This window comes from Brassica napus, chromosome C3 (assembly GCF_020379485.1).
Source record: "Brassica napus cultivar Da-Ae chromosome C3, Da-Ae, whole genome shotgun sequence".
NCBI classification, from domain to species: Eukaryota; Viridiplantae; Streptophyta; class Magnoliopsida; order Brassicales; family Brassicaceae; genus Brassica; species Brassica napus.
This window is the reverse complement of record NC_063446.1, coordinates 61,683,414-61,752,989: the sequence shown is the minus strand read 5'-3', so window position 1 is coordinate 61,752,989 and position 69,576 is coordinate 61,683,414. Positions and strand designations below refer to the sequence as shown.

Sequence of the window (69,576 nt, the reverse complement as noted above, 5' to 3'; positions counted from 1 at the left end):
CTAAATTATTAAAAAATTAATATACAAATAAAACTAAAGCAATATTTTGTAACATCAAAATAATAAATGAATAAAAAAATATATTATGTTAATAAAATAGATTTTAAATTTTAAAAACTTCTAATTCATGTAATACTACAAAATTCAAAATTTGTTTATTACAATTAATATTTTACCATTAGATATATTAAAGTAATATTCTAGATCGATATTCAATTGTCAGTTTTCAACTATTACATGTAAACAAAATATTATTAAATACGCTTTTTTTTTAAAAAAAAGAGGGTTTTATATTTTAATTAGGTTATTGGAGTACTTTTTATTTTCGTAAATTTATTCGAGATGAGATTCCGATCTTTTAAACTAAGATAATTTATGTTCTATACATAATTATATTTTTTTACATAACTTTCATATCTCGGACTTAATTCTTCATATTTTATTAGGTAATTGTGTTACATAAAATAGAAATACTTACTTCAAACTAAAAATATAAAAAAAAATCAAATTTAAAAATTAGTATATATAATTTAATATACAAAAATTCACATACAAATAAAAATGATAAATGTAACAAATTTAAATATATTATCCGCGCGTAGCGCGGAGAAAGGATCTAGTAATTATAAAGATTCATGTACTATTTACATTATAGTTCTACTTGTATTAAGTTATTTGAATCATTTACCGAAAATTCACAATTATCGGTTGTACTTGCAATCTTTTGTTCAATTTTTGTTTTTTTTTTTGACAACAATCTTTTGTTCTATTAATTTCTACGTATCACTGTTAATAAATCATGTTTTGGGATCTAAGTTTCAGATATTTTAGTGGACAACAAATATTAGTGAAACCACTGGGTTAATTAAAGAGGCTCCCACCAAATAATTTGTGAGAATATTCTCTTTTAATTCGAGATTCATGATACTGTTGTGTGATTCTTTTCCGGTTCTCTTTAACCGAACTAAACCAGAAAATTCATATGCAGATATCTGGTTCATTCGACGACAATTTCCGGTATACAAACGAAAATGCAGAGAAAACTAAATCGAACCGGGCGAAAAGAATGAGCTAGACCAAACCGGATTGACTACCAATTTTGTTGCGGAATGCACCATAATAAACGTGAGTCTTGCCACAGGCAATTACTAAATCGTGTGATTGAAAGATTCAAAATGTTGAATTTACAGTAAAACCCTAATCATCTCTCTCTCGTCTCGATCGCAACCTGAGACAGAGTTTCTCTCTACTCGTTTCTCTCGCAATGGTGAGCTTTGTAATTGTAGTTACTCTCAAATCAATCGTCATCTTCGTTCTTGATCTTCGTTTTGCTTGAAATTGAGGTGATTACATTGTTTGTTTTTGCAGGCGGATTCTCCCAACGAAGAAAGGTTAGAGATTCAATTCAAGTTTCTTTTCATGGCTCTTCACTATAAAGTCGTTCTCTTTCTTCATACAGTGTTGAATTGCATTACTTTCGTTAGGATCTGAAGCTGACGGAACATGTTTTGGAGATTTTGACTTTTTAAAGATCTAATTTTTGTGTTAATGATGCCTTGTAGCTTAGCTAGATGATTATTTGAAGTAAGAAGTCTTTTAGTGACAAGTGTTACAGCTAAGCACATTTGTGTGTAACCCTTTACATTTGATTTCTGCATTAGGGACTCACGATCTCCTCCTCCACCCCGAAAAGAACAACCAAGATCTAGGTCCAGGTCCAGGCCGAGGTCAAGATCTTTGCCAAGGCATGTATCTCCATCAAGAAACCGTGGAAGGTTAGTTCTTGCGTTGAGTTTATGGGTTTCTCATTTCACTGCAGTTTGGTAGTTTATTGGTAATCAATCATCTTTTGTTTACGCTACTCTTTCTAGGTCGAGGTCAAGAAGCCGTGGAAGGTTATCTCTAGTAGCTTTCTTTCCCCATCTGAGTCTCCAAATTTTGGTTTCTTTTTTTCTTTGTCTAAAATGATATTTGATTGATAGGTCTGAAATTGAAAACCCTGGTACCACTCTCTATGTGACCGGCTTATCAACAAGAGTCACAGAAAAGGATCTTGAAGCATATTTCTCCAAGGAAGGAAAGGTGATAAAACTCTGATTCTCCTTCCTTATTAATCCTTTTTAGCATACAATCATCATTACTCATGCTGTTAAGTGGTTTCATTCCCACAGGTTGCGTCCTGCGTTCTAGTGCTGGAGCCGCGCACCCGCGAGTCTCGTGGTTTTGCCTTTGTCACGATGGATAGTGTTAAAGACGCTGAGCGGTGCATTAAGTATCTCAACCATTCTGTACTAGAAGGCCGATACATAACTGTCGAAAGGGTAACTAAAGTTCTTGCTCTACTGGTTACGATAAGTTGGATTTCTTTGTTTGTTTAACTTAATAACAACTTAATAACAGAAAAAAATATTGCATCAAGCTAAGTGTTGGCAACAATCAGAGATGATACTCAACCTTACCCAACATCACATTTAAGTGAACACAACTTGGTCATTCCAAATCAACTAATCAAAAGCAATTAAATTGCCCTCAACTCTCAAGTAATCAAAGGACATTATCAAGTATCAACAACTATTAGTCAAAGGATTCATCTTGTTTCCTTGAGTGTACAGTGGCTTTTTGTAACTTGAAGTATGCGTCCCATTTACATGAGCTTTATGTACTTTGTGTTATCTTCAGTCCCGAAGAAAGCGCCCGAGAACTCCCACCCCAGGCCACTATCTTGGCTTAAAAAGCTCCAGAGACAATGGTAAGTGAACACTTAAAGCCTATATTATAAGTTTTTGAAGGTTTCTAACTATTCTGCATTTTTTTTTTGTTGTTGTGGAAAAGACCGAGATAGCCGTAGCAGTCGAGGGAGGCACTACGATCGTGATGATTCTGGACACCGTAGGTCACCACCAAGACGCGACTTATCACCTCGTGATCATGGAAGGAGGTCACCTCGTGATCATGGAAGAAGCTCTAGAAGAGATCGGTCTTACTCTCCTCGTGGAAGAAGCCCAGAGAGAAGGTCCGAGAGAAGGTATCAACCTCGTGGCTCGAGATGACCTGTTTAAGTCTCTTGACGAAGGCATTTAAGAACTTCTGTGTTGATTTAGATTGTATGATTGATCATTATTATATTTAAATAGTACAGAGATTCTGTTTGGGGACAGTAATGGCTTTGTGTCTTTTTTCTCTTATGTATGCTGCAGAACACAGTGAATGTGAAACTTACAATGTAATAGCTTCTCTATGCTACTTTGTTTTTTTATGAGTGAATTATAATTTCTATTTGATTATAATCTTGAGATTGTTTGGAAGCAGAGTATTGTACTGTATTTTGCTTGATTTCTGCAACAGGGGCACACGATCTCCTGCACCCCGAAAGAAACAACTCAGGTCCCTGATCATATCCACGTTTAGATCCAAATCCAGGTCCATACCGAGGAATAGGTCTAGGTCCAGAAGACCTTTGCCAAGGCCTATATCCCCATCAACGAGGCATGGAAGGTTAGCTCTAGCTTTCTTTCCCCATCTGAGACTGCATTGTTTTGTAGTCTGCACTCTGCAGTGTTTGGTTTCTGTGTTCATCTAATGATCCTTGGATTGATAGGTCTGAAATTGAAAACCCTGGTAACACTCTCTACGTGACCGGCCTATCCACAAAAGTCACTGACAAGGATCTTGAAGCACATTTCTCCAAGCAAGGAAATGTGATAAGCATCTAAACCCTGATCCTCCTTCCTGATTAGTATGTTTCGCTCTGCGTTTTTTTTTAACATAGAATCATTACTCATGTTGTTAAGTGATTTTCATTACCACAGGTTGCGTCCTGCGTTCTAATGCTGGACCCGCACACCCGTGAGTCTCGTGGTTATGCCTTTGTTACAATGGATAGTCTTAGAGATGCTGCATTAAGTATCTCAACAAAACTTTACTAGATGGCAGATACATAAAAGTCGAAAAGGTAACAAAAAATTCATGCTCTACTGCTTCTGGTGCTGATGCAATAAGTATTGAATATATTGGCAACAGTCACTAAGTGAAACATAGTTTGATCATGTTCCAAATGATCTGATCCAACTAATCATAAAGCAACTATTGCCTCAACTCTTAACTAGTCAAAAGAGGCACTAACAACTATTAGTTGACTGTTCTTCGGTTCAGCCTAGGATTCATTCAGTGGCTTTTCGTAACTTGTAGTTTGTGTCCATTACATGAGTTTGATGTACTTTGTGTTATCTTCAAGTCCCATAGAAAGCGCCCTAGAACTCCCACCCCAGGACAATATATTGGCTTGAAACGCTCCAAAGACGATGGTAAGTGAGCACTTTTGAAGCCTCTATCAAAAGTTATCGAGTCCCTTTGACAACTGAAAAGGTTTCTAACTGTTCTGCACTCTTTTCGGTTGTAGAAAAAGACGGAGATGGCCATAGCAGTCGAGGGAAGCACGACGATCCTGATGATTCTGGACACCGTTGGTTACCAAGACGCCACAATTCACCTCGTGATGAAAGGAAGTCACCAAGACGCGACCATTCACCTGGTGGTGGAAGAAGCCCAGAGAAAGGTATCATCAATCCAGTGGCTTGAAATGACCTGTGTTTAGGTGTCTTGACAAAGGAATTCAAGAACTTATTTGTTGATTTGAGGTTGTGATTGATCATCATCATCATCATTAAAATAGTAGAGAGATTCTGTTGGAGACAGTCATGGTTTTGCACAACACAATGAAGTGGAAATTACACTCTTGAGATGGTTTGATATCTGCATCAGGGGCTCACGATCTCCTGCTCCCAGAAAAGAACAACAGAGGTAAGGCCAGCTGCCGATTTGTCAAGCCGATAAAGAGGGGTATCGATCTCCGTACACATTCTTCACACGTTCGGACCCGCTTAGCCATTGGGGATGTTGGTAAATTCCCCAGTAGACATTCTTCACACATTCGGGCCCGCTTAGCCATTGGGGATGTTGGTAAATTTCCCAGCTCACTTGATTCTTTGTTAGCCATACCTTTCCAAACCTACACAAGCCCTTTGAAATCTCTCAGAAGATCTCGGATCTAATCGTGTGCAGTACGAGACAACCGATAACGTTGGTGGTGGCTGACTTGCGGTATCTTATCTCTTATATATCAGTTGGGCTAAGCTGGGTCGAATTTTACTTAAAATTGGGCATTGGTCACCATTATCTTGTCATGTCTATTGGGCCTTCTCATCAAATTAAATACCTAATGATTCTTACGGGTTTGATGCGATGTGAGGCGTTCAAATATCCGTTCAGGTTCGGATCAGATATTTTGAATTTTTGGGTATTACGGTATAGGAGTAAAACTCATTCAGGTATTTCTATACTTTGGGTCGGGTTCAGATATTTTTAATCCAGGTTTGGTTATTCCCGGTCGGATTTATCATTTGTGATTGTTATCGTTACGATTCAAATCAGATATACTATTGCAAGAAAACCTATAACAACAACAAAGCATTGTTATTAGAAAAAAAGAAGAAGAAGCATTGTTTTATCTTTAGTTCTCGTTTTTTGACCAACCTACCCAAAGAAAAGGCGGCTCCAGGTGGTTTTAGAGCCATAGGTTCGAACCGTGTTTGTAATAAAACATTAAACAATCGAAGTCAAAGCTGACCGATCTAATATAATGTTATGTTATATTCATGGTAGTGATGGTTGGTCACAGTCTTCCTTCTAGTGCCTTTTGCGCTAAAGAGGGCTTGCCCTTACCACATCAACTACCTTAGTACTGGAAGTTTCTAGCAATGTGTAAATAGACAAAGAAAAACTAGCTATAAATCATTCCCTCCGTTTTGGATTGATTGTAGTTCTAGAGTTCAAAATTTTGCTTCATCTAAGTATTGTTTTATGTTTTCAATACATTTATTTGTTATTTTTTCAAATTTACCTTTATTATTGTAGTTTACTAATTAAAATAATCAAAGAAATTAATATATTAATTAGGAGTGAAATAATAAATTTAATAATTTTTTTTTTTTTTTTGTGAAAAAATCTAAAACTATATAAAGTGAAACGGATAGGGTATTAATTATAGATAATAGATTGTGGATCTGTTCTTAGCTCGTGTAGTCAATAAATGCGTCGTGGTGTTGCAAAGAGTCCAAGTGTATCAATCTCCTTGAGCAAACGGTCGCTAATAATACTAGGTAAAATTTTTGACAGAAAACAAAAAATATCAATGAAATGACTAATGACATGAGTAAGCATCCTCCTCCTTGTCATCAGTGAACGGCTTATAGGCTATCGTCCACCCAAAAACATCCGCACCAACTAGACTTCCATGAACATGACATGATGGCCTTTCCATTCCACCAATAACTTGCATGGAATTAGCAAGCGAGTCTACATAACTTAGCGCGGTGTTATCAGGCGAGTCTATAAAGGCGGCAACGTTATTTCTCGATCGAGAACCCTGCGCAGCTGGCTCTTGGGTGTAAGTTTGGCAATCACCACAAAGTTGGACGCTTCACGGTACCACAGCGTTGCGATGTTAATAATCATCTCTATAGGTATTTTGATAGCATCAGACGAACTGTCACCCTAGGCCCTGTAATAGTCATGGATTTGGTCGTCCTGACCATAGGCCCTGGTCTCAATCAACCACCAAGGAAAGCCTATTCGATGAAGAGCTGATTTGATGTTACGGACAACGTCAAGAGGAGCGACGCCATCAGGGATTGGGTAGTCGTCCATGTTCCAGAAGACGTATGTCTTATCCTCTGACATTATTAGCCATTATTTTTAAATAGATCGGTTAAGAGAGAAATGTATCGGGAGAGAGAGATCTTACTGGAGAAATATCTGACTTCATATAAGAACCCTTCCTCTTCGACCACGGTAACAGGCTCTGTGAAAACGATACAAATGTCATTACTTGACAAATTTAATAAGAAATGAAGACTTTCTCTCTAAATTTGGGTTCGATGGGCGATGAAAGAGCCTTTGTGTGTTTATATAAAAGAGAGAAGAGAACTATCATTTGTGCCTGGCATGCATGTTTTTAGCCCTTGGATCTCAAAAGAAACATTTTTCAACTGTTGGATCTTTTGCTTTTTGGGATCTTTGCATCCTTCTTGTTTCTCCTTTCAAAAAAATTCTTTTTTTGAAGCAATTTTTTTTTATAAAAAATCTTAATAATTTATACAAGTAATTTTGAAGAACTCCGACCGAAAAATCTTTTGGAAAACCATTAGAAATTATTAGTAAAGACCGAATGATTTTTTTCTCAAATAAACATAAAAAAAATAAGATAATAAAATGATACAAAGCACCAAACTATCAAGGGCTCTAGATAACAAGAATATCAAAAATTAACAAACTTGAATGAGTCGATTGTTGATACAAAAGATTGCAAAAGTATTTTTTGATTACACCACAAGTCTAAACTAAGTGAATCCAAACAAAGACAGAGACCTAGACGTTCCCTAAGAAATAGATTCCACAAAAATACTTAGAAAAACAAAATGAACAAAGCTTAAGAGCTTCAAATAGATTAACTCGATTTTGATTCAATAACTGTATTCATTCGCTATTGATTTAATAACTGTATTCATTTCGTTAACTGTATACTCTTTGTAGCTTTCTTTCCTCATCTGTGTCTGCATTTTTTGGTAGTCCGCAGTGTTTGGTTTCTTTCTTTCTAAATGATATTTGATTGGCAGGGATGAAACTTAAGCAAGTGTATGGAGGGACTTATCTCCAATAGTAGGTCTCGGACAAGGATCTTGAAGTACCTTTGTGGACACCGTAGGGTCACCAAGGCACCATCACGGTCCGAGTGAAGATTCCAATTGTTTATATACCCAATATAGAGAAGATACCAATTGTGTCGAACTAATAGTAACTCTTCTTGCATATTCATCTGTGATTGTTATCGTTACGATTCATATTGTTATTGTGATAAATATGCAAGTGTAAACATATAACAACAGTTGCACCCAAAAAAACATATAACAACAAAGCATGACGTGAAAAGAAGGTCAGCATGAACTGGTGGAAGAAAATCAGTGACCAATCATTGACCAGTTGATTGGTTTTTGCCATGTCAGCATGCTTCTTTTCACAGCTGTGTAATATTCCCTTCTTATTGTTTTTTCTTGATATTTTTAGTATCGGATAATGTTTTCAATTATTCATAATAAACATTTTTTTATGATTATCAATAGGCCTGAAACTTATTGTCCGAGATCCGCTCCGAAAATAAAATTTCCGGAGTGCCGGGATCTGAATCCGGATAGTAAAATCTTGGATCCATCGAAACTGAATCCGGATCCAGATATCTTAATTTTTAGGTTCGGATCCGTATTTTTAAAACATATTGAATTTTTAAATTTCATTAATATTTATATTTTATATAATAATATTTATACATAAATTAATTTTATAATATTATATTTTAATTATTACATATTATAGACACATATATACATATATTTATTTATAAATCTTGTATAAATATTTAATTTATATATTATTATTTTTTAAATAGTATCTTTTAAAAAAATAATTATTTTTACGGATATCCGCAGATAATAGAATATAAAGACGGATATCCGAAATCTGGATATCTGAAAACTACAAATCCGGATCCGATATCAAATCCATGGATCCGACGGATCCGGATTCGGGTATTTTATATTTTTTGGATATCCGGATCCGTCCCCGACCTAATTACCGATACCTAGTGGATATAGTCAAAAGGATTCACTTTGTCAAACGACTATTTCGATCATTTGTGAAAAAAAAGTTACCTGTGTGTTAAGACATTTAGACTGTAAAGAAGTTTTATGTAATTTGGAGATACACCAACCGAATATGGGCCACACGGTCTTAACAAACATTCCTTTGTTGCGTTAGGATTGAAAATTAATAGGCTTATTTTAATCATTAGGCCTCTCTCCGTATTATTTTTATCTTATCTTTTTTCTTTTGGCTTTAGAGAGATACTATATTTTAATCTACGATTGCAAAATGAAGATTTTTTTTTTTTTTGGTCAAATTTGTTAACTATAAAATTAGATATTTTTATATAAGATAATGTATTTACAATTTTGATATTTTCTGGAACTCTTCCTCCCCTTGAAGTAGTCTATTTAATTTTTACAATTATAACCGATATATCTATAACAAAAAAAATTGTAAACTAAATTTTACAGCATATATCTTAAAGCTACAACCCAACCTCCATAGTTGTGTTGTTTGTAGTTTAATTAGATGGAGTGAATTTTATAGTTTTTGTATTATTTATATTTATTGATTTAATCAGTAAAGGTAAATATTAGAATATATTAATTTCTTTTTACAGGAAACAATGATGATCCATTTGTTTTTTTTTTCTCCGATAAATGTTTTAGGTGGGTTCCGTGTGTTTTTTCATTTTTTATTTTCCTTATTTTAATGATTTTTATTGGATGCTATCATTAATATCTGGATATTCTTTTAATGACATAGAATTGTAATTATAGTGTTAAATTATTAGCAAAATGGTCCCTCATAGCTTCGTTCTCTTCTGAACAAAGAAGCTGCTACGTAACCTTACCCAGCCTTTCTTATTTTGGTTTCCTCTGTTTTTCCCTAACACCTAATTGTTTCAAAACTATGTTTGAATTCTTGGGTTTTACCCTAGTAATGAATTGATTCAGTGTTTAAAAAAAAAAAAACCTTTGGAAGAGTTGCCATGTAAAGAATACATAATCTCATCATTGAGGATGCTACTTTTGATAGACATTTCTGATTAGTAGTCTCTCTAATCCCTTTGTGAAAAAATTGTGACACCCTGCTTTTATAAAAAATAGGTCATTCTAGGTAATTTTCTTAATATGATATCACAAAATAAAATGTTAACACAAAAAAATGTCGCAGAATAAAGTAGCGAAAAACAATACATTGCATTTATCATTTTGATGTGAAATTCATTTGTGGAGAAACGGACAAAACAGGATTGCAAAAATAATAGTATAGTATGAAAACGTAATGTTAAGGAGTTGTTTACAATCTAAAAACTTGTGTCGTAAACAAAAATAGTTTATTCTAGTCTTTTTCATATACTATAAATTTAATTTAATTTAATATACATATCAACAACACTTATATATATAAATTTAAATATAAGATATGATGTTTGAACAGTATCCACCTAATTTATCATCAACCGGAATTAACATCGTCTCCTTTTTATACTGTACATCATTATCACCATACATTTTATATTTGAAAAAAAAAAACTGCCCATTATCCATTAAGAAATTAAAAAAAAAAAAAAAAAGAAGAAGGACACCACATGATGACGTGGACAGTCCCTACGTGTAACACAACCAAGCGTTCATGTACTCCCTGGCTTTTCAACCAAGCTTCCTCGGAAGGAACTCACCCTCTCCCTCTCTCTCTCATCTCTTCACCAGCTTTACTTGAATCTAGGGGTGTTCAATCTGGATATCAGTTCGGTTTAGGTTTATTTTTTCGGTTTTCGGTATTTCAGTTAGTAAAATATAACTACCATTCTAAATCTATATTTACTTCGGTTCGGTTCGGTTTATATACCATCGGTTTTTGGTTTATTCGGTTTTATACCAAAAAAAATATAATTATTTAGTTTGAGATCGTATTATATGAATTTTAGAGTCATATTGTCAACACAGTCATTTATTAAAAATATATTACATGTTCAAATAAATGAACAAAAAAGTAAAAATGCTTCTACCATCAAATAAAATTATCAAATCTATAACTAAAATCAAAGCTTGAAATTTTGAAAATAAAAATATGAAACAAAACAGAAATATGAAACATGAAAGAAAAGTTTTTCCACTCTTCCATATTTAATGTTCATTAAAGTCATATATTTTCAATTGAACATGAAACTTTGTTAGTTTACAGATAAGAAAAAAATTGTGAAAATTTTTCATTGATTATTGTCCATCAAATTTATAATCTTCGTATTAGTTTAGTGAAGACTAAAAAAAAACAAAAATATCAAAAGAAGACTTAGAAAATAAGATTTCTGAATTGCGATGTATTGTTATTTAATTATAGTTCAAGTGTTTTACAAATTAAGGTTCTTTATTACTATAAAATTATGATAATATTTTTTTTTTTTTTTTTTTGTCATCGATAATATTTATTAACACAAATTTAACTTATGTAACAAATAGATTTTCATGTATTATTATAAAATAGATACATATTTACATGTTTCTACTTTTAATCGGGTTTGTTCGGTTTATTCGGTTATATACCAAACCATATCCAAATCCTACTGTTTTTATAAAATTATATCCATTCGGTTTATATGGTATATACCAAAATTAAACCATAATGTCTATTTCGGTTCGGTTTGGTTCGGTTTTAGCATATTGAACAGGCCTACTTGAATCTTTGGATCATTCCCACCTTTTCGTTCGTGCTTTCTGGATCCGGATGGCGATCAAAGACGAGACGGAGGAGAGCTGCGGAAGCAGAGCCGTCGTGTCGGTAACTAAGGAGAACCCTAGGCAGCAGCGTATGAAACTGGAGGTGTACGGTGACGTCCTGCAGAGAATCCAGGAGTCTAATTACGAAGAAGCTAACCTCCCTGATTTCGATGATCACCTCTGGCTCCATTTCAATCGTCTCCCTGCTCGGTAACTCTGTTCTTAGATCACTCATGCTAAGTTCTGTCTCTCATCTCAACTTGATTTGTAATCTTGTTGTCCGAAGTAAAGTGTTATACTTTGAATGCTTAAACTGTTCTTGGGTCAATCATGATAAGTTCTGCTGTCTCTTCTGAGTTGGATTTTTTGTAATCTTATTGTCTGAAGTAAAGTGATATACTTTGAATGCTTCTTGTCCTGTTTCAATGTTTTACTTTTTGTGTTTGGTGTGAAGATATGCTATGGATGTAAATGTTGAGAGAGCTGAAGATGTACTCACTCATCAGAGATTGCTCAATTGGCTGAAGATCCTGCTACTAGACCTGTTTTTGAAGTTCGTTGTGTCCAGGTAATCGAAAAGCATGATACTGAACTCTTTGGCGTACTTAATTGGTTTGTGTTGGTCTTTATTACAGGTTTCTCCATCACTCAATGGACATTCTACTGACACTGATGCTTCAGATCCTGCTGTGAGGGAAGATGCTCAAAGCTCATACCACTCTAGCAGGCAAGGATCAAGTTCTGTCTGATCTTTTGACGTTTTTCTCTCTTTTATGACTGTTTACTTGCTTCTTGTTTAAAAGGGTTCTTGCGCCTCCAACTTTTGGTTCTTCTCCGAATTTTGAGGCGTTTACACAAGCTTATAAACATCATGCCGAAGATGATGATAGTGCTGTCAATGCACATTTTCCTAATTCTCGGTGAGAGTTTGAATATCTGAAGTCATATTGCATTTGCTCCAGCCTTGTCTGCATATAATGAAAGAGAGCTACTTTGTAGCATGAAATAGTGGTCTCATGTTTTGTCGTATTAGCCTTAGATTCTTACAGAACCATGTGTGGTGATATGTCCTTTGCTGCCTATTTTATAGACCGATGCACGAGATCACTTTTTCAACCATTGACAAGCCGAAACTCCTCAGTCAGGTATGTGAATTTTTTTTGTTTCTTTGCATAAAATTTTAGTCACACTTCCACTAGACTTTCATGATTCTTTTTCTCATTATGCCATTGTCTGAGCGAGAAACGTCTTTGTTTCTTCTAGTTAACTGCCCTGCTTGGTGAACTTGGATTGAACATTCAAGAAGCTCACGCTTTCTCTACTGCGGATGGTTTCTCTCTGGATGTTTTCGTTGTTGATGGTTGGTCCCAGGAGGTATGATTTTCGTTTTATGAATTGACAATATTTTTCAAAAACATCATACTACTTGCCAGTGATGTCTTAAGAGAATGGCTTAGCAAAGATAATGACAATTGCTAACCTTCCTGTCCCTGTCATCACTAAACTGTTTGAGATTTGCTTATACAGGAAACAAAAGGTTTAAAAGATGCATTGAAGAAGGAGATACTGAAGCTTAAGGTATATTTTATATATATACTGTCATTAGCTAGTCTTATCTTCATCCTCAATTTGAATTCTGAAAATGCAAATGATGCTTTTGTGTGACGTTGTGCTGATGTTTTGTTGCTACATTTTACATCAATTTTTTGATACTTATCATCTCTCCATCTTCCACACTGACTGCTCTGCAGGATCAACCTAGTTCAAGGCAAAAGTCTATTACTTTCTTTGAGCATGACAAGTCCACTAACGAGCTTCTACCCGCCTGTGTTGAGATACCTACGGATGGAACTGATGAGTGGGAGATTGACATGAAGCAGCTCAAAATTGAAAAGAAAGTGGCATGTGGATCATACGGGGAACTGTGAGTTTATCCTTCAAAATACTGGGAAGATGAGATACATATATATTCTTTTATGTCTATGCAGGTATAAAGGAACCTATTGCAGTCAAGAAGTAGCTATCAAAATCCTAAAACCTGAGCGTGTAAATACTGAAATGCTCCGAGAGTTTTCTCAGGAAGTGTATATAATGAGGTATGCTGCACTTGATTCTCATTCTCGCTCATGCTACAATGCATATTATAGATGCTGATTGTTCTCCGGGGATGGTTGTTACAGAAAAGTAAGGCACAAAAACGTTGTCCAGTTTATCGGTGCATGTACACGTTCTCCGAACCTATGCATTGTGACAGGTGAGAATGTTGTCATAGCAGGACAATGAGGCTAGCTTATTGCGTTGTAGTTCCCCATTACACTTATCTTGCTAGTTTTGACTTTCATAGTCGATTGATTTTGATCTATTCTGTATCAGAGTTCATGGCTCGGGGGCATATATGATTTTCTTCACAAACAGAAAGGAGTGTTTAAACTTCAGTCTTTGCTCAAAGTGGCACTTGATGTTTCGAAAGGAATGAACTATTTGCATCAAAACAATATTATTCACCGAGACCTCAAGACCGCTAATCTTCTTATGGACGAACATGATGTAAGTTTCATTATTTGGACACTAATCATATAGTGTATCAGCATTCTTTATTCGCTGGTTATGTAGTCTTTCATCTTCTTAATTCTTGAAATCCGACAAATGTTTATTTTCATTTTACTAGAAGAGAGTTACAGTTCTTTAGGTTGTGTAAAACTTTGAACAGGTCGTCAAGGTTGCTGATTTTGGGGTTGCGAGAGTACAGACTCAGTCAGGGGTCATGACAGCTGAAACTGGGACTTACAGATGGATGGCTCCTGAGGTATGAAGCACTTCTTTGGTTGCATCTAATGACATATCTGTGGAGAGTTTTGGCTGTTTCTCAATTTTGACCATACACTTTCTGAACTCAGGTCATTGAGCACAAACCTTATGATCACAGAGCAGATGTCTTCAGTTACGCGATCGTGCTGTGGGAACTTTTGACTGGAGAGGTAAGCCCTCTTTTTGTTTGTCTCTCTCAGAGTTTGAATGGTAGAAGTTACTAAACACGTTTAATGAAAAACAGTTCCCATATTCTTGCTTGACTCCACTGCAAGCAGCTGTTGGTGTTGTCCAAAAGGTATGTTTGTCAAGACTTGCACATTTATTCTCCTTGTACTTCATGAGGTATTTGTACAATGATTATGAGTTCTTGTACAGGGACTTCGACCGAAGATCCCGAAGCAAACGCACCCAAAACTGACTGAACTTCTTGAGAAATGCTGGCAACAAGACCCAGCTCAAAGACCAGATTTTGCAGAAATTAAAGAAATGGTTACGCAACTACTCCATGAGGTAACTGCTTTTATAATTCTCACCGCTCAAGTAAAACCATTACTAAAGCTGAGTCTGACAATTGCAACAATATGACATGAAACCACCAGGTTGGAGATGAGGAGCACCAAAAGGGTAAACGTAGTGGATACTTCTCAGGTCTAAGAAAAGGCCACCATTGATATATTCTCAAGTAGATGCTGAAAACTTGAAAGTTTGATCGGTCTGAATAGAGCTCAGCTCTCAGCTCTCATCTTGCTTTGTATAGTTTTTTGTTTTTTATGTGAGGGATCTCTGTATAACTGTAGAGTATTTTCCTAGAGCCTCACTTCTTACTTCAGAGTTCTTTTTTGAGAAGAATCATTGAGCGGCTATGAAATTATGTTGTGACTACATTACTTTCTCTGAGGTCGAGTGAAACTAGTGATCTTATTTTTCTGGTAGAGTGCCATTTAGACAGAAAAAAAACTTATGTTGAGAACATGTACATTATTTATCTGTCCGATTCTAAACTCCTCTGCTGTCTTAACATCAAGATATCGATATCCTGCTTGAGCTAGCTCATACGCCAAAATGGTATGGACTGGTTAGCAACGTACGACTCTTAATAGGCCCAACTCTGAGCTAATAATGGATCCAAATGAGATCATATAATGGGCCTTAGGCCCAGTAATGAAACAAGTGGCTGAGATGGTGGAAGCGAAGATGAAGTTAAGCGTTTAACAATAACAATGGTGGAGTATCGATAGTTCGACGACGACGATGGCGAGGTTTGTCTGTGTATCGTCTCCTCAGTTTCGTTTCAGCTTCCGTGAGCTTCCTCCTTCATCGTCAACTCTTTATCCGAGACGCTTCGAGGTAAATTCCTTCTCACTGTCATTTGTCTCTTCTGTGATTGGTCAATTGAAGTAATATGCTCTTAATTAGGTCTCTGAACGGAGATTTTCGATCAAATGTTCGTCATCAGATCCGGAGGATGCTGTAGATTCGGCTCAGTCGTTGTCTTCCTCCTCATCGTCGTCCACAAGTGAAGTATTTATTAACAGTCCGAGATACAACTGGTTCACCGTACTCGGCGGTATTGGGATGTTAGACACCGCGTACTTGACTTACCTCAAGCTCACTGGCTCCGATGCCTTTTGCCCTGTTGGTGGTGGTACTTGCGGCGATGTCGTAAACAGCGATTATGCAGTTGTTTTTGGTTAGTATCATCCATCGCTTTATTTTGATTCACGTTGCTCCATTGTTGAATTGTGGAGATTGAATGCATATGGGTAGTCCTGAGTCTAGAATATGAGATTTATATTCGTGTAGATCTCTTGAACTAGCAATTCAATCACTAAGGCATGATTAGATCCTGTTTAAATAATTCGCATGTGATTGTGAGAATCTCGAATTTGTGCTACAACCTGTAGTATTGCCTTATTGGGGAGCTTCAGTATTTAGTATGCATAGAAAGAACTGTTAAAGTTTAATAGCATTCTTCACTTCACTCTATGTAGTGCTTTGTCTTTTCATTTGTCCCTGCTTCAGCTATTGCAGAGTTGTCTTATTGACTGGAATCGTTCCAAATGCATTGCACGTATATTGTGTTTGAAAGCTGAACTCAGTGACGATATTTTTACATTTTGCTAGGTGTTCCTCTGCCACTGATTGATTTGTTATGTATGGCTTAGTAACGGCTCTAAGTGCACAGCTTGGGGATGAGGAAGGCAATCTACCCTTTGGAGTCAGTAAGACTAATGGGCGTTTTGCGTTGTTTGCAGCCACGACTACAATGGCATCTGCTAGTGCATATTTCCTGTATATCCTTAGCACAAAACTTTCGGGATCATCGTGCATGTACTGTCTCGTGTCTGCTTTCCTATCGTTCAGTCTATTTTTCCTCTCTTTAAAGGTAACACCTTTGTCTCGGCTTCTCTTGGATTTTTTATTTATTTCTTTCTTACTCAAGATGGCATCTAAACTTCAGATTACGTTTATGTGTGCCCCATGCATATGGTAGGATGTGAAGTTGCAAGAGATACAGCAAGTTGTGGGATTACAGATATGCTTGGGAATCATAGTAGTCGCCTCCTTAACTGCTTCCTATAGTACTGCTCAAGCAATCCCTTCACGGTAATCTAGTTTCAAAAGTTTTCTTGCTGGAGTATGATGGCAACTTTTAGTCTTTTGTAACAAGTAGTTAACAAATATCCGCCCGTGGATGAACGAGTCAAATCAAGTGGTGGTTTCGTTTAACCCCAATATGTCTTGCAGCTCAGGTGACATTGAATTGCCATACTATTCAACAGAGATCACTACATCATCGAGCCCTTATGCTGTTGCTCTAGCAAAACATCTAAACTCCATCGGAGCCAAAATGTATTTGAAGCATTCTGGTGTTCTCACTGCCTAGAGCAAAAAGAGGTAGGCACTTCATTCATCATCGGTTTGCCTGAAAGCAGTACTTTTATTGATTTACGATGTTCATGTATGTTTCCTCCCATCTATAGATGTTTGGAAGAGAAGCAGCAAAGTTACTGAGCTACGTGGAGCTACGTGGAGTGTTTTCCCGAAGGCTATAAGAAAGGAGTTAAGATATTTAAGGCATGTTCAGATGCTAGGATCGAAGGATTCCCGACATGGATCATAGATAAATGCTCAGGTGAGTAAAACCTCTGGATCCTTACTTACATTGTTTCCATCACATGCCAGTTCCTGTTTCACCTCTTTATTGTTTAGGTCTTAAGCGGAGAAATAGAATTGGCTGAGCTAGCGGAGATGTCTGGATTCACCCTTGATCAGGCAAATGAGGCGAATCTACTTAAGTAAATTTTGTAGGTGAATCTGTGAATGCTCTTTAGTTGATCCTGATAGTTGTTATATGGCGTTCTATGTAAATGCAAGTGATTAAAGTTCTTATTATTGCAATAGGAAGTTAGAACTCCATAATAATTACTCTCTTTAGCCATCACCATAGAATCACTATTCGTATGATATAAAGATTCTTAGGTTCTAAAAATGGATAGGTTCTACTAATAGCAATTCGAGAATCTGCAGTCATCTAATAGTGGATCGTGGTATGTCAGTATAATGCCTAGGAGTGAGATTTATGTTAAGAGTCACACATGTTTGTATGTTGTATACATAATGATACATACGTGTAGGTGTATCATGCATGTATATCGGTGTACTGGAAACGTAGAAAATAATGTTTTTTATACATTGTTATATGCCTTTGGATAAAATGGTTATGGCCCTCGTACATTGTGAGAAAATAATGTATCCTTGCATGTGCTTATGGATAAACTGCAGATACAGATCTCTATTACACTAGATCGTACATTGTTAGAAAATTAATAATTCGGATATTTAGATGTGGTAACTAGGTCGGATGGAAACAGAAACGGATATGCGGAAACGAAATGTTTCGAAACCGTGGAAACGTGATTTTTGATTTTTTTTGCTTTGGAAACGTTTTAGAAACGTCTATATATATATATATGTAACTTATTAATTTTTATTCATTTTTATTACGTTTAGTATATTTTATAATACAAATAAACAAATAGCCATTCTATTTAATCATACGAAAATAAATCATTATTAAACATCAAAATCATATAAAAATTCAAAATAACAAAAAATTCAGCACTTAAATATTAAATAGTTTAACTAAATAAAAATTATAACATCAAATCATAACCAATGGAAAGTTCTAGCGTTTACAGAATAGAAACGCGAGTTTCCAAAATAGAAATCCGAGTTTCCAAAATAGAAACGCAAGTTTCCACTAAGTTTCCAAACCGAGATTTAAAAAAACGAGTTTCCAATGCGTTTCCGTGAGTTTCCGAGAGATTCCGGTTCCGAAACGTGAAACGTACTTTTGACTGAGTTTCCATGCAACATAGTGTGGTAATAACCTGGACTAAAAATAAATGAGTAAAAATTTTCGGATGTTTAGATAACCGAATCTGGACTAAAAATAAATGACTAAAAATAAATCTAAATATCCGAAAATCCGACTTGAAATAACCAAACCTGGACTAAAAATACTCGAATCTGATCCAAAATATAGAAATACCCAAACGGATTTTATACTCGTATGCTGTGATACTCGAAAATCCTAAAAATCCTATCCAAACCCAACCCAAACGAATATATAAACGCCTCACATCGCATCGAACCCGTATGAATCATTAGGTATTTTATTTGATGAGAAGGCCCAATAGACATGACAAGATAATGGTGACAATGCCCAATTTTAAGTAAAATTCGACCCAGCTTAGCCCAACTGATATATATACCGCAAGTCAGCTTAGCCCAACTGATATATATATAACGGTATCGGTTGTCTCGTACTGCACACGATTTTTTTGAGAGATTTCAAAGGGCTTGTGTAGGTTTGAAAAGGTATGGCTAACAAAGAATCAAGTGAGCTGGGGAATTTACCAACATCCCCAATGGCTAAGCGGGCCCGAATGTGTGAAGAATGTCTACTGGGGAATTTACCAACATCCCCAATGGCTAAGCGGGTCCGAACGTGTGAAGAATGTGTACGGAGATCGATACCCCTCTTTATCGGCTTGACAAATCGGCAGCTGGCCTTTGTAAGTACTATTCCTTATGATATGGTTTTGAATTCAAGGTCGTTTTACTTTTGGAGTCTCACAGAATAAATTAATTTTTTTTTGTTAGGGTTTTGATGTGAATTACAATAAACAACTTCCGCCTAGATTAGTTCTTGTTCCGTGTACTTGGAGTAAAAACTATGTTATCGGTCTTTATGGTAGAATTGGACTCCAATGCTACAATCTTCAGAAGGTAAAACTAACTGACTAACTGATATCATATTAATCATCACTTAGGGTATGAATGGTGACCAGCTAACAGCTAAGAATAATGCATTCCCTAATGTTCCTAAAAAGAATCACCATTCACAAGGAATAATAATTCTCTTTCATTTCTTTTTGTTAAAATTGATAAGGAACAGCCATTCCTTTTCATTCCTGCTATTTTATTCCTGTATATTCCGTTTTTTAATTCTCTAATGTCTGGATTTTTCGGTTTTGTTTGTTTTCCCGATTTGACAGGGAACGAACTTAAAGTTTAAACACTTGGAGAAACATAGTACCGAGCTGACTGGGTACTTCAGCTACTACATAACTTTGGAGGCAACCGATCCGGCCACTGGCTCTGTCTGCTCTTTTCAGACTCAGTTTAGCGATGCAGGAAGCCGCATTTCGTTGGGGACTAGGATTACCTGGTTTACCATAGCCTCCAGAATCAAACAAATACGTAAGATTTCTTCTTATTCAATCAGGACTGGCCCTGCGCTTTTTAAACACACAAGTTTATGGATAACTCTTTTTTAAAAAGTGGACTAACTGTTTTCTGACATCAGCTAACGAGCCTGTAGATGATGAATGGGAGGAGGAGGACACACCTGGAATACATGAGTTGTACAAAGGTCCAATACCCAAATGGTTTTCTGATGAAGCCAGGGAACGTGACAGTAAAAAGTATTACGTGGTAATAACATCAGATGATCTATTCATGGAGTTTTTTTGACTTGTATATGTTTCAGTTAGTAACCTAGGTTGGTTTCCTTCGCAGGTGCCAGAATCAGAGCTGCATGACAATGACTGGCTTCAACTTCTCATGGAAGTCGCCTTCTTCTCCAAAGCAGATCGTGTATGTACTTTTCTTCTTCTTTTTTTTTTGTCCTCTCTCTCTCCCAAAGCAACAAAACTTGAAACTTGTTGTCTCTTACACAATGTAACTGCAGCGTTTGGATGCTTACCTACCCTTGGAGCTCAACAGTGTTGTTGTGGAAACTTTGGAAGATTACACAACAGAGCCGAGTGAGAAGCTCAAAGCTGATAACGCAATCTTCTACATTAGCTACAAGTGTTGCTCTGATCCTTCAACGCCTTTGGCCGGTGATCACCGTGCCGTAGTAAGGAAAACCATGGATGGCAAACCAGGCCACATGTGTCTTGAGGTTGCTCTAACCAAAGAACAAGAATGAAGAAGAGTAATCTGCCTTGCTATGATCTATCATCAGTTATAATTTATGATGTCATGTTTTCCAGACTTTTCTTTTGTTTCATGTTTTGTGTTTTGTTTCATGCTGGTGTTTTTATGTATTCAACACTCTTTTGAACTATTTACTTTTGGTATATCTATATTTATTTAACCTCCAACTGAGTTATTCATGTTTGCCTAGATCAAAACATCCAGAAGCTTTTGTTTGAAGAAAAAAATTATATCGGTGCATCTAGGTGTATCATGCATGTAGTATATCGGTGTATTAGATACAATGCTCTTGTCCCTTGTGGATATTTTTCTTGCATGTGCTTAGGCCATCCGCATTGGGACAAAAGTTCACACATATTTCGAGAAGAAAAAATATTAAAATAATCGAATTTTAATGAATCCGGCTCGTGCAGGTTCACTGGAGTGAACCCGGGTCGTTACTGTTCAGCGGGCTCCACGCCACGTGGCGGCCCACTATTGGTCAACTTTTTTTTTTTTTAAAAACAAAATCAAACGAAAAATAAAAAAAATAATAAAAAATTCACATGATGAACCCCAACCGGGAGTTCATTAATGCGGCTGCTCTTAGGGATAATCAGCAGGTACAGATCTCTATGACACTAGACTGTACAGTATTAAACCTAATAATTCGATTGTGCGACAGGGATAACGTTTATCTTATCCAAAACTCTAATCATGTGATGAGGCAAAACGTAACGCGTAAGGTGTGCGCGGGAAAAGAGTAAAAAAGACAGTAGCCGTTGGATGTAGAGTAAATGGAGGGTTCAGATTAATTACTCAACATGCAATGATTGTAGGACCCACGGAGAGGTGAGAAAGAATATTCCGAAAGATGCTATAAAATAATCAGCTCATCACACACTCACTCGCCGCATATTTCAACTGATTATCACCGTCGAAACGATGAGCACTCAGATATCGGAGATCGAGCAAGAGCAGCTGCTCGAGAAGCTCGAGATCTTCAAGATCCATGGCAGAGACAAACGACGACGTAAGATCCTTCGGATCATCGGCAAGTTCTTTCCAGGTAATTACTTGATACAATAAGCTTTTCTGTGATTTATTTCAAATTCTTTATTATGATCTGATTTGAATTCTTCTTGAATCAGCTCGGTTTCTCTCACTGGATGTGTTGAAGAAGTATCTTGAGGAGAAGATCTTTCCTCGCTTAGGGAGAAAACCTTTCTCCATTCTCTACGTCCACACCGGCGTACAGAGGAGCGAGAATTTCCCCGGAATCTCAGCTCTACGAGCGATCTACGACGCGATTCCGGTGAACGTAAGAGACAATCTCCAGGAGGTTTACTTCCTCCATCCAGGCCTTCAGTCGCGTCTCTTCCTCGCAACTTGCGGACGATTCCTATTCTCCGGCGGGTGAGTAGAGTAACCGTCGCGTTTATTTCAGTTATAAGAAACTGAAATTATTTCGGTTACTGAACTGGTTTGTTTGGTGCGGTGATTGGCTACGGTAGGTTGTACGGGAAGCTAAGGTACATAAGCAGAGTTGACTACTTGTGGGAACACGTGAGGAGGAACGAGATAGAGATGCCGGAGTTTGTGTACGACCACGACGACGATCTGGAGTACCGTCCGATGATGGATTACGGTCAAGAGAGCGATCACGCTGGAGCCGCAGTAGATTCGCCGGTCTCGAGTTTCTCCATGAGGTGTATCTCTTAGCGCAGATCACGGATCGTGTATTATTATAAACAATATAATATACGATTTTGAAATATAAAAATATTACAAATAGATGTGCTTTTCGATGTCAGTGAGCCCTTTTCACGGTAAAGAATAGACAGCTGTTGTCGTTTGGATAAGGAGAGTTTGAGAATCTGTAGATTTTTTTTTCTTAAATATGTTCTCTTCGGTTTTTAATTACATATCGGTTTAGCTGGTTTATTTCCAATTAAGTCTATTGAACCGGGTTGAACTATGTATCCTCTACGCTACGACTTGAAGAGACAATAGGCCAATTACCAAAACTGGCAAAAAAAAAAAAGAACATTACTGTAATAAACAAATATTTCAAGGACTTGGCTGCAATTTTTACTGTAGCTTCATTACCTTTGACGGTTTCTTGCCATCAGAACCTTCAGTAGAATGCTTCATCTTTCTACGGTTCACAAACTCTGAGAATGACGGAATCTCTGGGAGCCTTATAGGCGAACGGCTAGGGCTAGTCACAAGCAGCTGTGTTGGTTCATCGACCTGTAGCTCGGCTGTATATGTGTTTCTGTCTTCTTATGTTCTCGACTGGTTCAGTCACCAGGATTGGTTCTCCTGATGGCTCTTCTTCTCTGGCCATTGAGCTAAGTCGGGTCATTAGCTCGTCTCTGGTTGCGGTTCCCAACCATCTCACAGTACTCGCTATCTGTGAGTAGTAAAACGATTTCCCTGCTTTGCTGTATTTTCTATAGCACTCGTTTTCAAGAAACTCAGATGCGTTTTGGGACTCAATCCTGCAATATTAAACATTCCAGCTAAATGAGATAAGAGAGAATAATACTGAAAAGAGGGTTCAAGAGATTTTTACTCTTTTACACCGAGCAGTTGAAGTACTTTTGTAAGCTCATTCAAGAGTCTCTGCTTGCTTGATTCCCTTAGTGTTTCAGATATTGCATTCTTCTCTGACTTTTTGACCTGCAAACAGTATGCTAAGTTATACTTCTGTTTCTGAAGAAGGTAAAGCGAGTACTAAACCTGTTTATTGCTTTCGTTGTACTTTTCCTCAGCCCGCTCCAGTAAAACCAGTTTCTCATCTACTCCCAGCTTCCTCGATAGTTTAGGTCCTGCTAGGCTTTTGACAACATCAGCTCCATCTGCATGTAGATGGATCAACGCGTGAGTAACAAGATTGAATATCTATATATATGCTAAATCTCTACTGAAGGAAGTGCTACCATCTGAATCTGATATTTCCTCGTCGGAATTGCTTCCATCTTCATTACGATTCCAGAACTCAGAGTACTGCCCGTCATTGGTCTTATTATCACTCGAGCTTGCAAAATAATTGAGTACGGAGTTAAGTTCTTTTGTATATACCTTGTTGCACAGTTAGATGAGGTTTTATTAGCAAAACCTGGTGATGAAAACTCGAGAAGAGTTGTGTCTTCGGGAGGCGGTAGTCGTGAGCTCCTCCAAGCTACGAGCAACTTGATTTGGATGCTTACATGCATCACACGTTTTGTTGCATTGCTGTACGGGAAACTGTTTGCAACAAAGAAAATCAGCGGCTTAGTTTAATGAAACGTTCTGGTGAATAAAGTAAAACACAAGTCACACACCTCTTCACCAAAGCTCTCAAGAATCTTTTTCCTTCGGCATCCAGAACCTTCGCAGTATCTCACAATCTAAATTCATGCAGCATGAATGAGAATGACTTTCAACTGAAATACACAGAGCCTGAAAAAAAAAACAAGAAAGCATTTACCTGCTCGAAGTCGGATGTAGGCTTCTTTGAGGATGAGGATTGGGATTTCTTATTCTCCGAGTTTCGTAGTAGAAACTCCTAGCAAAGAGTTTGTAAAGTAAGTTAGATAACTTACGTATAGAATGAAAGTTGTAAAGAGTTTAACATTACCATTTTCTTTCTATCGTCTACGCCATAGTATAATACACTTCTTGAAGGTAGTTGATCCCGACCTGCTCTGCCGGACTCTTGGTAGAAAGATTCCATCGATTTTGGAACGTTGAAGTGGCAAACCATCCTGACATCCTTCTTATCTATACCCTATAAAGTCAGTTGTCTGATCATGCTTCAGTACATAAGAAGTATCTTTTAAAGAATATGTAACATGAGGAAGAAACTTTGTTTACCATTCTGTAGAAAAACCATTAGAGCGTTTATCACGTGCCCCCCAAGAGCTCCCAAACATAGTAAGACGCAAAGAAGATGATCATAATAAACCCAAGAACCCAAATGCAAGGTTATATCATAGAGTTGTTAATACCCGAAAGCCACGGTGGCGACAATAACTTGCTTCTTCGAGGACAGCCAGTCATCTAATACGGTACTTCTCAGATTACTATTCAGTCCTGCATGATAGGCTGCAATCATAAAGATAAGCATAAATCAACGGCCGTGGCTCAGTTTTAAGCAGGTAGAGGTACAAGGGACCTTTTTTTACCAGCAGAAGAGATCCCAGTACTGGAAAGATGAAGAGACAAGTCATCACAGGTTGTACGCTCAAGGCAATAGATGATTGCACATATTTCCACATGACTTGAGCAAGTTGCACAAATCAGTATAAGCATTATCTATAAGATCTTTGTACCGAACTGCATCAACAAAAAACTTATTCAGATTATTTTATAGTATAAAAGATTCTGAAACAATACAACGTTGAGAACTCGTAGAAAATATTAATAGCTCAAAAGGGAAAATATAAACCTTCATAGAAGATATTTGGGCGATTGAAAGAAGACTTGAGGACCAAAGGATTCCGCAGACTCAAGGACTCAATAACATCTGTTTGTACCTGCAAAGTATTGCTGTTTGAGAAAAAGGCTCTACAAGCTACACACATGTTCTTATAATGCACTAAAACCGAAGATTACTTAGGAGCAGCTGTAGCGGTTAAGCCAAGACTGGAACATCAGCCAAAGAATCTCTTAATGTTGAAAGTTGACGATAGCTAGGTCTGTTTTATCACAAAACAAGTTAGAGAATAGCTAGCACCACAAACAAGAATGCTGACACAATCACCACTTATAAACCTGAAGTCGTGGCCCATGATGAGATGCAATGTGCCTGAAATATAAATAAACAGTTGAGAGAAATTAAACCCACATTCAAGTTCAACATCTGAAGCTTTACTGCTTACTCTTGTATAAAGCATTAGACGGCCTTACCTCGTCTATGGCTATAAGATTCAGTAAACCCCTGTCATGGAGCTTTCTCAGCTTCAGCATAAATCCTTTTGTCGCGATCAATTCTGGAGTTACATACAGCAATCTCACAGAGGTTTTCCAGAATCAAGGTCCTCGTGGATCTACAAAAAAAATAACAAATACAGAAGTTGTCTCCCTCATCCAAGATATTTTCGAGGAATGATCGACACAACACTTGAAGTGAAACAAAATAAAGAGCTTTCCCAAGTGATTCACTCAACACTATAACAAAGCACATGCCATGAATCTTGAATTCTAGTTTGCTACCAACAACGAGAATTTATCTACATTGCATATACACATACACACACAGAGTATAGCCAACTCACCTTGTTCCTAACATGTGTAGCTTGAGTGGACGAGAGATACTCAGCAGCAATACCTTTCTCCTTCAACGCCATCACTTGATTCTCCTTTATCAAACAAAGAAGATCTTTTCAAAACCCCATTAAACAATAGAGCTCAAAGAAAGAAGCATGAGAAAAGAACAATGACACTCACCATCAAAGCTGAGAAACCAAAAAAACACAGAAACAAACAGTTAGAAAAAAATCAAAACGCAATTCTAACATTCATCGAAAACAAAGGAAAGGAAACAGATTTTTACCAATCAAAGGAGAAACAACAAGCACGATTCCAGGTTTAGCCAACGCAGGTATCTGATAACAAATCGATTTCCCTCCTCCCGTCGGCATCAAGCAAAAGCAATCCCTTCCTGACACAACCGCTTGAATCGCCTCTAGCTGCTTCCCTCTGAAATCTGCATGGCCGAAGTGCCATCGCAATAGCTTCACCAATACTTCTTTTCCTGAAACGTTCTTATCGGAGCGGTTAACGTTTTGCACCGGCAACGGCGATTTCTTCATTTGTCTCCGATCGAATCTCCGACGAGAATGTGCCGAGGCTTCCTTCAGACGACGCTACAGAAAGTTAAGACGTAAACAACGTCGTCGTTTAAGTATTGCGCTAGGCACAAACCAACCGGACTATTAAATTAGTTAACCGGTTCCAATAAACGAAAACCATCTTGAGGCAACTGTTAACTCCCGGTTCGGTCAACGCGATTAGTCCTATGTATTCGATTCTCAGTTCTTCTTTCGGTTTTAGAAGTTTACCATCCATTTGAGTATTTTGAAAATTTGATTCGGTTTCGGTTAGGTTATTTCGGCTTTCAAATTATTTTAAGTAGTAAAATTGAGAACCAGCTAATATCTTTGGATCTCAATCGATTTCGAATCGGTTTTAGTTTTCTAGTTAATCCGAGTTAGAATGTCAGAAATTCTAGATTTCAGATTAAATTTCAGTTTTATGTATTTTCATATAAAATTTGGATAGTTCAGACAATTTTAAATATTTTGGATAAAAATATTTTTATGATTAATTCGTTTTTGGGTATTTTGATTTATTAAAAATTTTGAAACTAAATATAGGTAATAAACTATATTACAGAAATTTGAGTGTTAATTCGTTTTTTTTGTTCGGTTACTGTTTGATTTCAGTTTTCCGATCGTAGAAATATAGTATCTACTCGAATAATTGATGAGATTCAAATCAAACCCAAACTGAACTTCATTTTTTTTTTGTTCAGTTTCGTTCGGTTTTTCAGTTCCGAATGAATAAATGTGCCCATGGCTAATCTTCACTGTACTTTACTGATTAGCAATCGATATGATATGGCATGTGAACACCATGTCGTTTAATGAACAGAAAACCGACATGAAAAAGACGCGTAGGAATGAAAAATGTATTCCCTTTACAACGAGGATTTATTTCATTAACAATGGTAGAAACATTCTGATTGACAAACAACATAAGGTTGAGATTTAAATAAACAACAACATTCTCATACAAAAGGAGGATAAAACATATGAAAACAATTCTCAGAAGACTCCCCCAAATTAGTAACACTACCATCACCAAGCTTGAACACATTAACATTGTTACATCCTTCTCTTCAGTAAATAAATAGCATTCTCCAAACATCCATAATAGTCACTAGACACGACAGAGAAACAACTATCTGTCGCCATGACAAAAGCATTATCTCCCAGAGACTTAACCTCAACCCATTCAACCAACTCCATGTTCATCTTATAAACCTTAAAACCAGTAGTAGTCCTCTCCACGTCAACTCTGCGCACGCGAAACGTCTTACAGAAACGATGAATGATGCACAGTTCTCCACAAAACTCCACGAGCCTCTTGTCTTTGCAATCATCAAATCGTAGTAGTCCATTGGAGTCGAAGGTCCGTACTGAAAAATCTTGAGCTCGGATAAACTAATCCACCATATCGCGCTATTTAGGTCCAAGGCATAGATTTGACCTTTGTGGACTATGATGTCCGAGAAATACTCAGCTTCTTCATCTGAAACTCTTGTCCAAACATTGTTATTATCGTCATTACTTTCTTCATTGTTGCACCACCAGATCTCCTCTTGTCATTCACCCCGAAAACAAACTTGTCCATTAAAACAACTCTAGCGAAATTATACGATGTTTTATGGTATTTATGAACGTCGTAGGACTGATGGATCTCTGAGACCGTATACTCCAAAAGATCTAAGGTTTGCTGAGAAGAGTCCATGGGGACACGAGAGAGCGGGTGTAGTAATTTTTTACGGGTTTCGGACCTGGTTTCGTAGACATCTTGGGTTTTAATAAGCCATCCTTTGTTCCGACAGGACGAAAGAAACACACGGAAGAAAGCCGCGGGAGAGAGCAAACACGGTTTTATATTACTGAAGGGCGAAAGCACACGTACACGGTTGCGGTTATGGCGTTTGGGGTAACGTTTATGGATCGAAGACGCGGAACGCCAGGGTTTGCAGATGCTACGGACTCGGTGAAGCTCAACTTTAGAGAAGAGACGGCCGGCTATTTCATCGACTAGTTCTTCGGGCAAACCAGACCACTCTACGGATTGACTCATCTCTCTTTATTATTTGTTACGGTTTTTTCTGATATCGTTTGTTAACTAGATGAATGATTTGAAGATTATGAGATCTGTTTATATATATACTCTAAATCTGATATGGAAAGAATATCTTTAATGAAAGATGTTTCCTTTTTTGGGTCAGCTAAAAGATATATGGACCTTGACTGACCCCAAAAATAATATAATTACCTTAGATATACGTGAATTTTGTTGTTTATTTAACTTTCTGGATTTTCATTGAATGTTTACCTAACTATTTTGTAAAATTATTAAATAGTACTCATGTTACAAATGACTTCCACTTTTGACTTGACCATATATTTAATGTACTTTTTACTTAGAATTATTTGTTGTTCTCTAGCTACAAATTTACTCTATTAATGGGCAAAAAACAAGTTTGAGAAATCATATATTTGACCCCAAAAAATCAAGGGGATATATCACTCGGAATGTTCAGTAATACCAAAAAAGTTACTTTAGAGTAGGGGTGTCAAAATGAGTTAGCTCGTTCAACTCAGCGCAGCTCATAGGGAGCTCAGATTTTTCATTAGCTAACTCAGCTCAGCTCATTTATTATATGAGCTTCCATATGTAAACTCGAACTCATGTCATCTAGATCATAAGTTAAATGAACTAATTCGCAATCAAATATGAAATAATAAAAAATTATAAAATCATTATAAATAAAATATTTTTCATACTATAATTTAAAATTTAAATATTAAAAATCCAGAACATTAATATTAATAATGAATAAAACCAAAACCTAATAATAAATTAAATAAAATCTAAATTAGTGATCCAAAAATATATTTAACATAAGTCTTAAGATGATTAATTCAAAGTTTCATCTAAATCATAAAAATATATATTCCGCATGCGAATCTTAGAAATATTTTCTTTTACATTTTAATTCTAAAGATATATAATATGAGGACTGATAACAATATTCTTTTACATTTTATATATATTTAATATTTTTTTGTTTACATTTTAATTTTAGAAGATAAATATGATTAATATGAAAATTATATTTTCTTACATAAGAAAAAAAGTCATCCACACACACACATAGTATAAAAACAATCAAGCTCATGAGTTAGCTCGTGTTCGTTAAAGATCGTTCATATAACTCGTGATCTAATTTAAGTTTAATTATTAAACTCATTTATTAAACGAACCTAAAACATAGAGTTCATGTTCATGAAAAACCGAGCTGAGCTGAACCCCCTACTTCAGAGTTAGAATTTCAGTTACAAATCTGGATATTTTCAATTGAATGTTTATATTTTGGTTTATATTTTGAAATATAGGTTTTATATTAGTTTGGCCTTTAGAGATTTTTAAATTTTCACAATAACACACGGCACACAGTATCAATATACAAGTTTTGAAAGATAATTAATCTTGGCAAAAAAAAAAAAAAAGAGTAGAGAACATATGAAAACAACTTTAGGAAGTGATACTGATAATACCACCATCATTAAGCTTGAAGACTTTAACATCTTCATCCATATTTCCAATAGTAAACTACTTTTTGATCAGTCCTCATGGTCACTGTAAAACAACTCTCTGTAGCCATAATGAGTGTCTTGTCTCCCAGGGAATTAACCTAAACCCATTCCACCAGCTCTTAGTCCAATTTATAAACCTTGAAACGAACTTACCTCTCTCATCAACTTTCCTTATGCTAAATTTATTACACAAACGATGAGCAGCAATGCATAAATCTTCACAAAGAGTCAGTACATAAAAACATAATGCTTCTTTCTTCTTCATACACAATGACTAAACCAAAGTAATAAATACAATAATTGCATAAATCCAAAAGGTGATTTTATTTCTATTTATATATATAAAGGAGGAGTAAGTGAAGTTTCCAGCTTTCAGATCAATGGCCCTTTACTGTGTCTGATTGCTTCAAAACGTGCCGCCAAAGTATCATAGTCAGGCAGTTTTGGGTGAACTTGGTGACCGCTTGAGTCCCTTCTCGACTGAGGAGCCTGAGGCGGTGCTCGGTTTGGTGGGAGGGAAGAAGCACGACTCTGCAGTAATCCTTCTTCTGGCTCTGTCTCTTCCTCATAGTCTGACTCATCAAACTTGATCTCAGAAGTTGCAGGAGGAGGGTGTGGTGGAGAGTTGTGGCTGTGTTTCCTCCTCACTGCTTCCTTTGCTTCTTCCATGTGGTCAGCTTCATTATTTACACACGGATTGTTGCAGCTGTGTCTTCTGACATAAGGTTTGGCGTAGTAGGAGCTTGTTTCAGAATCTAGGGATTGTCTTGTTGAACCTGGATGATAATGATCCTCCGTGGTGCTGTCTCTTCTGTAAGCTAACAAGGCTGCTACTTGTGCTGCTTCAACCGCCTGCTTGGCTAATTCAGCTGCCGCTTCAGCTGCTGCTTCTGTGTCATGATAATGCGTGTTGATGCTCAGGCTACTACTCGATCTTGATGAAACAAAACAACAACAAGACTCCATTATTTTGAGTCCTTATCTAGACACTGTAGATACAAAAAGATGGAGATGCATCTCTTACCTCGGCACTGCTTTGGTAGGATCAATGAGATCTTGAGAAGCACGTTCAACTGGTAAGCTTGAGGCGCTAATAAACGCACGTGGCCCATCCTGCTCATTACAAAACAAAATTACATGTTTAAGAAAAATTGATTCTACTAAAAAGATAAATAGATTAAGAGACACATACAATGGTTTCTTCTTTAGGTTTGAGAAGCTCTTGTTCTGTCTCTTTAGTATCCCAATCAACCTGGAACTCCTTTGCAATCTCCTTCATGACTTTCAGTTTGAATTCTCCTCGGGACGCGTAACCGAAAGCTTAACAACCAACTACAACACACACACAAAGAGTCAAAAGGTCAGTCCACATCATGGTAACTAATCATAAACAAAAGAATGTTACTTACCATCCGGTTAACCCCACAGGTAGGACGCAACTCAGTAGCAGCAGAAACAAAATCTCTACCGTACTTCTTCTCAAAGATGTCTTTCAAATCTCCAAGCTCCGGAATCTCGGAGCATCTAGGCGCAGCGAAGATTAAACTAGCAATGCCTTCCTTAAGATCCACAGGGCATTCCCTATAAAAAAAACAAGTAAAAGAAATTTAAAATAAGTTAAAAGGCATGAGCTGAAACTGACATGTGAACATACTTATGTTTGGTGATGATAGCGAGTCTTGAAACAATGAGTTCACAGAAAAGCTCAATGATTTCGTTTGCTGCAAGAATGTTCTGCTCCCTAATCACATGCTCAACCTGATTTGATCAAAAAGATAAATCTTCATTGAATTGAGTTGCTTGTGCTAGAGAAACTATAAATCAATCTTTAGATATTCCTAATTAAAGAATATTTTTTTATACCAATGGTGGTTTGAACCTGGCACAGGGGAACAACCAATTCTCTTTGGCTACCGCTACACTACGAACACTTTTGTAATGGAAAGTTAGAGAAGTGAAATACTCTGATCCGAGCAGTGGCATCTTGACCGGACTGAAGAAGAAGGGCAATGTCACGCCTCATTTGCTTCACCACAACTTGTCTCTTGTTCCTCAGAAGCTTTATTCGAGCTACAGCCATCTTCGCCGCCGTTTTGCTTTTTTTTTTATTCCCAGACAAAACAAGGTTCATCAAAACTGATAGATCTCTGTTAATAATCTAAGAATGTATAAAATCGATCGATAAGAGTTACCATTTGGAGGAGTTGAAGCCAAGACGGAAGAGAGAAAGACTAAGCTTGAATAGCTTCTTCGTCTTCTCCGATGCTACTCCGGCCGCCGTCATTTTCTCACCACCACCGCGTCTCTGACACAGAAGCACGATGACTGAAGAAGAAGGAGAAGGCACAGTGGTGTGAGTGTTGTAACGCCAACGGTATTCAATGATAATAGGAAAGTAACGCTCTTTTGGGTCCCACAAGAACTCACAGCCGGGACCACCTTTGACCTTGTCTAAATATAGCCGTTGTGTCTTTAGACACGCGTTACTCACTCATTAATGTCCCACCCTAAGCAAAGACTTATCATGATTAGTTTTACTGATTATACAAATGGGCTTTATGTAATGGGCTAACTTTTCTCCTGGGCTATTAATATTTTCAAGATCTTCCATACAAATCTTTATTTTAAGAAATCATGGATTCCTTTTGACTATTTAATAGTCTATGATCTCTCTGGAGATTTTATTTTTATAGTCAAATGATAACAATAATTTGCTTACATGAATGTTTGATCTTATCCGTTGGAGATGGACTACACTCTTCCAAAAGATCTGCCAATTCGGCACATTAAGTCAGCTTAACCTGTCTCAATTCGGCATCATGAGATCGGCTCAATGGCTTGTCACTACAACTCACGAGTCACTAGTTCGGCTTTATAGTTAGGCGGCCGAAGCAAAGATTCAAAGGCTCGGCCCAATCACTTGACTGTTAAGCCCAATTTAGTTCATTAGAACAAAATCGATTTGGGCAAAAAAAAAAAGGAGTGTGTATAAAAAAATACAAAGTTAATAAGAAAAGGATCCGGATTTGAACACATAGAGACTAACAACTAAAAATTAAGGTTTGTTTACTTTTATTATTTTTTTGCCGACTTGTACTTTTCTGGCTAATTTCGACGACTGCCAGCTTATTTTTCCTTTGTTCGCACTCTATTTTTTCTTGTTAAAATGTTCACACACTCTATAATCTCAATATCTTCTGATCAATAAAATACTTTTGAAATAATCTACCATCAAATTTTCTCTCATTATCTGAGTCGGCCAAACTCAGATTCAGCATTACCACGCTTTTCTAATTGTATAAATATACATTTTCCAAAATATAAATCTATTCACATTTGTCTTTGTATTTTTCCAAGAAGATTATCAGGAGACATGGAGAAATTTGCATGCAAGTCTGCTTTCATCGTCTTTTTAGCTTTGGCTTGTAAGTTCAAAATTTTATTTATTTATTTATTTATTTTATATAATATGCAAAAAAAAAAATCAAAAGAATCTCTAAGTTAATGAAAGAAAACAATTAGATGCGTTACTTATGTTTATTATGTGTTGTAGTGATGGCGTCTGTAACAGTCCACAGTATTGAGGCGAAACGTATGTTAAACGAAGAAACTTCTCTGCCCTCGGTTGATCTCGAAACTTCAATCCCGACGGTTAAACCAGTAGGAGGAGGGTTTGGTTTTTGTACGCCAGAATGCAAAGTGTTATGTTTTGGTACCGGTTGTTAGTGCGTATGTCCTACTCCTCCAGCAAATAAATAAATTACATGATCAACTTCTCACTAAAAAATATTTGTGAGAACTGTGACAAACTAAGAAAAATCCCCTAAACTATATTTGCGAAGTGATTTTGCCACATGTACTATTTACAATCAATTTCACAAAACAAATATAACATGACTACTAAAATTGATGACATGGTTTCCGGAAAAATATGACATGGATAATTTCATTTAATGTTGATTTATATTTTTGGCAAACTTATTAAAATATGGTAATAATTCATATATTACATTTAATACTGATATTTCTTTTTGGTAAATATAACAATAGCTCATACATCATCTATAAAATAAATATATTCATATATAACATTTCAAATTTCGACATATTATTATTTTGTATAATTATACAATTGTATTACAAAAGCTTTCAAAATTTTCTACAATTTTTAAAAAAATTAAATATCTAATCGTAAGATCATTAGTTTCTTATATATCTACAAATTTTATAAATATTGTTTAGGCTAAACTTTTGATAATTATACAATTTTATATCATTTTTATTATTTTTATATAAATTAATTTAATATGTATAAAATCAATATTAAATATTAGTAAGAAAATAGTAAAATCTATAATATTTAATAAATTTATTTTTAAATATAAGTTAGATTAAAAAAAATTTTACTGCACATGGTGCAGGAAAACACCTAGTAAATCTTTGAAATATAAGAATATTTTATGGATCTCTTTTTTTTTTAAGATATTCAACAAAACCTTTTATGTGATGACGGATTCTCTTCTTAGACCATGAGCCATGAGCAATGATCTTGTTGAATTAAAAATTTAACTGTTTAACAGAAGAAAATGAAAATTTAGGTGGATTATTTGCATGTTGAAAGACAATTAAATGAATCCTACATTGCCTCAAAAATATTTTTATTGGCTACCGATATTTTGTATTTTTTAATTCTTCCAAATAATTCAAATATAACTATTTTATAGTAAACTCTTTTTTAAAAAACTATACCAGAATGCAACATCTTTTATGAAATACAAACTAGTTTTAATTCATTTGGATATAAATAAAAATGTTATTTTTTGTTAAATATATCCTAATAATAATACTTTTGATATTCAAAAGTATCTGTTTTCCTTTAAACTATGTAAGTTAATTAAAATAGAAAAATTCTATTAATACATATTTATTAAATTATATAAAACAAGAATATGTTTTAATGTAGGATATAATGTTAAATTTTATTAAGTAAAAATATTGTATTGGTTAAAAAGAAAATAAATATTAAATAATTATGTGGATGAGAAAAAAATATGAGGTGAAATGTAAAAAAGGAAAAAAATGGTGTTAGAATAAGGAAAATCAAAGTATATAGTCTTAGTTTGACTAAAAATGTTCTTATTCAGGTAGACCTGTGGGTCTACTGATGACTATAAATTTAAAATTACTTTCTGGACCACATTAGAGTATGTTTATTGCTAAAACCCTTTAAGAGTCTTTTAAGTGGGCCATAACGAAAGAAAATTAAGTGGGTCAGAGAGAAGAGAAAAAGAAAGAGAGAGAGAGATAAAAATAAAAAATGAAAAGCAACGAAGGCAACGACCCTTCTAGCGCTTAATTAAGGTACATCTTTTCTATTTTTCTTTTTTTTCTTATTTTTTTTTTATTACAAAATACCCTAAACAACCAACTTAAGCTATGCAATAAAGATGCTCTTGGCAACGGCTAGAGACTAATTGAGTCTCTCTAACAAATTTTTTTTTAATAGATATTACTTAATTATATTTTATTTTTTTCTAATCAATTTCAGCATCATTTTCTATGAAGAAACGTTTCTACCTTCTCTCTTCATTGTCGACCTTTTCTCCATTCTTATCTGTTTTTGCCAATGTTTCATTAACGAGAGCGCTCTAAAGAGAGACTGCCACTGGAGATGGTCCCTTTTGATTATTTCAACGATTCTGACTTAATTAAATTGCTTTTTATGAAAAATACTAACTAGCTATCCTCACTAAACATTCAAAATTAGTGAAGTTTCAAAAAAAAAAAAAAACATTCAAAATTAGTGATCAGCAAGAGTTGTTCACACATGAAGAGTTTACAAACTTACAACAACACACATCCTCTAATACATGGATGCATGTCTAAACTCTCTTTCAACACACATGAAAACAAATACCAAACCAAGATTATAAAACCACTTGATCTGGTCAAGAGCAAGAAGCTCGATTCTGGTACTATTTTATTTAAGTGGATAGGATGTTAAGAAGAGACACTCTAGCTTGTATCATCACTTTGAACAATCCTTCAAGTCCCTCTTCCAGCTCTTCCATGGCTGTCTCCACGTCTTTCGCTCTAACCACTGCACATTGAATCATCTCACTTACTTCCTCACTTATCTCTTTCTCCTCTTCTTGATCTTCCCTTGTCGTCACCACAACGACCTTCCCAAGCTCAGCTTCCATAGCTTCAAGCTCAATGCAAGAAAACTCTTTCTCATGATGATTATGATCTATTCCTTTCTTAACAAGCTTCATAACAATCCCCCAACCTTTGGATTGATGATGATTCTTACTCTTTAACCCTTTTGGCGACGACAAGAACGACAATACCGTGCGTAAGACGAAACAAGTGATCACACTTGTTTCTTGCATCACTCTAACCAAAGCACTCAATTCTTGATCATCACCACCACCACACCAAACACTACTCTCTAAACACGCATCTGTCTCTTTCGACATCACCATATACTTCTTGATCTCTTTCTTGATCTCTTTACGCGACGCCAGGTAAGCATCAACGTCACCCTCGAGGCTAAACTCACCTCCCTTCTTGCTCCTTCTCAATGCTGACTGAAGCTCAACAACACTCTTTTTGATCCTCGACGCACCGTCTTTAGCTCCTCCACAAACCTCTAAGTACTTCAACGACACTTCAAGAAGCTCATCCATCAAACCACCATTAAGAAGAGCTTGTTGAGTTTCAGAAGAAGACTTGAAGAGATCTTCGCTTAAAGATCTATAGATCTCAGTGAGACCAGAGAGACCGTCACGGACCATCGTCCTCGACTCCAATGAAGACGACCCCAAAGCTCTAACCCTGGAGACAACTTCTTGAATCCTCCTAACACTTGGATGCAACCGAACCGGTAAGCTAACACATCTAGCTTTGTATGATTTGTGAAATCTCGGAGACACTGAAGACACATACATATCAAGTAATGATGATCAAATGGGGTTTTGAGTTGTGCTTGTTTGGTCCTTTAGTAGGGTTTATATAAATAATTAAATACACATATTCAGTGACATAAATGTCAATGAGGTAGGGCCTATCTAATTAGACTAGGAAGTGAAGACCATGTGAAGTGAGTATGGGTACTTCACTCAGGAGGACCAGAACACGTAATAAGACTCATTAAATGCTATATGCTTGAATTTTAGTTGAATCCTTGACGAAGTTCGATGTTTCGGTTTCGATTACTAAAACCGATACTTTTTACACCTCTTTTCATGTACAGAAGCCACCGTCCATTTAGACTTATTCTTGGGTTCACCCCCTAGGTGAACCTAGAGGTTCACCAACCAATATGATTATGTTATTTCAAATTTGATATCTTTTATAAAAGGAAACAAAATATTGTCAAGTTATATTATATTTTCAAAGTAAAAAGATAAAAAAATAAAAAATAAAAATAGTAGTAATTACAAAAAAAAAAAAATTTAACGTCGTCAAGAAAAAACTAAACCTTAAATCCTAATCCCTAAACCCTAAACCCTAAATCCGAAACCCTAAACCCTTGGGTAAACTCTAAACCCTTGGATAAATCATAAACTCTAAATCAAAAACACTAAACACTAAAACACTCAAGGGTTTAGGATTTTAGTGTTTAGTGTTTTTGATTTAGAGTTTATGATTTATCCAATGGTTAGGGTTTACCCAAGGGTTTAGGGTTTACCCAAGGGTTTAGGGTTTACCCAAGGGTTTAGGGTTTCAGATTTAGGGTTTAGGGATTAGGATTTAGGGTTTAGTGTTTTGCTGACAACGCTAACAATATTTTAGGAATTTTTTTTTTTTGTAACTACTATTTTTTTTTATTTTTTTATTTTAAAAACATAATATAACTTGATAATATTTTGTTTCCTTTTTTAAAAGATATCGAATTTGAAATAATGAAATCTTATTGGTTGGTGAACCTCTAGGTTCACCCTAGGGGGTGAACCCAAGAATAACTCAACTTGACTTTTTCTTGGGTTCACCCCGTAGGGTGAACCTTTAGGTTCACCAACCAATAGAAAGTTGTTATTTTAGATCTAGTATCTTTTAATTAAGGAAACAAAATAACTTGCCAAATTATATTATGCTTTTAAAATAAAAAATAAAAAATTAAATAAAAAAAATAACAATAGTTCTAAAAAAAGATTATTTAAAAAAAATATTTATTTTTAAGATTTAGAGTTTAGTGTTTAAGATTTATAATTTAGAATTTATCCAAATGTTTAGTGTTTTTCCAAGGGTTTAGGGTTTACCTAAGGGTTTAGGGTTTACCCAATGGTTTGGGGTTTACCCAAGGGTTTAAGGTTTTCCCAAGGGTTTAGGGTTTAGGATTAGAGTTTAGGGTTTAGTGTTTTGTTGACAATATGTTTAGTGTTTTTCCAAGGGTTTAGGGTTTACCCAAGGATTTAGGGTGTGTGATTTGAGTTTAGGGCTTAGTATTAGAGTTTAGGGTTTAGTGTTTTGTTGACAACATTTTTTTTTTGAATTCGTTTTTTATATTTTATTTTTATTTATTTTTAAATTTTATTTTGAAAAAATAATATAATTTGCCAAGTTATTTGGTTTCCTTAATTAAAAGATATTAGATTTAAAATGACAATTTGGTTAATGAAAGTTGAAGTTGAGCCAAAAAAATAAATAATAATAACTTGGCAAATTAAGGAAACCAAATAACATTTATTCTTAAAACTTTGTATTCACAATTTGGTTAATGAAAGTTGAAGTTGAGCCAAAAAAAAAAAAAAAAAGTTCTTTCAGTTGAGATTCCCGTAATTTTGAGATACCATATCTCAATTTTATTTTTTACTTTTTGGAATAAATGTTAGATTTGTTCAACAAAAAAATTTTGTTTACAGCATAATTGCTTCTGATTTAAAGAATCAAAACTACTCACTTTACATCACAATTTTATTATCTAAAAGAGAACCAAATCACCATGGCCTTCTGATAGATTGAATCCTCCCTTGTTTTCAGACTTGAAATACGGTTTCCGATTTGCTTGTCAATGGTCTTAATAAGACCAGCAGCTGAAGTATGCTTCACCAAACTTTTTACCATATAAGGAAGCTTGAAACATATATCTGAAAAGAAATAGCCCAACCTTACCTCTATGGAGATTGGTAAGAAACATCACTATAACTTCTCGTTCTTGTGAGTATTGTGTGGACAGTAGTTTGTGTATGAGATCTTTCCAAACTTCTTCAGAGTATCTAAAAATTACGGGAAATTCAACTGAATATATCTAAAATATATATGTATTTTGAGAATCCCCATTGTGGTTGCTGTTATGTTTATCTTGTTGACCATATGTCCTTTGTAAACATTCCCTAATTGATCCGTTGAACATTGTCTTCTCTGTAGGCTCTCAATGATTAGCAATCTAATGACACTGAAACGTCACCATACTCTCACTTGGCTACTTAATGTTTTTCTTTTCCGTCAAAGGGATTCATTTCATAAGTTACCACAAGGGTAACAGCACCATTACAATCTAAAGCCTCAGTACACAAAAGCATAACAAAGAGGCGCTATACCAGAAGGAGGGACTAACCCACAACTCCCATTACTCTAATCACATAAGAACCCCACTAGCCAAATGTAGTGCTATCTAACCCAAAAAATCACTTAACAGACCATCAGAGGAGGCGACTTTCATTAACAAAAAATTCAAATAGCCAAGGAGGATGCCCCGCAGCCACATACGAGTTAGCAAACCCCAAATTTGTAACACTTTGAGCAATGAAAAAAGCTCATCTGTTTGCACTTCTGTTAACCACTGATAACTCAAACTCCTCCACACCTGAAAGTTCTCTTCTTATCTCCGTGCCCTGAAATAGAAAAGAAGGCCACGCCTCTGGCCTTTGCACTGCTCCAAAGAGCTCACTAAATTCACCAGCCATGGGATCTTAGTCTGTTTGTGGCTTTTCATACTTTCTGCAGCCCCCAACAGAACCTCAAATCTTGCTTCATCCTTCGTTTTGATCCCTGCAAAAGATCTTCTACTGTGGAGTAGAACCACACCCCTTTCGTTTCTCAAAACCCACCCACCACCTGCAATTCTTTTGTTGTTATCAAAAGTAAACCCAACGTTGCACATCTTCCAGCCCGGTTTGGGCGGATGCCATCGACGCTCAGGTACCGGTTGGGTTATCTTCTCCATATCTTTCCACTCCTTCTCAAGGGTCTGCGCCACAAACCATTCCTCCGCATCTCTGAAAGCTTTGGCTGAGACTTCTAGTGGATTAAAACAACGATTTTCAAACAAAAAATCATTCCTTCTTTTCCATAGGTTCCAGACAACCCAAGGCCAAACTCTACCTTCCTCGCTTTGTAAATTACGAGATTTGCGTATGTTGAAGAGGAATTCAAAGTTTGCAAAGACAGAGGAAGTACTGAACCCCTCTCTTGGATGAGGAATGGGGGACAACGCCCACACCTGTCTCGCAAACGGGCATATAAAGAGCATGTGGTTAATTGACTCACCCTCATCACCACAGATTTGGCATCTCCCATCAACTTTCATGCCTCTTCCAATGATAAGATCTGAAGTCGGGAGAGCATCACTTAAAGCTTTCCAGATGAAAATTCTCAGCTTAGGTGATGTTTGAACTTTCCAAGCTTTCTCTATCAAGTCGTTCAGGGATGGAAGAGCAAAAGCTTGCGGATGGGCCATTCTCATCTTCATGTCTGCCGCTAGCCAATAAGCAGATTTGACTGAGATCTGGCCACTTTTATTGAACCTCCAAGATACGAAATCCTCCTTGTTCACAACCGGCTGATTTTTCATGATAATCTCCACATCCGCTAGAACAAATATTTCTGCAAGTTTGCTCACATCCCACCTACTTGATTCTACATTAATTAGATCAGCTGCTCTCAGGTTGACATCAAACGAGTAGTTTTTAATCCAAGGGGCTCTAAGACCTTCATCAGGATCCTCGATCCATTTATCCAGCCAAACCCTTGTCGATGAACCATTTCCAACTCTGTGTCGAATTCCTTCTTGCAACAACTCCCTACCAAATAAGATGCTTCTCCAGGCATAGGAGGGCCGAGATCCCAATGTAGCTGAAAGGAAATCACCTTGTTGAAGTATATGATTTTGAGAAACCTTGACAATAGACAATCAGGTCATTTAAGATCTTCCATCCTTGTTTCGCTAACATAGCCTGATTAAAGCATTCAAGGTCTCTAAATCCAATGCCTCCTCGGTCTTTAGGTAAGCATAACTTGTCCCAAGCAATCCAATGAATTTTCCGTTTGTTTGAGTCGTCTTCCCACCAGTAATTAGCCATCATGCTAGATATCTTGGCGGTGACCGTCTTGGGCAGTCGAAATACAGACATTGCAAAAACCGGCATTCCACCAACCGTTGATTTTAACAAGATCTCTTTTCCTCCCTGGGAAGTTTGCCTGAGGTACCAGCTGTCCAGCCTTGGTTGTGAGCGATCCTTGATAAAAGACAACATATCCACCTTTGAACCTGAGAAACATTCCGGCAAGCCGAGATATCTATTGGTTCCTCCTTCATTATCAATACCCATGATGACTCGAACTTGCGCTCTGGTCTCTTCCCCAACTAGATTCCCAAAAGAAATGGAGGACTTTTGTAGATTAATGGTTTGACCAGTAGCCTTGCCGTAATATTGCAGAATTCTGTTTAGGACCGTAGCTTGATCATGAGAGGCCTTGCACATGAACAGACTATCATCTGTAAAGAGGAGATGATGGATAGATGGGCCATCGCTAGCAAATTGCATTCCATCAAGCAAGTCATTCCTTTCCACCACATTGAGGAGATGGGTGAGTCCTTCGGTGCATAGCACAAACAAGAATGGAGATAGAGGATCTCCCTGTCTAATACCCCTCTGAGGTGTGATCAATCCAAACGGGTGGTCATTAATGAGAACTGAATATGTTACCGTTGTTACACACATCATCACCCATTGCACAACTCTGTTGTCAAACCCCAAAGCATCCAACAGACTTCTCAAGTAACTCCACTCCACTCTGTCATAGGCTTTTGACATGTCAGTTTTGACAGTCATAAACTCCTTTGGGATCTGTGGGTGGCCTTTTAACGCATGGACAGCTTCGTGAGCGATGGTAATATTATCCGAGATCACTCTATCTCTCACGAAGGCTGACTGGTTAACAGAGACTATGGCGTGGAGAAAAGGTTGAAATCTCTTGACTAAAATCTTAGCCACCGTTTTGTAGAGAACCGAGCACAAACTTATTGGGCGTAAGTCAGTCATGAGGTCGGGATTTGATATCTTCGGTAAGAGACAAAGGTATGTGAGATTCCATTCCCTAGGCATGGTCCCTGGTCTGAAGACTTCCTGTATCTCTGAGGTAACTTGATCTCCCAGAATCCCCCAATATTTTTGAAAGAAAGCCGCAGTCATTCCGCCAGGGCCCGGTGCACTGTCTGCACATATAGAGAAAATGGCATGGGTCAGTTCGTCTTTGGAGATCTGTCTCGTCAGTTGCTCATTCATCTCCCCTGGCACTCTTGGTAAGAAGCTCTCAAACGCCGGTTCATAAGAGCTGGGATTTGAAGATTTGAAAAGCTCAGAAAAGTACTCCACTGCAACTTCCGCTTTAGCACCATCCGACCACTGATCTTGGTTGTTCTTATCTTTAAGCTTAAGAAGCTGGTTCTTAGATCTGTTGGTTTTGACAGAGTCATGGAAAAACTTCGAGCTCCTGTCACCAAAAACCAACCATTTATCTCTGCTTTTTTGCTTCCAAAACAACTCATCTTCTTTATAGGCTAGCAAGAGGTCCCTTGTGATTAGATCAACCATAAAGCGGCAAGGGTAAGGTTTGGATTGGAACCATTCAAGTCTAAGTTGGAGAGACCTGATTTTATCTTTGGCATTGAAGTTTTCCTTCCTTTTCCAGCGGCTTACAATACTTATGCAGTTCCTGATCTTTTGAGCTACTTTGGTCCCCGTAGATTGATGTTGGTTTGACCAAACTTCATTAATCTCTTTCTCAATGTCAGATCGTCGGAGGAACCTCTTATCAAAGCGGAAGAGACCTCGTCTGTCCTCATGAGAGTCACACAGCTTCAAACGCACAGGCCTGTGACCGGAACCTCATTTCTCCATGAAGGTTTGGTTTGATCCTGGAAATAGTTCCAGCCAAGCTTTGTTGCCAAAACTTCTATCTAGACAGCATCTGATCCATTTATTCCATCTCTTTCCAGCCCACGTGAATCGATCCCCTGAGCTGCTTAATTCTTCCATCTCACAGCAGCTGAGCATATCTGAGAAGGGAATGAAGGACTCCTCAGAGCGCCTAAGCCCTCCTGTCTTCTCCTCATTGTTTAGAATCTCGTTAAAGTCCCCAATGAGGCACCAAGGTTCTTTTCGAGAACACCCAAATCTGCTAAGCCTCTCCCATACAACTTCTTTACCATCAGCATAGGGCACACCATATATACATGATAAAAAATGTGTACTCGCCATATTGAACCATACAGTCGATAATATTCTTGTCCGAATACTTGATATTTATATTTATGTTTTTCTTCCAAAAGAGAGCCAAGCCACCGCTCAATCCCACCGGATCAACAGTAAAAACTCTATCATATCCTAACCAGACTTGCAAATCTACCAACATATTTCGAACATTTTTAGTTTCCATCAAAAACAATATCTCCGGAAAGTGGTGTTGACGCATTTCCCGGATTCGTTGAATTGTCAAGCCTTGAGGCCGCCCCAAGCCTTGACAATTCCAACTAAAGATGCTCATTGGGGGTTCGGCAGTCCCCCCTTTGGGACCACCTTCAGGCATTGCGCCTTGTTGGTAGAGACGTCTTCTCCCTCCTGCAGGTCTTTCTTTCTCTTCTTCGAACCCATCTCCTGTTTTCCTTCCCTTCTAGTGCCTTCTTGGAACTTCGTAGCAATCACCAGAGCATTTTGGTTTGAATTCCGTTGAGCTTTAGACGGTCTCTTTCTAGCCACTGTTCACCTACTAACTGTCACGGATTTAAAAGGTTCAGATGAACCATGTTTGAAAACCGTTGAACAGATAGCAAGCGAACCAGAAGGCTGATTCACATCTCTTCTACTTGTTTCAGAGTTTCGGATCACCATCACATTGGAGACATTTTCACATCTCATTGCCCTCATAGATGCTGATAAGAGCTTCTCCGGGTTGACATTCAAGTCAAGGTTTCTACGGTCCAACTCTCTTTCTCCATAGTCAAACACAAGACCCTTTCCTCTGTTGAGATCAGCAGTGACTACCGGCAATGGCTCCAGACTCAAAACTGTCTTTTGGGTGATCGGATCAGCCTCCACTTCACGGACTGTTTTCTTGATCTTTTCAATATTTAAGGCAATATCTTCACCAGTATCTGAGACAATGTACTTCTCCATCTCTTCAAGAACCACAGTGGCAATCTTCGGTCTCCCAGTTAAGGGGTTTACACCAACTTGAGACTCTTCTAACACACCCCTTAGAGGATCATCTGGAGCCAAGACAGGTTCCATCCTTTTTTTCTCTGCAATGATACGGTTTCTTCTTAGCTGGGCTTCTTCATGTCTCTGTCTGACCTCTAAAGGACAGATTCTTTTCTCATGATTGAGCCTTTGGCAAGTGAAGCACCTTTTCTGGATATTTTCGTAGTTAAAGTGTATTGTCGCAGATTTTCGTTCGCCCAAGTCAATCAGTTTTAACATCCTCAGAGGGTACGCCACATTGAAAATAACATAAACCCTGATATACGGTTGTGTTACTGGTTGAGAAGGATCAAACGCAACCACCTTAACTTTCCCTACAATATCTCCAAGGGCTGACAGCGCGGGTATGGTGTAGTAGTTAACCGGAATGTGGCTGATACGGACCCACAGAGGGATGTACTGCAGGTAATCTTCAGGAGGGTTCTCCACCCATCTCTCAAGAACCATCGCCCATTCGTTGAAAGTTTGAACTCCTTTCTCCAGAACATCAATCAAGTCATGCTCCGACTGGAAGATGAATTGAAATCTTTCTTGGGATAAGGCTATTCCCCTTACTCTTCCTTCCTTTTTCCATTTTCTTGGCATAGTACGAATCAACCCTGGCATATTTTGGCACTTAGGATTTAAAGCTCTACCCATAAGACTCAGAGCGTTTTCCTCCGCCGAACTCACCCCAGGCACCTCCGGCATTCTGAACGGAACATCTTCTTCATCTAGCGTGAGAGCCACCATGGCTCTATCCATAGCAACATACATCTTCAGTACTTCAATTAACACCAACAACCTTCAGCTTCGATTAAATTTCTCAACCCCAGCTTTGAATGTTCAAGAACAAGAGGATAAGAACACCTCTAGATATGTGCACAAAGAGCAACGTAGAATAAAATATAGTAAAAGAGGAGATATTTTCGGATAGGAAACGTGTTTTAATCTTTTTGCCCACTCAGAAACACGAGCCACAGAAAAACCACACCTAAGCCCACTTGGGAGCACTTGAGAGCACTTTCTCGCTCATCTCTCTTAAATTCAGCTACTTAATGTTAAGACAAATATTATTCTTTGGTATTTTTCCTTTTGAAAGGGTAGTAAATGGAGATTATCCCTTGCCTCTTCTCCTGTACAAAGAGAAAGGAACAGAACAATATTTGATGGGATACCGTTGTCTGATTTACCAAAACATATCAAAATTCAAAATCATGGAAATATTGATGGGTTGAATCCAGATTCGTCCACATTGGAGCGAAGGAGCAGTTTTTTTGTAAAATAAGTATCTCTCCATTTGTACCTATCTAATCAGTAATCAAGATGGATAAGTTAGGTTTGTTAGCAGAGAAGAGTATGAATACTTTGAAGGAGAGTTTTTTAAGCCTAAATCCGAACAAGAAAGACTCGTCCAACTCTTGTATTAAACTCTTTTTTTTTTTTAACCAGGATGGGTTCGAGCCTTCGGCCTTAATCCTCCTTAGGCCCGGAGCCAGCCTTTGTCTGTACCTGTTTCGGCCCTGGACACTCCTCCCCGCCTGAGACTCGAACTCGTGACCTCTCGGACAAATACCTGAGGTGTATTAAACTTCAAATGAAACAAACATCAAATATAATATACAAAAAGGCTAATCCATTTTCTCTTCACTACAACATTTTAAATGTAAAGCAATTAAACACCAAAACCATGAAAAGGTAAAAACAGAGCCATTTTTGGCCGTTGGTTTAACACCGCCGTGTTTCCACTGTGAAGTTGCTTTGCTAGAGCTCCGACCCGTTTTTTATCGTCTCCAGCTTTACTAAATATGACGGTGAACCCCTCCACTGTCACTCACATACCACTCTCCGAATTTGAGACCTTGCTTCACTACTTGATGCCATTATCAATTTTCACCGTCAAGAAAACATAGCAAAATGTCTCAAAATCTTGCTTTGTAAGCAAAACTGCTTCTCTTTATTGAATTTTTCTTTTTTTGAACACTACTTTCATTGATACTTAAAACATTCGAACTACACTTTCAAGCAGTGACAGATCCTGAAAAATTATTTGACGGGGGCACACAATAAATATATTTTATAATATTAAATTATTAGTAAAATCATTTATTTTATTTTTTGTAAAACATTAATAGATATTAAAATTGTTAATAAAATATTATTAATTATAATTTGAAAATAAAATAATATATATTAATATTTTTAAAAATATTCTACAAATTTTATTAATCAAAATAACAAAATTATAAAATCAAAACTAGTTAAACATACATACATATATAATGTAGTATTATTTTACATATGTATTACAGTACCTTACATGCCACTATATCATAAATAAATACTCTAAAATATTATACACAAAGTAAATGAATTGTTTACTATTTTAATAAGTTAATTTTATTATTTATTAGTAATTGATTGTCAGTAGTAGAATAAAATTTGTTTTAGAATGATATCTATAAATGAAAATAGAATAAAGGAAATAGGGAAAGTCAAATATATAAGCCAAAAAAACAAGTATGTTAACAGAAACAAAATGTAAACCAAAATAAAAATGAAAACAATAAAAGAAAACAGAGAGAGCATCGAACCATGTCCACAAGGATTGACAAGGGGCACCTTTACCATTTGACCTACAGATATCACCATGGTCTCTCCTAACAAAATAATTTATAATTTAGTCGGGGGCACGTGCCCCCGTACCCAGCACTGCAGATCTGCCCTTGTTTTCAAGCAGGAATAATCTTGGTTCCACCAACAGTGCAAGAGACAATACAACATAAATGATAATAGTAGAGAAACCTTTAGGATAAATTGACAGCGAATTCTGAGTAAGGCTCGAATGCGTCGAAATAAAGTTCACGGCAAAGCCGGAAAGTTGAAACTTAGTCACATTAAATCGTGACGTTGATAGCCAATCTACACCTCGAAATATCGTCGAAACGAAATCCGTTGCATCTTCAGGCCCCGTACGGACCTCTCCACAAGATAACAAAACGGTTAGAGATTTTGACAACTTCATCTGCTTTATAGCAGGAGAGATGACACTTCTCATGGAGAAAGTCTTAGATGATGGTATTGGTGAATCCACTGACAACCACAAAAGTAAGGATCAGTTCTGAATCGAATGATATGACATCGTGTTCACAATAGTTTGGATCAAAGGTTCGGTGAATCCAAGACTCATTGAAAAACTATTAAATAAAGCCAAATCTTTGGGCTTGGTCTTCACATTAAAATTATCATTTTGAGATAGAGAATGGGCTGACACCTTTTGCAATTGGTATGGGTCTGGCCCATATAGAGAAAATGGAAGGGCTGATGTCAGCATTACCCTCAACGGATCTGAACTCGACGAGCAGCGTGCGTGCGGCGGAATTAGGGCACACCTCATTGGCGGGGTGAAGGACGGTGGCGCAAGATGGAGGAGAGGAGACCGTGAAGATCTGAAGGTTAGGGATTGAGCAGCCACCCACGGAATCCCGTTTGTAACGTGAAGTTGATGAACTACGGTGGCTTGAGGTGTTCTTTATGTCTGAGCTTTGAGCTTTATCTGAGAGTAGCTCAGATCCGGAGAAACCCATGGAGGTCCTCTCAGATCTGGAGCGCAGCTGAAAGTTGAACTCAGAGAAGGGAAAGAGGTGATGTGAGGCGTCATTTGTGCAAGCGTAGCGAGTTGCAAATCTGTTGCAGATAGAGAGCCATCCCTTTTGTGGGTCGAGGCAGGGAGAGGTGGTATTTGTACCGCAATTCCAGGAGTCCCCGGTGAAGGATGCAGGTCCGGTGGTCTCCAAACCCCGAGCAGAGACCACAAAGGTCTTCTCCAGTTTTGTTATCCCCAGATCTAGAATAAATGATTGAGTAATGGCGAAATAAGTGACAGAACGAGAGCTTTGACTTGGAGCAAGAGAAACTATGAAAAAGAAGATGGGACGGAGGCGACGCCGGCGAGCTCCCGCTCTACCGGCGTCGGAGCACGAGTGTCTTGGTAAGCGCGTCAGAGAGTATTTCTCTTTATTGAATTTATTATATAACTATTATAAGCTCGTGCTTTAACAAGAGATCGAACATTGTCGAATGAAGTAAATGCATGAATAAAAACAATCAAGAAAAAACAAATAGCAAACGCAAAACAGAGAAGCACCAAGCACGAAGCAAGTAGAAGCTCAGTCAAGAGCTTTTATGACAGCATCAACAACTTCCTGAGTAGTGCAATCTCCACCGAGATCCTTGGTTCGCCATTTGCCTTCTTGTATGACTTGTTTCACTGCAATTTCAAGACGATCAGCGAACGTAGGAAACTGGAGATGTTTAAGCATCATAGCCGACGAGAGAAGTAGAGCCATCGGGTTCGCTTTCTTCTGCTCCACTATTTTATCATTCCCAACATTCCCTGCTGATGCTCCTTGCTCGAATATCGCATGTTCCGCACCAACATTGCCTGAAAAAACAAACCCCAAACATGTCATCTTCTAGAGAAAAAAACAAGAAAAAGTTAAATAACTTTAACTAAGACTTGTATGGACAAACCTCCTGGCATCACACCAGTCCCACCAGCTATTCCAGCAGCAGTGTTTGCAATAAGATTACCATACAAATTAGGCGTCACCTGAAAACAAACAAGACCGACCAAGCCAATAGTAATTACCCATATAGAAGAAAGATAAAGCAGTCACTCTTTTTTTTTTTTTGCTTATTCAAGTCGCATACCATGACATCAAACTGCTCAGGCTTAGCCACAAGCTGCATACAACAGTTGTCTACAATTATTTCGTTGTATGTAATCCCAGGATAAGCTTTAGCAACCTCTCTGCAAGATTCAAGGAAGAGCCCATCCGCTAGCTTCATAATGTTGGCTTTATGAACAGCAGTCACTTTCTTCCTGTTGTTCAGGTACGCATACTCAAATGCGTACCTCGCTATCCTCTCAGAACAATACTTAGTTATCACCTACATATAAAACAAAAAAAAAATCAAAACTTCTAAAACATTTTTGTATTAAGCTTTTGAAGAATTCAATTTTTTTATTAACCCGAAATATCTGAACCGAGGTCCAACTAATATCCATGAGAATACCAATAAATAGTCTGAAGACTCTAAAACATGTTCCTATATTCGTCATACCAATCTGTAATATCGGACCATGTTTTAGAGTCTCCGGATATGACGAATATGGGACCATGTTTTAGAGTCTAAATAAAAGTAATAAATAGTCCGGAAACTCTAAAACATGGTACTCTAAAACATGGTCCCATATCAGTCCGGAGACTCTAAAACATGGTAAAAATCTAACACGGAGTTACTCTTACCACTTGGCTACTACTGTTTGGTTCAAAATAATTCAATTTGCAAACGATTCCCAATAAAAGATGTGAAACTTTGATACCTTAAGACTTTCAACAACACCAGGAACAACCTCGTGCTCGAGACCCGCGTACTCTCCTTCCGTGTTCTCCCTAATCACAACGATATCCACCTTCTCGTGCCTCGTCACTAACCCAGGGACGTTGATGCAGTTGACGAGAGAAGCGAAGATGTCGAGCTCTTTCCTCAACTGCATGTTCAATGAGCTGACACCTCCGCCAACGGGAGTCGCCAACCCACCTTTCAGACAAACCTTGTTCCTCTTCACGGATTCCATCACTTCCTCGGGGACTTTCCTCATGTGTCCACGAACCTCGTACCTCTCGAAATGCACCGGCGCGTGCATCGCTTCGAAGACCTGTTCCACCGCACCGGTCACTAAAGGTCCGATCCCGTCGCCGGGGATGAGGGTTACGGTCCGTGGGGCTCCGTCGCCGGGACGGGGCATGTAGGTGATGGATCGGGTGGGTGCGGTGAATGGAGAAGATGGATTCGTTAGGAGGCGGGTGAGGATCGAAACGGATCTCTTAGCCATTGGTGGTGGATTTAGCTAAGTTATGGGATCAAAGCTACGATTCGACGTATGTTGATGTTTCTCGTTCTCGGCGATTGCATGCAGCGTTCAGAATTTTGATTTCTTTTCTGCCTCTTTGTTACCTTTTTTATTCATTTCCCTTCATTTTAACAGTTAAAAACTTAGTTTAACAAGAAAAAGTCAACAATATGACAAATAATTAACTTTTGTATTTATAATTGTATAATCTTTTTTTTTGGAACACTTTAGTTCCAGGGTACGATTATAATTGTATAATCAAATATGTTTTTTTTTTCACTAAACAATGTCTTTAAATATGTAGAGTGGGTCTATAATTCGTACGATTATCACGAGAAGGAAAACATATACACAAAAAGAACAATTTGACAATGGAACATGGTGAGTCTTGATTCTCACAATAGTACTCTGCCTTTGTTGTCCATAACTCAGGATTTAGTTGTGAACTGAATGCTACTTGGTTGAGTATGCAGATGCTACTACAGACATCTTTCAGAATGTGCTTTTACTTACAAAGGGACAATACCACTCTTACAGTGAACTCTGTTTTGTTTTTTTTTTAACTGAGTTAAGTTTGGTATCTAAACCTGCGTTTTGGTTCTTGTAAAAGCATAAACTAACAAGAGTTGCAGAAAAAGGAGGTGTTATAAAAGAGATTACGAGATCTTTGTTGTTACCAAACGTGAGCAAGAATTTGATACATTATTACTAGAAGCAAATCATAAGCATCAGCTTATCACAATATCACCCAACCAACATAGCCAAAATGCAAAACAAAAAGAAAGAAACACAAATAAACTTAGGCATGCTTAGCCTGAAAATCTTTCATGAAAGCAACAAGCTTCTCAACACCAGACAAAGGCATAGCATTATAAATAGAAGCTCTCATACCTCCCACAGACCTATGCCCTTTAAGCTGCACCATCTTCTCCTTAGCCGCTTCCTTAATAAACTCCCCTTCCAACTCAGACTTCTCCAAAGTAAAAGGCACATTCATCAACGACCTCACCGACTTCTCAACCGGACACTTAAAAAACCCCTTGCTCTCTTCAATAGCGTTGTAAAGCAAATCAGCTTTCCTCTGATTCTTCCTCTCCACTTCCTTCAACCCGCCTTGCTCCAACAGATCCTCAAACACGAGCCCACACATGTAAATCCCGAAGCAAGGAGGCGTGTTGTACAAGGAACTGTTCTCATCATGAATCTTGTAGTCAAGCATCACTGGAGTGATCTCCTGAGCGTTACCGATCAGATCTTTCCTGATTATCACGATCGTCACACCGGACGGACCAACGTTCTTCTGAGCACCACCGTAGATCACACCGAACTTAGACACATCAACCGGCTTCGAACAGAAGTTAGAAGACATGTCAGCCACCAAGAACCCATTAGGGTTTCTAACGACAGGATAGTCCTTAAACTCAACTCCATGGATAGTCTCGTTAGCGCATATATGCAGATACTTAGCGTCGGGACTCTGCTCCAGCGCATCGAAAGACGGAACCTTTGTGTACTTGTCGGACTTACCAGACCAGATCACGCTGGTCTTGCAATACTTCTTAGCTTCCTTCACGGCTTTGTCACCCCACGAACCGGTTACGACGAAATCGACGGTATCGTCCGGTTTGCAGAGATTGAGAGGCAAACCGGCGAACTGGGTCGTGGCCCCGCCTTGCAAGAACAAAACGGAATATTCGGAGGGAATCTCGAGGAGCTGGCGGAGATCCGAGTCGGCTTTTTGGATGATGGAGAGGAACTCTTTCCCTCTGTGGCTCATCTCCATCACGCTCATCCCCGATCCGCGCCAGTTGTATAGATCCGCCTGAGCTTTGAGGAGGACGTTCTCCGGGAGAGTGGCGGGGCCCGCCGCGAAGTTGAAGACGCGGTCTTGCGATCCGGTGGGGGCGGATCTGGCTCCGTCTTGGATTTGGGTCGGGGAGGAGATGCATCTGACGGATGCGGGTTTGGTTTTTCCAGCGAGGTGCAAGGTGTTTGGTTTGGCGAGGTGGAGGAGGGATTGAGATATGGATTTGGGTTTCAAAGACGGGATCTGAGTGTTGTTGTTTCCGACGAGGAAAGAGTTTGTTGACGCCGCCATGATTGTGAGTGTATGAGTGAGTTCTTCAGATTCTTAAGTTTCGCTTTTTATTGCAAAAGATCTGTCTGAAAAGAGTTTGGTGAGAGAGAGAGAGTATAAAAGTTGATATTAAACGACAGCGTTTGGTGGTAGGTGGTACTGGTTTGGCTGCTGTTTTGTTTAATTTACACTCATTTCCAATGTGTGTTTCGATTGTTTGTAGTAGAGAAGAGTTCAAACTGAAACTCTCTTTAATAGTTTAGTAGCCCAGGCGCGAATTTGAATTTTCGGTTTTTGGTTATTTATTTAACTAAATAATATATTTTTAATATTTGATGTATTATATTCACTAACTAAATAATTTTTTTGGCATCTTAAACCATCTATTTACGATGAATATTTGATATCATATAAAAAATTGAACAAATAGACGTAATTAGAGAATTGTAGACGATATATAAAAACAATGGTTATTAATGAAAAATATGAAGAAATATTATATTATGACTTAGTATGGCATAAAAGATTATAAATTAGTTATACATGTTTAAAAAAAATAAAATGATTTTTAAACTTCTATGAAAAATTTAACATATAAAAAAGGGCGATGAATTAGTCATCAAATTGTAAATAATTTCATAATTTTATTAATAATAAATTATTTATAGTCTTTGTTTTTCGTCAAGATAATTATTAAATGTCCATAACATTAATATGTTAAAAGACCATATTATGAAAGCCCATGTTATAACCGTTTTTTTCCGGGAAGTGTAACAAAAAAAAATTACATTTAACTCTTCGTTTTGTTTAAGTTTGTGTCGGTAAAAGATTAAAAAAAATCTCTCTATATTTTTCAATGTTCAATTTGAAGCTTATTATGCGGAAATCATACGCAAATATAGGCAATTGGTTGAAATCTCTATATCTTTATATTCTTATAAATTTTAAATTTATTGTTTCCTCTTCTGCAAGCAAATCAATTACCGAAGTAATAGATCAATTGGTTGGAATCAAATTTATTCTTATAATTAGTATAATTATGGTTACAGTTTCTATATTTAATACGTACATTAAAGATACGACATTGAAGATATTATGTTTTGATTAATAGAAGATATTGGATTTTGAGTTTGTATTTATTGATTTGTTTTTTATAAAGCTTAGAAAATCAATGGTATGATTGGTTGGTTGATACACTACAAAAAAACAGCAAGGATACTGAGGGAAAAAATCGTCGGAATTTCGTCGGAATAACGTTATTCCGACGACATACCGACGAAACAAGTCCTCGGAAATAATTCCTCGGAATTTCTTCTTTCCTCGGAAATCCCTCGGAATTTTCCGACGGAATTCCGAGGAAATTCCGAGGATCACTAGTTTGTCGGAAATCTCCTCGGAATATACCGAGGGAGAACTTTGTCGGTATATTTCCTCGGAAGTTCATCGATCGATGCGTTTTTGGACATATATCCATCAATCGATCCGTTTATAAAAAAACGTTCGGAATATACCGAGGGACATGTTCCTCGGAATATTCCGAGGAACATGTCCCTCGGTATATTCCGAGGAAAGGTGTCCCTCGGTATATTCCGAGGAAGATGTCCCTCGGTATATTCCAAACATTTTTTATAAACAGATCGATCGATGGATATATGTCCAAAAACGCATCGATCGATCGAGTAAAAAATATAATTAATTTCCTCGGAATGTAAAAAATATTAATTTTTTTAAAAAAATAAAATTTTTGAAATTTAAGTTCGAAAATATAAAATTAAAATTAAAATTGAAATCATATTAATTAATATTCAAAGTTTCACAGATAAAAATAAAACATTCCGAGTTTTTGAAAAAAAAAAAACTACGGGTCTGGCACGTCCGGGAACACCTCGTTCGGGTACATCCTCTGCATCATCTCCATCATTTGCTGGTTCAGCCTCCTCTGTGCCTCATAGCCCGCCTGTTGAGCCGCCATCTGGGTCTCCAACAAAGATATGCGATCATCCTTGTCCTTCAACTGAGCCGTAAGTACTTCTGGATCAACAAAGGGCGGTGGTGCAGAAGAAGGAGGAACCGACCGGGTGCGACGACCCAAACCGACCAAACGTCCTTCTTCTTTGGAACCGACTGAATAGAAAATAGCTAAATTTACGAATTTAAACCAAGAAACAAATGAATTGAACTTTAAAAAAAAAGAACTTACGGATTCAACGATTTCGTTGATTCGAAACCGGGACAAGTTGGTCGAAGCCGTCGAAGCGTCATCCTCGGTTTGAAGCTGAGACACTTCGTCTACCACCTGAGTTTGGACCAGGTCGACCACGTCCCTCACAAGACCGTCATCAATCTGGCCGGTCTTCTTGTTGGTATACACCCTCCTCATTAGGGCGAGATCATCAACCGGCTCGCCATCATTTTTTTCCGCCTTGAAAAAAAACATAAATTAAAGAAACATTAGAAATTAGAAGAAATGCACAATAAATTAAAATTCTGAAACTCAAATAATTGAAGAAAAAGCGATTGAACTTACCATGCGATCTCCTAGAGTGGCAATAGATTGAGCACCCAAGTTATGCTTGTAGATGCCCTTCCCTTTACGGTCGCTCATGCGGTTGGTGGAGTTGGTGGAAGAAGTTTCTTTCGTCTCTTCCTTATCCCAATGCGCACACAACTCCTTCCAGACCGTGTCGTTCATCGACTTTGGGACCTTTTAATAAAAAAAGAAAAAAATAGTTTAATAAATTAAAAAATAGTTTAATAAATTAAAAAATTGTTTAATAAATTAAATCGAACTTTATTGATTTCCCACTTCTTCTTCCACTCGTGGATCTGCTTCCCATAGTTGTCCATAACTTTATGGACGAAGTGATGATAGATAAAGAGCGTCTCATCGGAATTCCAGTTGAACTCTTGCTGAAAAAAAACACAATTAGTAGAAAATTTATATTAAAAATTAAAAATATAAGTAAAAAATTAGAATACTTACCGCAAGCTGACGAAACCACAGAACCTGCTTATCGGTAGGGAAGTGAGTGAAAGTCGGATGTCCCCTGTCGAGGGCCGAGTACATCATACGGTTGATCCATGCGCTGATCCCGTTCCCGGATCTGTTGAACCTAATAAAAAGAACAAACAGTTAATAATGAATCCAAATTTAAAGAAAAAAAAATGTTTAATTACCATGTTTGACCCCGCCCATGTGGATACGTAATGAGATATAGAAGATGGTCACGACCGGGCTGTTGAACCAACTCCGCAACACTCATCACTCCCGGAGGACCCGGAGGAGCAGGAGCGGATGCAGGAGCAGGAGCGGATGCAGCAGCGGGAGCGAGAGGAGCAGGAGCGGATGCAGCAGCGGGAGCGAGAGGAGCAGGAGCGGATGCAGCAGCGGGAGATGTATGGTTGGAGCTGTGGGGCGAAGGGGAATCCTGAAAATGGCTGGAATCCCGAGACTGGCTCCCCGTACCACCACGACCACGACGCTGTCGAGGCCGGGTCTGATCATCATGAGACCTGTAAATTAAAAAAATATATTTAATAAATACAGAAATACATAAATTAATTTTAAAAAAAAAAATCCCAAATAATAGTTTTTAATCACAAAAAAAGATTTATAGATATTAAAATATTTAATAAATACATAAAAATAGTTCTAATAAACAAAAAATAGTTTTAATAAATAAAAAATAGTTTTAATAATTACAAAAAATAGTTTTAATAATATATATATATTAAAAATATTTTTAAATCCCAAATAATAGTTTTTAATCACAAAAAAGTTTTATAGACATTAAAAATGCTTTGTAAAATCCAAAAAATCGAATTTATATACAAAAAAGATTTTGTAAAATCCAACAAATCGAATTTATATAGAAAAATTGTTTTGTAAAATAAAAAAATCGATTTTTGTATAAAATCAATTTTATAAATACAAAAAAATAAAAAAATTATAAAAAATTCTAAATCAATTCAACAAAACAAATTATTCAACCAAATCACAATTCTAAACCTATTATACAACCAAATCACAATCCTAACCAATCACCCTAACAAAAATCTATCAAAACTACACAAAAACCTAAGAAAGTGGGATAGGGTCCTTACATGATTTGTGTAAGAGAAGGGGGAGATTGCCGGAGATATCGTCGGATTTCAGGGGGAAATCGCTGGAGAGAAGAGAGGAGTCGCGCAGAGGAAGAAGAGAGGAATGGGGAAGAAGAAGGGGCTCGCGAAATATTTGCCCGGTAAAATGAAAATATTCCGAGGAAATACCGAGGAACTAGTGTTTGGGGTTTCAAAACATCAATTTTTTTTGCCGTATTTCATTTCTTACACAATTGTAATGCATACCATTGAGGATTCTTTGTATAGATGAGCATAAACCATGAAATAACAAATTTCAAAACTAATTGAAAGTATTCCCTTTACCGTTCATTAAAAGGTATAAGCGTTTCTCTTATGTTGTAGGATTTCGTTCATACAATCGGAAAAGTGCTTATTATACGGTAAGGAACAAATTTTTGACTTCATAATGAATGTAAGACACTTAATAAGGGTTATATAGGTGTTATTCAAACCGCAAAACGTTGTTTTCGGTTTAAAAACCCTATTTCCTCGGAATTCCGTCGGAATATTCCGAGGAAATTCCGAGGAACTAGTGTTTGGGGTTTCAATACGTCAATTTTTTTTAAACGGATCGATCGATGGATATATGTACAAAAACGCATCGATCGATCACTAAGATGGACCAAAGCGTAACAATGTGATCGATCGATTAGATTATCCCATCGATCGATTGAGAATATCAAGTGTTCCTCGGAATTCCGTCGGAATATTCCGAGGCTTTTCCGAGGAAAGAGGGTATATCAAGTGTTCCTCGGAATTTTCTCGGTATTTCTTAAAAAAAAAAAATCAATGGTAGTCTGTTTCCGAGTCATCATCACCAGATGAATCTGAATCTGGATCTTGGTGAAACTCTCCAATCACTGGTTCATTCTCTACGTGAACGACGGCTTCCTCTCCGAAGTCGGTTAAATCGACTACAAGGCCAACTCCAGCTAAATCTTCTGCTGCACTTAAGTTGCTGGATGTGCTTGGTTGTAGTGGGTCTTCCAGTTCAGAACTTCCCTGAACTCGGCCTCTCGGGTTGAGTCTTGTAACAGTAACCCATGGATAATCTCTGTTCCTTACCCGGGGGTACTTGATATAACAAACCTGTAACATTTAGAAAATTATTAGTAAAATTATAAATTAATACACATGATGATGAATCATTCTGAATAATTAACATTTAATTACCTGATCGGCCTGAGAAGCTAATTTATTTTACCTCTCATATTGAAGAACGTCTTCGCAGTTGGTGAGCAAATATGTTTGCAAATGACTGCGCTCCTGCTCAGTAAGTCGACGGTCCTTTGGTTTTCCGCTAAGTCGTCCAACGTCTGTGAAAATGTCTGGAACCGTAACATGATATGTTGCCCGTTCGCCTCTATCATCATGCCGAGCAGGTCTTCTGTTTTTGGTCTGAACTTCTGCTGGAAAGTAGTACTCGGCAAAGTTTGAAGTTTCTTCATTGATCATCTGTGCGACTATAGAACCTTCCACCCTACTTAAATTTTTCACCATCTTCTTCAAATGGAACATATACCGCTCATACAGATACATCCATCTATACTGCACAGGACCACCAAGTTCCAATTCTCTTGCCAGGTGAATAACAAGATGCTCCATAACATCAAAAAATGAGGGAGGAAATATCTTCTCAAGGTTGCACTGAATCACGGCTATGTTAGTCTTCAAATTTTCAATACCTTCAAGAGTCACTGATCTCGTGCATAAATCACGGAAGAAACCACTTATCCCTGCAATTGCTTCATGAACATTTCGTGCTAATAGTTCCTTGAAGGCGAACGGAAGGAGGCGCTGCATCATTACATGGCAATCGTGGCTTTTCAAGCCAGTAAACTTTCCTTCCTTTCTGTCGATACAGTTACGCAAATTTGATGCGTAACCGTCTGGAAATTCCACATCGTTTGAAATCCAATCAAAGAACGCATCTTTTCCCTCTGCATCAAGTTGGTATATGGGAAAAGGAGCCCTACCATTCTCATCAACATGAAGTTCTGAACGAGCACATATATCGACTAAATCCAGTCTTGACTTCAAACTATCCTTTGTTTTACCTTGAACATTAAGGATCGTGTTTATGAGATTGTCAAAAAAGTTCTTCTCAATATGCATGACATCTAAATTATGCCTTAGCAGATGATCCTCCCAGTATGGCAGATCCCAGAAAATATTTTTTTTGTGCGAGTTATGTAGTTCTCCAACAACATCTACCGGAAAACGCTAATGTCCACCGACGTCTGGCGTCCTTTCTGCACCAAAATCTCTTAGTTGTATCTTCAAATCTTTCCCACAAATTTCCTGAGGTGGACTGTCAAACACCCTCTTGTTCTTCGTAAACAAATTCCTACTCCTACGATATGGATGATCAGGTGGTAGAAATCTCCTGTGACAGTCAAACCAACACGTTTTCCTTCCGTTTTTTAGTTGGAAAGCATCAGTGTTATCTTGACAATATGGACATGATAGCCTTCCATGCGTTGTCCATCCAGACAACATACCATATGCTGGAAAATCACTTATTGTCCACATTAGTACTGCCCGCATTTGAAAGTTTTCTTTACACGAAACATCGTATGTTTCAGCACCTTGAGCCCATAGTTGTTGCAACTCACATATTAGTGGCTGAAGAAACACATCAAGTGATCTCTTAGGATGCTCTGGTGTGGGAACGAGAATCGAGAGAAACAAAAACTTTCGTCGCAAGCACAAGTTTGGGGGTAGGTTGTATGGTGTAAGAATGACGGACCATAGAGAATACTGTCTTCCACTCTTGCCAAACGGACTGAAACCATCTGTACATAATCCAAGGTAGACATTTCTTCTCTCATACGCAAAGTCGGGATACTTTGATTGGAAATGCTTCCACGCTTTTGCATCGGAAGGATGTCTGATCTCACCATCTGTTGAGTGCTCCGCATGCCATCTCATTGGTTGCGCTGTGCGTTCAGACAGATACAACCTCTGCAACCTTTCTGTCAAAGGTAAATACCACATCCTTTTATATGGCACTGGAACTCTTCCACTCGTATCTTTATAACGAGGCTTTCCACAAAATTTGCATGTAACCCGCTGTTCATCCGCCTTCCAATAAATCATGCAGTTGTTGCTGCATATATCTATTACCTGATACGATAAACCAAGACCAGCTACGAGTTTCTGAACCTCATAGTATGAACCAGGAACTACATTATCCTCGGGTAGAATACCTTTTACAAAATCAGCAATCGCATCCACACAGTCTTCAGCCAAATTATAATATGTTTTAATGCCCATCAATCTTGTAGCAGATGATAAAGCTGAATGATCATCTCTGCAACCTTCGTACAATGGTTGCTTTCCAGCATCCAACATATCATAAAATCTCCTAGCTTGTGCATTGGGTAAATCTTCCCCTCTAAAATGATCATTTACCATCTGCTCAGTACCTACACCATAATCTACATCCGTTCTAATTGGTTCTTCTAATCTAACCGCTGGCTGAGGTTCGCTAGTACTACCATGTTCATAATCAGTTTCCCCATGATGATACCAATTTTTGTAACTTCGTGTAAACCCACTCAAATATAGATAAGTCCAAACATCCCACTCTTTAATAACCTTTCTATTTTTACAATTAGAGCAAGGACATCTTAATAACCTTTAATAACCTTTCGAATTCGTGTGTAAATAGAGTAAGAGGGAGGATGAAGATATGGAGTGAATGAAGAGGAAGAGGACTGCTTGTATTTATAGTTTAAATCCTGCCGACAAACCGAGGAAATTCCGACGGAATTCCGACGCCAACGGCTAGTTCGTCGGAATTTCCTCGAAATTTTGTAAAATCCCCCAACGGCTATAATATTTCCTCGGAATTCATCGGTTTTTTCCGAGGAACACATTTTTCCTCGGAATTTCCTCGGAATATTCCGACGGATTGATATTTCCTCGGAATTCCGTCGGTATATTCCAAGGAAATTCCGAGGAAACTAAATTTTGTGTTTCCTCGGAATTTCCTCGGAAATTCCTCGGGATATTCCGAGGATTTCATTTTCCGTCGGAATGTCCGTCAGAATACCGCTGTTTTCTTGTAGTGATACATCCTATAAAGAAAACGAAAACTATAGGTGGTTTGAATATTGTACATCGATCGATGCATGATGTAAGTTGACTATATAAAACTTGAACATGATCATTTCAAACTAAAGTATGGGTAGGTTATATGCATTTGTTATATTGTAGTTAATATATTTTAAATATTACATAAGTCAAGTGATTCACGTTTTCGTAAAAATAAAATTAAAGTTTATTATTGGGCCGTACTCGTACGTAATAAGTTACGTTAAATATGATGTATTTTTAGGTTCATTTAATGATATTAAGTTTAAATTTGATTAAGGAAAACTTATTAATTCAACTGGAAAAGACAAGCATTAAAATAAATAGGTTTATTTAATGACATTAAGTTTAAATTTGATTGAGGAAAACTCATTAATTTAACTGGAAAGGACAAGCATTAAAATAGGTAGTTTAATTTAATTCTCAGTGGCATGGAAGTGTAAATAAGTTAGAAAACTTAGGGGTATTTTTTGATGGGTACTTCTCTTTTATTAATAGAGATTTAGTGTGATGTCCTCCAACGTTTTCGGTTAAATGTTGTTAAGTTTCGAATTTGTACTTTACTTTTACGTAATCATATTTAGAAGTTAATTTAATGATGTTAAGTTTATATTTGAATAAGGAAAACACATTAATCTAACTGAACAAGACAAGCATAAAAATAGGAAATTCAATTTAATTATCAGTGGCATGGAAGTGTAATTAACTTAAAAAAATTAATGGGTATTTTTAATGGGTACTTCCCTTTTAATAATAGAGATAATTTTTAAAAACATAGCCATTCTTAAATATTTTTTGAATAAATAAATATTTTTTAATTTAATCAACTGAAAATAATATCCGTACAATTGTGTGAGTCAAATTCTAGTTTTATTGATGCATGTTATATATTAGTGTTGTATGTTTTAGGTAACATTTTAATGATGCACGTTTTTTAAAATCTCCATTATTAAAATTATGCACGTAAGGATAACTCATGAGTTTTTTTGTTGATTAAATGACATTATGTTCAAATTTATTTAAGGATATTTCATTAAGGTAACTGAAAATGACAAACAATAAAATAGGAAGTTTAAATTCATTTAAGCATATTTCATTAATGTAACTGAAAAGACAAGTAATAAATTAGGCAGTTTTATTCGTTTTAGGATATTTCATAAATGCAACTGAAAAAGACAAGCAAAAAAATAAGGAGTTTAATTAATGAATTAAGAACATTTTCAAATTGGTACTTCTCTTTTAATAATATAGATGATTATATGTCTTTCAACTGACAAAATAATCTATGATTTTTCCAGGAGATAAAAGAATGATAGTAAACAGAAAGATTTTTTTTTTCCGGCAAACGGCTATTCTATTACTCAAACTTGTGGTGGTCTGGGAAGCCAGACCGGAATAGAACAACCAATAAAACATAAGGATCTATGAAACGAATGTGCATTTCTAGCTAACGAATCTGCAATCTCATTCTGCGTCCTTGGAAAGTAACTGATCTTGAAGTCCGAAAAACATAACCGAAGAGTTTGAATGATTTCCAGCTCAGTTGAGATGTTGGGCCAATCTTGTGGCTGTTCTATCATTGCAATCAGGTCCTTGCAGTCCGTCCCAAACCTCTGACAGGTCGAGTGCTGTATCATACTCTCCATTGCCCACTTTAGCTCTTCCAGTTCCGAGTGCAGCGGTGTCTCTCTTCTCCGCAAGTTCCTTGACCCCATGAGCTGTATCTTCCCCATTGTATCCTTCCAAACTCATCCCATTCCACTAAACTGAGCTGTGGAGGTCCATGAACCATCCACCATACAAATATTACCCAAGCTTAAGGCTTGTGTTTCTTCATCCGTCTGTACATGTGGTGGAGTCGGTACAGTGTCTCTTGCATTATACCAAGCTTGGCATTATACCTAACTAGTTCCAATGGATCTCTGTCTATGCCTCTAAACAGCTTATCATTCATAGCTTTCCAAATGTACCAAATTATCCACGGATAAGGATCTCTATCATCATTTGGCTCCAGAATACCATTCTTTCTCCAAAAAAAGTAGTCCATATTAGCATAAATACTTGGTACATGGAAAATTTCAGAATTCGACGGCGTTGATGATAATTCCCATGCTTGTAAGGCCGGTGGACACTCGAAGATAACATGAGTAACAGTCTCTTCTGGTGCTCCACATCTTGAGCAGTAATTGTCACAGCGCATATTGCGGCGTACCAGATTCCTTGTTACAGCAACCTGTCCTGATATTAATTGCCATATAAGATGACAGATCTTTTGTGGCGCATTCACCTTCCAAGCAAAGGCTTGAAGTTTTGTAATGTTGGGCTGTAGAACTTCTAAATCCTCCTCCTCTCTCATCAAGTTTGTACCAACCCAATATCCTGACTTAACAGTATATTGTCCGTTCTTTGTGTAACTCCAGCAAAATGTATCCCGTCGATGAGTAGGGCTTATGGCCAAACTCAGAATCATCGGAATATCCTCTTGATCTACATATTGTTCTAGTAGTCGAATATCCCACTCTTTTGAAACATGATTGATAAGGCTGCTTACGAGCATCTTTGGGTTCAATGCTGGAGCCCGGGTCCGTGCCGGTCTAGCTGGCGTCGAAGGGATCCAAAGATCCTCCCACGCATTAATATATTACTATGATAAAATACGACCTGGAGTTTGTAAATACGTCAGTTCACTTTAATATATTTACATTATCAAAATCTATCCTATACTAAAAGTAGAATAAGCTCAATGCTTAAGGCATCCACGTCAGACTATAAAATTAGCCAATAGGAAACTTTCAAATGTCCACTTCAGCAATAAGTGGGTCTCACTAAAAAATACGTAATAACGTTTTGTTTCGATCTAAACCCAAAGGCCTTGATAAAAAAAAAAACCCAAACGCCAAAATCAAAAAGTCGGAGACTTCGATTGTGTAACGTAGTCCACCACCATCAAAGCTATTAAAAGCTTCAACTCATCCATACTCTTCATCTCTCTCCCGAATCCAAATCTCCTCTGGTAGCTTCCATGGATGAGAAACAGTCAGATTTCCAGATCCAAAGCTTTGAATAAATCTAGCACCAAAGCTCCAGCAATATCAACAAGCGCATCCATGTCTAAGAATCCAGCAAAATCACCACTAAAGCTCCAACTGTTTCGACCACCAGTTCCATGGATGAGAAAAAGGGGTTGATTGGCTCCATCTACAGCTTCGAATCCTGCAAAAAGAAAGATCCTCATAGGGCTTGATCTGTTATTTAGGGCAAAGAGGTATGACTTGATATTCTAAATCCCTGAATTTCATAGCTTTTTTTTTATCATCTAACCTATACTACATCTCAACATGAATCTGTGCTACAAGGTCCCTAAAGAAAAGCCGTGTGGATTGTGTCGATTTCTTCATCAGAAGTTTCTATGGATCCGTAAAAACCCATTTGATACAGCCTGGTGATGTCTGTTTTAGAGGTAAGAATGCAATACATGCCAATGATGAAACTACATTTTTTTTTATCTTAAGTTGATCGATATCTTTCTTCTGTATATATAGAGAGTTTGCTTCCAGTCCTTCTTGCTACGAACAACTAGAAGATTGTTGCTATATAAATTTTTAAAAGTTATTAACATACATAAAATAAAGCCACTTTGTTTCACCAGAAAGACGGCCAACAGGTAACTCAAATTGCTCTTATTATTATTTTTTGATATCTTTAGCATCTGGTCACTTAATTTGTGGCTTATGAGTTGGCTTTGAACTTATATGTACAAGTTAATCAACGAGGTTAGTGATGGACTTTTGATAATGTTTGGCGAGCTATACTTTGTCTTTAAGTACGTGTTATACTTCTTCTTGCTTGCATTTTGATATTTCCTGACACTAATTTACGAAACTAAATTACTGTATGTCATTCTTATGTGATCAGGAATGGAAATTTTACCAGCTTATGAAGGGTTGGCAAAAATAATTTCTGTTGAAGATGATATCAGAACATGGTGCTTTCAAGCCTTTCAAAGCAATTCTTACATGTGTTAGATACACATCAACCGCGATCTTAAGCCAGGTGATTGATAGCCTTGAGGTCACCCTAACAATCATCAGCATGGTCACTTGATACAAAACTTCAGACATCCATTATCAAGATTGACAGTTTTGATTTTAACCACTAGGTCTCTCTAACAATCGTGGTTAGATTTTTTGTCAACAATATATGTTTGTGCTGTGTGATTGTTGCAAAAATAATCTGTTTCTCTAAACCCATTATTAACATTGCTGATTTTGGACTGGCAGAGGAGGTTAATTCAAGTCCATGTTTAAATAGTATGTTGTTATATGCTGGTAAAGATTCAATTCCATTTTTGTGTTGCATTGCTTCTTTCAAAATATCCAAATATGTGTATATTTGTACTTCAGTGACCCATATGTCGATTAGTGGCCACACCATTGCTGCCTTACTGACTCTTAAAGCTTTGTTCTGATAGGTAGAGGGCAGCTGAAGTACTTCTACAGTCCTATCTGTACACATTAAAAGTTGGTTAGTATCAGAACTGTGGTACTCCATCAGGTACATCTTTATTACGATGAGGAGAAGATCGGGAGTGGTGGTGGTGATGACATGGCAATGGAGGTTGGAAAAGGTGAGGTTGAGGTGGCGAAGGAGGTGCCGGGATGTGTGGCTAGGGCGGAGGTTGATCCTCGCTTGATCAGTCCTCCTTGAGTTGCTAGGACAAGGGAGAAAGTGTTGGGGCGAATTTGAGAAGGGAGTGAAACTTTGGGGGTTTGATTTTTAATTTGAGTTTGTGACATTTTAACATTGTACCCCAAAATAAACAGAAAAATATCTCTAAGAGATCGCAGAAGAAGAAAACAAAATCATGATCGACCTCGGAGAAGAAGAAGAGAATAATCAATGGCGGCTGCTTCCAATGGGAGTGAGTATTTGGACATCGACGTCGAGACGGGAAGAAAATCGTTCGCGCGGCCGTTGAATGCTGAGACAGTGGAGCAGGATGAAGAAGATCTGAGATGGGCTGCGATGGGACGGTTACCGTCGCAGAGACAAGGGAGCCATTTAGCGACTCTGCGTCGGTCGCAAACTTCTGGTTAAGCAGACGGGAACGTCGTGCAGACGATTGACGTAAGGAAGCTTGATCGTTCGGATCGTGAGATGGTTGTTCGTCAAGCTCTTGCCACTAGCGATCAGGATAATTACAAGCTTCTCTCCGCTATCAAGAAACGACTCGATAGGTATCTTTTTGATTCTCTGTTTCTATGTTTAGGTTTTCTTTTTTTCTCTGCATCTTTTCTATGTTCATCTTTTCTCATGAGTATATTTTCCACACGTAACCATTTTACGTGATTGCTTTTTTATTTTGTATCGATTTTGTGTTGCAGCGTGTTTTGAGCAGTTTGAGAATGATGAAGACTAGAAAACACAAGCTAACCATATGAGTCATATAGCTGACTCACACAAGAATGGAAGTTGGAACCATGAAAAATGATGGGTTTGAGGACTGTTTTGCTTTCACTCTAATATTTTTGCCTTTCATCAAACATACTTTTATATGTTCTAGGTGTTCTACCTTATCCTGTACAAAGTTGTTTTGACTTTATTTGTTCCAGGTTCACTCATTAAAATGGATTTAGTCTTCCTTCACATCTTGGGTAATTTTTGTACTAACATATAATTGCTTATGTTTCCTTTTTAGTTTTCCATCCATTTGTGTTGTTTGGTTGACTGAAAGCTGTTAACAAATTTGATAGGAATGTGTTGAGATATATTATCTTATGCATATTTCCTATGCATAAGCTATTTTCATTAGATAGCTACAATGATACAGTTCTTTGATGTTGAGATGTACCCATTTGATGTTGCTTGCTTTTTCTTTAGCCAATTTGAACACTGATGTGAAATAGCTGATGTTTTTGCTATTATCCTGTCTGTAATCAGAATCACGTGTTGTTGTTGTTGTTGCAGTTGTTATACTGCTGGATCTGCTCCAAGTGCTCCCGTCGCTGAGAATCAACCCTCTCCTCGAAGACATTATGGCTGATGAAATGCCAGCAGTCCCAAGATGACTTTTTTATCTCCCGGTGGCTTTATATAAATGATTGCAAACAAGTTAAAAATTTAATTTATAAGCTGTAATAGTTAATTGGAAATAGGTTTGTTACTTCATTGTCACTGGATAAATTTGATAGGCAAAAAGAAGTGTCCACCCCCACAGCCCCACTAACTAAAATGTAAATTCGTATAAATGAAAAAACAACCATGGAAAATATGTATTCATGGTAAAGTTAATTATTTTCTACCTCTGAGGCGCATTTTCTTTTCGTTTTGTATTTCTTTCCAAAAAAAAAAATTATATGATTTACACCTAGCTTGCGTATATTCAAGGTTTGCTATTTGATCATTGGGTGCAACATAACTCCTCCAAAAATATGTGTTGGAATTTTGACAAACATTAAATGGATTCATGAGCAATAGCAGAATAAACACATACTTCTAATAAAAAAATAAAGGTTCATCTTCTTAAAGAAAAACGTATGATGATGAGCTTTGACACGTAGTCTGTGCATTACTATTATAAATAGTGTGGATTGTGTTTTTGTATTTTTAACTGATATTTGAAATACATCATTAATTTAGTTAATCAGAGAACCGAGTTTTACAGAGCCATAAACATTTTAAAATTAATTTCAATATTATTTTTGACAATTTTGAAAGTCATACAACTTATATATATTATATCTTTAAAATTTAGAAATAAATTCTTCCACACATATGCTTAAACAAAGGTCCTCTCTTTACAAATCATTTGGTACAACAAATTTATCAATACAAACTTACTTTCCAATACATTTAACATATTATACAATATATGAAACCAAAGTATTAAAATTATTTATACGTCTATAATTAATATGATTCTATATGGATTAAAAATATTATATATATACATTTTTTACGTTTAGTGGTTGAAGAAGTGTTTATAATACTTATGTTTTAGATATATAATCTAATTTTCAAACATAGAGAACATAGCCAATTTTATGTTCTTGAAAAACATCGTCAATCTCATGTTCTTGAATTAAGAATTCAATCAAAGAGAACATAGCCAAACTTCACCTATTTCTTCAATTATGTGAAAGTTTTAGGTCAGTAACCAAACTTAATTATTCGAATCTGTCACCTCGGTAAAACAAAACATATTATTTTTCAAACAGAAACAGTTTATTTTTTGTTCTATAACCTTTGATAGTTTCCATCAAGATTATTTGAGTATTTCAAATAGGAAAAGACTCTGCATGAAATTTTTAGCAAATGGAGCTGGTGTATATATCAATTGTAATGATATTTAATTAGCGACAAGTAACTGAAAATAAGCAAAAATATATTTTTTACAATTATACATTATAAAAAAAATTATATGATCATTTAAGTTTAGTTAAAATATATGAAAACACCCGGGCGTAGCCCGGGAAAAATCTCTAGTGGAAATTTAAAAGAAAAAAACGCAGACCTTTCATTGAATATGAAAATGCAACATCAATCTTGAAATGAGAATAACTAGAAGTGAATGGTTGAATGCCATACAAAAATACAAGGAAACAATATATACACAAATACTAGGTGAAGATCGGGGTGAAAAAAATGTGGAAAGTATAATTTATACAAAGAAAAGAAAACAATTTTTTTTTTTGGCGTCAAACTGAAAGATTTATAAAAGCTTCATTTGGTAAAGCTTTCAGATGAACAAAGTTATCATATTTTCGACAAAGTTATGGAACAAAACTATAACCGTTCCTGTAAAAGCAAACATGTAATAAAACATTCTACAAATATACTGTACAACTTTACCGAAAGGTTTTTTTTTTGCTAAATTAACTTTACCGGAAGGTTGAAACTCCGACTTAAAAGCAAATTACATATTACTATTACATGTTTCATTAATTGGCCCATAATGCCTAAGAAAAAGAGGACCGAAACCCATGTAGTAGTTAAGACACTTACATTATGCGAAATTATATAAAGCATGGCTATTTCAAAGTTCTAAATATAATCACAAAGTTTGCAATGTGTCAACACTCAATACACATTGCAAAAGAATCAATTATTCAGAAAATAAAAAAATAAAGAGAATTCAGAATATAAAGTTCTCCTATCAAAAAGGCACTGCTTGGAATCGGAAAAAAAAAAATTGGTGTTCTTGTCAGCTTAGTTTTTATAAGTAAACTTTAAAGTGAATTAATAAAGAAGGATTAAAATGTTTTATTTCTTACTTCTTTTTTTAAAGCTTCTATCTCTGGAAATTCATGGTCAGACAAAATGTGAGAATATCCTTCATATCTCCTTATATATTTGAAAACCACCTGCTTTTATATTCATCTCAGAGATGATACATAGAACTCATTTTTTGCTTGGTATCGCAGTATAGAATTAGGTTAGTAGTGATGCTGGAGGAATGAATTTAGTTTGTTATATATAGTCATCAAACTTAGGGTTTAGAGACACATTAATTGAATAGAAACGAATATTGTGTTAATGCATCATTGCTTCATTTCCCAACATTCACGCAAGAAATGTTAAGTATTATACTTATTATCTTTCCTATCTATGGGAAACAATATTCAATACTGTAATTGACCGTAGACCAAGTATATCAATGTTTCTTAAAACAATAAAAAAATTTGCGTCAACATTTATATTCATTCCTTTCTTAAAAAAAATTGGAGCTTAAATTAAGGGATTAGTTTGAATTTATAACATTTTACCTTTTCAAAGATTTATGAAA

General features: G+C 36.8%; 10 protein-coding genes, 1 long non-coding RNA gene and 1 pseudogene across 23 annotated transcripts; 6 read left to right on the top strand and 6 right to left on the bottom strand.

The window, feature by feature from the left end:
- Positions 1-1,051: 1,051 nt before the first annotated feature.
- On the top strand, positions 1,052-3,285 carry LOC125575291 (serine/arginine-rich splicing factor SR45a-like). 2 transcript variants are annotated; one of them, XM_048751252.1, is made up of 8 exons: positions 1,052-1,267; positions 1,369-1,391; positions 1,662-1,775; positions 1,872-1,895; positions 1,983-2,082; positions 2,172-2,321; positions 2,680-2,749; positions 2,833-3,285. In XM_048751252.1, exons 1-8 carry the CDS (start codon positions 1,265-1,267, stop codon positions 3,048-3,050), a joined length of 702 nt encoding a protein of 233 aa, XP_048607209.1. In that variant the 5' UTR covers positions 1,052-1,264; the 3' UTR covers positions 3,051-3,285. The 2 variants fall into 2 exon arrangements, with proteins under 2 accessions (XP_048607209.1, XP_048607210.1); XM_048751253.1 differs by lacking the exon at positions 1,872-1,895.
- Positions 3,286-10,272: 6,987 nt separating this feature from the next.
- Positions 10,273-15,157, top strand: LOC106436623 (serine/threonine-protein kinase STY17). Its single transcript, XM_048751251.1, is given in 19 exon segments — positions 10,273-10,424; positions 11,384-11,630; positions 11,875-11,933; positions 11,936-11,988; positions 12,056-12,147; positions 12,224-12,340; positions 12,511-12,565; positions 12,684-12,794; positions 12,948-12,998; positions 13,172-13,344; positions 13,409-13,516; positions 13,601-13,674; positions 13,794-13,809; positions 13,811-13,967; positions 14,131-14,226; positions 14,318-14,398; positions 14,473-14,526; positions 14,607-14,741; positions 14,831-15,157. Coding segments are annotated over 19 exon segments (1,884 nt in total). The 5' UTR covers positions 10,273-10,291; the 3' UTR covers positions 14,903-15,157.
- A 243-nt stretch (positions 15,158-15,400) lies between these two features.
- On the top strand, positions 15,401-17,658 carry LOC106436613 (thiol-disulfide oxidoreductase LTO1). Its single transcript, XM_013877571.3, is given in 11 exon segments — positions 15,401-15,578; positions 15,648-15,921; positions 16,356-16,373; positions 16,376-16,617; positions 16,726-16,838; positions 16,980-17,088; positions 17,091-17,129; positions 17,216-17,254; positions 17,256-17,354; positions 17,356-17,367; positions 17,445-17,658. Coding segments are annotated over 11 exon segments (1,131 nt in total). The 5' UTR covers positions 15,401-15,482; the 3' UTR covers positions 17,535-17,658.
- A 1,389-nt stretch (positions 17,659-19,047) lies between these two features.
- On the top strand, positions 19,048-20,908 carry LOC125575180 (UPF0725 protein At5g63820-like). 3 transcript variants are annotated; one of them, XM_048751248.1, is made up of 6 exons: positions 19,048-19,312; positions 19,401-19,526; positions 19,796-20,000; positions 20,107-20,234; positions 20,319-20,396; positions 20,491-20,908. In XM_048751248.1, the coding sequence occupies exons 1-6, from the start codon at positions 19,118-19,120 to the stop codon at positions 20,731-20,733; spliced, it is 975 nt and encodes a 324-aa protein (XP_048607205.1). In that variant the 5' UTR covers positions 19,048-19,117; the 3' UTR covers positions 20,734-20,908. The 3 variants fall into 3 exon arrangements, with proteins under 3 accessions (XP_048607205.1, XP_048607207.1, XP_048607206.1); XM_048751250.1 differs by having other exon boundaries at positions 20,319-20,400; XM_048751249.1 differs by lacking the exon at positions 19,401-19,526 and having other exon boundaries at positions 19,054-19,312.
- Positions 20,909-21,552: 644 nt separating this feature from the next.
- On the top strand, positions 21,553-22,664 carry LOC106436625 (ganglioside-induced differentiation-associated protein 2). Its single transcript, XM_013877583.3, has 3 exons — positions 21,553-21,789; positions 21,872-22,136; positions 22,235-22,664. The coding sequence occupies exons 1-3, from the start codon at positions 21,666-21,668 to the stop codon at positions 22,440-22,442; spliced, it is 597 nt and encodes a 198-aa protein (XP_013733037.1). The 5' UTR covers positions 21,553-21,665; the 3' UTR covers positions 22,443-22,664.
- LOC106436624 (ATP-dependent DNA helicase Q-like 3) lies at positions 22,571-26,611 on the bottom strand. Its single transcript, XM_048751247.1, is given in 23 exon segments — positions 22,571-23,007; positions 23,009-23,224; positions 23,299-23,405; positions 23,466-23,584; positions 23,666-23,763; positions 23,845-23,972; positions 24,050-24,115; positions 24,196-24,273; positions 24,346-24,495; positions 24,582-24,585; positions 24,716-24,812; positions 24,893-24,975; positions 24,977-25,043; positions 25,156-25,243; positions 25,313-25,347; positions 25,350-25,405; positions 25,482-25,494; positions 25,497-25,515; positions 25,617-25,726; positions 25,729-25,756; positions 25,985-26,068; positions 26,157-26,164; positions 26,263-26,611. Coding segments are annotated over 23 exon segments (2,109 nt in total). The 5' UTR covers positions 26,522-26,611; the 3' UTR covers positions 22,571-22,811.
- An 882-nt stretch (positions 26,612-27,493) lies between these two features.
- On the bottom strand, positions 27,494-28,691 carry LOC106436622 (F-box protein At4g35733). The gene is given in 4 exon segments (XM_013877580.3): positions 27,494-27,603; positions 27,605-27,876; positions 27,879-28,094; positions 28,097-28,691. Coding segments are annotated over 4 exon segments (1,083 nt in total). The 5' UTR covers positions 28,587-28,691; the 3' UTR covers positions 27,494-27,498.
- A 1,600-nt stretch (positions 28,692-30,291) lies between these two features.
- LOC125575002 lies at positions 30,292-32,549 on the bottom strand (annotated as a pseudogene).
- A 3,357-nt stretch (positions 32,550-35,906) lies between these two features.
- Positions 35,907-37,235, bottom strand: BNAC03G62430D. Its single transcript, XM_013877579.3, has one exon. It carries the CDS (start codon positions 37,054-37,056, stop codon positions 36,091-36,093), a length of 966 nt encoding a protein of 321 aa, XP_013733033.1. The 5' UTR covers positions 37,057-37,235; the 3' UTR covers positions 35,907-36,090.
- An 11,505-nt stretch (positions 37,236-48,740) lies between these two features.
- Positions 48,741-50,628, bottom strand: LOC125583761 (isocitrate dehydrogenase [NAD] regulatory subunit 3, mitochondrial-like). Its single transcript, XM_048751246.1, has 4 exons — positions 49,961-50,628; positions 49,285-49,524; positions 49,105-49,183; positions 48,741-49,015 (listed from the first exon to the last, which is right to left on the bottom strand). The coding sequence occupies exons 1-4, from the start codon at positions 50,471-50,473 to the stop codon at positions 48,741-48,743; spliced, it is 1,107 nt and encodes a 368-aa protein (XP_048607203.1). The 5' UTR covers positions 50,474-50,628.
- Positions 50,629-51,174: 546 nt separating this feature from the next.
- On the bottom strand, positions 51,175-52,784 carry LOC106436619 (phosphoserine aminotransferase 1, chloroplastic). Its single transcript, XM_048751245.1, has one exon. The coding sequence runs from the start codon at positions 52,587-52,589 to the stop codon at positions 51,291-51,293; it is 1,299 nt and encodes a 432-aa protein (XP_048607202.1). The 5' UTR covers positions 52,590-52,784; the 3' UTR covers positions 51,175-51,290.
- A 10,882-nt stretch (positions 52,785-63,666) lies between these two features.
- On the top strand, positions 63,667-67,092 carry LOC106451868. 10 transcript variants are annotated; one of them, XR_007320673.1, is made up of 9 exons: positions 63,667-64,056; positions 64,148-64,251; positions 64,334-64,455; positions 64,553-64,614; positions 64,707-64,950; positions 65,072-65,119; positions 65,263-66,028; positions 66,176-66,445; positions 66,759-67,092. It is a non-coding gene; the product is annotated as an uncharacterized LOC106451868 (long non-coding RNA). The 10 variants fall into 10 exon arrangements; XR_007320670.1 differs by having other exon boundaries at positions 64,707-64,968; XR_007320668.1 differs by having other exon boundaries at positions 63,668-64,056; positions 64,707-64,844.
- The last annotated feature ends 2,484 nt before the right edge of the window (positions 67,093-69,576 follow it).

What these genes read in the sequence shown, in the direction of transcription:
- LOC125575291 (XM_048751252.1), top strand. An exon ending in ATTTCTCCAAGGAAGGAAAG is followed by an intron (nt 2,083 to 2,171) that starts GTGATAAAACTC and finishes TCATTCCCACAG; the next exon opens with GTTGCGTCCTGCGTTCTAGT. An exon ending in AAAAAGCTCCAGAGACAATG is followed by an intron (nt 2,750 to 2,832) that starts GTAAGTGAACAC and finishes GTTGTGGAAAAG; the next exon opens with ACCGAGATAGCCGTAGCAGT.
- LOC125575180 (XM_048751248.1), top strand. Translation starts at nt 19,118, where the DNA reads ATGGCTAACAAAGAATCAAGTGAGCTGGGGAATTTACCAACATCCCCA. An exon ending in CAAATCGGCAGCTGGCCTTT is followed by an intron (nt 19,313 to 19,400) that starts GTAAGTACTATT and finishes TTTTTTTGTTAG; the next exon opens with GGTTTTGATGTGAATTACAA. An exon ending in CTCCAGAATCAAACAAATAC is followed by an intron (nt 20,001 to 20,106) that starts GTAAGATTTCTT and finishes TTCTGACATCAG; the next exon opens with CTAACGAGCCTGTAGATGAT.
- LOC106436625 (XM_013877583.3), top strand. Translation starts at nt 21,666, where the DNA reads ATGAGCACTCAGATATCGGAGATCGAGCAAGAGCAGCTGCTCGAGAAG. An exon ending in CATCGGCAAGTTCTTTCCAG is followed by an intron (nt 21,790 to 21,871) that starts GTAATTACTTGA and finishes TTCTTGAATCAG; the next exon opens with CTCGGTTTCTCTCACTGGAT. An exon ending in CGATTCCTATTCTCCGGCGG is followed by an intron (nt 22,137 to 22,234) that starts GTGAGTAGAGTA and finishes TGGCTACGGTAG; the next exon opens with GTTGTACGGGAAGCTAAGGT.
- BNAC03G62430D (XM_013877579.3), bottom strand. Translation starts at nt 37,056, where the DNA reads ATGTATGTGTCTTCAGTGTCTCCGAGATTTCACAAATCATACAAAGCT.
- LOC125583761 (XM_048751246.1), bottom strand. Translation starts at nt 50,473, where the DNA reads ATGGCTAAGAGATCCGTTTCGATCCTCACCCGCCTCCTAACGAATCCA. An exon ending in GTGTTGTTGAAAGTCTTAAG is followed by an intron (nt 49,525 to 49,960) that starts GTATCAAAGTTT and finishes TTTTATATGTAG; the next exon opens with GTGATAACTAAGTATTGTTC. An exon ending in GACTGGTGTGATGCCAGGAG is followed by an intron (nt 49,016 to 49,104) that starts GTTTGTCCATAC and finishes TTGTTTTTTCAG; the next exon opens with GCAATGTTGGTGCGGAACAT.
- LOC106436619 (XM_048751245.1), bottom strand. Translation starts at nt 52,589, where the DNA reads ATGGCGGCGTCAACAAACTCTTTCCTCGTCGGAAACAACAACACTCAG.